We start from the raw sequence: 70,793 nt of genomic DNA, 5'->3' as shown, positions 1-70,793 counted from the left end.
TCTCTGGGTGGGAAATTATCTGCCCATTCAAAGCAAGGACCCTGCGCAATACAAATGAATTCAATAGCCTCCTGGTTCTGTTCAATGCCTTCGGGCAGAGCCCCTCACGCCAAACGCGCCTCTGCAACAAGGCGGACCACAGCAACGTCATCCCCGGAAAAGAAGCCAGCAGCTTGTCAAAGTCCTCAACGATATTCCATTTCAAATTCACTGCGTTTCGATACGCCAAATCATTCTCCCCCAGCTGTATGATCAGTGCATGGGGGGGCCCGACTGAAGCAGCCCTTGCTTCCCCCGCAAGCGATCGGATCAAGCGGTGCCAGAAACGGAGAGGCAGCGTTCCCGCCTCCAGCCAGATTTAAACGCGGGGGAAGCCCCGCCTCCCGGCCGGCCCTATTGGTCGGCCGGGGTATGACGGAGGCGGGAACACCACTCTCGCGAGAGGGCTGAGCTACAGCCCCCTCGCGAGGGTCGAGACGGGCCATGCCCACAACACCACCTCCGTGAAATGCGGAAGTGGTTTTTCCATGTGCTCTGGCTTCCTTCACGGTGTCCCGTTGCACCAGAAATGGTTTAGTCACGCTGGCCACATGACCCGGAAAGCTGTCTGCGGACAAACACCGACTCCCTCAGCCTGAAAGTGGAGATGAGCACGGCACCCCATAGTCTAATTCAACTGGACTTAACCATCCAGGGGTCCTTTACCTTTACTACCAGCTCTGACCTTTATGCTAGATAGATAGATAGAGGGTATAATTCGAAAATATCACTAGGAGCTTAGGTGATATTTTCTGTGTTCCTTTTATAAGTAACAACATATGATTAGGTATTTGCTGGTAAAGGTTACTTTCATTTCATGCTGCAACAGAGGGCTGTGCTTGATAAAGGTAATCATACCAGAGTTATTTACTCACAGAGCACTGCAAACTTTTTATTTAAAAAATGGAGGATGTGTTCTCCTTATGTTCCACGGACTGTATCAGTGGCAAGCAGTCATGGACACAAACTAGTTAAAAGGCTAAAGAAATGGCTAATTTTTAACTTTCCTGGGTTTTTCTCCAGCTCTTAGTATTTGACATTTACCAGTTAAAAAAAAGATTAGCTTGTAATTTTTTAATAGTATAAGTTAAATAACACCCAAATCTGAAATCCGCTTTTCTCTGAGTTTTTCCTGACAGTTCCACACTCTAAGGTTTTTGAAACATCTGGAGAGCAATAAGTTGGTGGAGGCTGATATGAAGCAGTAGTCTTTCTTAGTTGAAGACTTCTTGTTTGAAAGGCAGAGTAGCGTCTCCTTATGAGATATGGTCTTTTAAGAATTACAAATCCTAGTTTTAAGAATTATAAATCCTAGAGTTCATGCTGATATTTTCTGTGCCCATGCTAGAGTCAACAGGAAAGCCAGTTGGCTACAGGAGAGGGAACAAGCACACATCTCAGTTGCTGAATTCACAGGCCCTCGTAAGATGTGAGTAAATAGACTACCCTTAATGTACAAGTTTATGAGGTATTTATACCAGTGGGATTTAATGTTTAAAATTATTTCAGAATTCTGGTCGCTTTTTGAGCAGTGATCAGTTTCTTGAAATAACAATTCTTGTTTAATATGAAGGTGCATGCATCATACATTGTTTCCAAAATAAATGTGTATATCAAGAATAGCATTAAAAGTGCCTCTTTGCATGGTGTAACAGTGCCCTTTGAGTTCAACCACCCATGAAAACTTGTCTTTTTTTAAAAATGATCTGTGCCACCTCCTGGCTCAGGCATCCAAAGTTATCTCCCTGGCTGGACTGATGGTGGTCTTAAATTTTCCCCAGACTTTAGAAGCTAGAGAGTCTCAGCATTCATGCTGTCTCAAACAGCTGTGGATATTATGGTCACATGACAGCCATGGGGCTACCCCATATATACCGTATGAGAGTCGACACACCAGTTACAACAGCCAGCCCAGTGCATATTATAAGGGAGCAATGCAATACTCAAAGAAACTGGTGTAAAGCAAGCCAGTGTCCATGAGGCAAGGGTAAATTTAATGTCAGGGTTGCGCCAGATGAGCAGGAGTGGTAGCAAGCCCCCCCCCCCCCCAGGCGAAGCGGCAACCACAGAAGAGTCTGGGGAAATGGAGGAATTCATTCCTGGAGAAGACTGGTGGCTGCACTCCTCAGAAGAGGAAGAATCAGACAGGGATGAGGGAAGACCAGAACAGGAGGAGGAAGGAGTCGAGTCAGAATCAGGCCCTTGTGAGGAGAGGAGCCGGCAGGCCCACTCCCCTCCTCCCTTCACAGCTGTAGAGCGTAGAGCTGAGAAATGGAGGGAACAATTGGAGGCAGCTGCAGCTCATAAGAGGCGTGGTGATGAGCCGGCTACTTAAGGAAGGCCGGCTGCTCCCTTTGCCAGCACTTGCAACTGCTGTGCTGAAGCGCATGGTTGTCCTTGCTCATCCTGTTCCTGATTCCAGTGTTCCTGACTTTGGCTTCTCCTGACCCCTGGTACTAATGCCACCTCGGCTGGTTCCTGGCCTGGACTGTTGGACCTAGGCTCCATCTGCATCCGACTGCTGCCTTCAGCACGCCAACCTGTTGGCACCCTAACATTTACACTGGAACCTCAGTTTACGACCGCCTCCGTTTATGACAAACTCGGAGACTGACCGCAGCAGACCCGGAAGTATTTACATCCAGGTTCCGCGCGTGTGGATGCGCAGAAGTGATCTGTGCAGGTCGTGCATGTGCAGAAGTGATCTGCGCGTGCGTGTGTAGAAGCACTCTATCAGCGCTTCACACATGCGCAGAAGCATGCCTTCGGCGAGTGACGAACTCGGGGAGCAACCGGCTCCCTGGAATGGATCATCGTTGTAAACCGAGGTACCACTGTATATCAAATCCAAAGTCTGTTCAACAGTGAGACTGCTCTTGGCTGAGCCAGCCTAAGCCTGGCAGAGGGAAAGCAAGTCTTTAAAACAGGGTCTGAGTTACATCATCCTTTTGGTCAGTCTGTAATATAGTGGCAAAGTCAGAAGAGTGCAAAGACCCATCATGACAGTCACACACCAGACGTCTGCACAGCTGTGCCCTCTTCTAAGATTATACAATAAAACTGAGCTTTCTGTCTCTTTGTTTGGTGTTCTGTTGAGCAGTGGGTGCAGGATGATGTACGTAGTTTTGAGATTCAGCAAGAAGACAATGATAGGGAGAGCAAAAGGTTTAGTGCAGGCATCCCCAAACTGCGGCCCTCCAGATGTTTTGGCCTACAACTCCCATGATCCCTAGCTAACAGGACCAGTGGTTGGGGAAGATGGGAATTGTAGTCCAAAACATCTGGAGGGCCGAAGTTTGGGGATGCCTGGTTTAGTGGCTGTATTTGCATAGAATAAATCACAGCACGTGCAATGTGAGCAAATGGGGATGTTGGGGGGGGGGGAGTAAAGCAGAGGAAAGTAAAGCAGCTTTCAAGAGTTTCAACAATGCAGCTTTAGGCTAGTGACTGTTCCATTTCCAGTATTTCCCCTGCCAATTTTTATTCTAAAGCCTTTGCAAGTCAGCAAGCAAAGTGGTCATTACTCCAGGCTGGAGGGCAGGGGCAACTTGTGGCCTTTCAAAAGTTATTGGACTAAAGTTCCCAGCATCCCTCACTCTTTGTGATGCTGGTTGGGGCCCATTGCAGAGAGAGTCCTGCCATGTCAGCCCTGCTTTAACCAGTGGTTTCTTTGCGAAAGCAAAAATCAAACAAGACTCGAGAGCACCCTTTGCAGCCTGTGCTCTGCTTTACACAGCTAACATTAAAACCGAATGCCAAGTTAGCAATCATTTTCTCATCTAGCGAGGTGAGGATTAGTCAGCGAGGCAAATCACGCAGAGTGGCCTCCGAATCTGACCTTTCATGTAAGTCAATCCGTTTATCTTCATTAGATCTAACCTTTCAAAAGCTAATCTTCATTATAGGCTACACTTCTGAAGGCAGCTTTGCGAACAGAGATGTGCTACAGAGATGTCTGAGCATTAGCGAGCAATCCTATGCCAAGATCCACTGGGATGGGCACCTTAGGATGCAGTGGATCCCTGGATCCGTTGGCTAATTCCACACCTGTGGTTCAGGCTAAGGTAACACCAACATAACTTATTCATCCTGGCTCAGCCACTTGAGCTGCATCTGGTTGAGCTGAGTCCGGTCTAATTCCCTCAAAAGGGGTAATCCAGAAGTGTGGCAGGTGCAAGACCAAAGAGGGGGAACTTAGACTGGATCCTAAGTCTGTTCGGTTCAGTCACATGATCTGGCAACCTGGCATAGTACACTATGGCAAAGGCTGGTTTTCCATCTCCCAGGCTTAGGCAGAGAAGCAGCCCCTGCTGCTGAATAAGGTTTAAATCTGGTGTAGTCTTAATTTATACCAGTTTGCTTCACACTAGCTTCTTATGCGTAGAATTGTTCCCTTAGAGTGTGTGCTGCCTGAACATCTCAGCTGAGAGTGAAGGCTCTCCTATTTCTGCCAGTGTTTGCCAGTGTTCCTGGCCTGAATGTATTCTGTGTTACTTAGCCAAGTCTGCTCGTGTTTCTGTGATGGATCTTTTACTATTTGATGTAATACAGCTGAAGTTACATTTGATGCCTGGGTATATTTAATCTTATTTGATTCCTGAGTGAAGCAAGCAATACCTAAGCAAATGTTTTAATATGCTTCAGTTCAATGCGCTTGATGTGAACTGCTCCCCAAGAAGACTCATTATTCCCACTAGAATAAAGTTTCTCTCTTTGAGATGACATTAATAAGCAAGTCGTGGAGATGACATTAATAAGCAAGTCGTGGCGCCGGATAGAAATTTATTCGTCTATTAATAACTTTGAAAGTTTCGTCCACTTAGACCAGCTCTGTGACATTTAATATTTATCCCTCCTAAAGAGAAAACCCAAGTCATAAAGTTACTGCTTTGAACATCTTAGAAATCTCTGCTAAGAGAAGTTAAGGCAGGCATCCCCAAACTTTGGCCCTCCAGATGTTTTGGACTACAATTCCCATCATCCCTGACCACTGGTCCTGTTAGCTAGGGATCATGGGAGTTGTAGGCCAAAACATCTGGAGGGCCGCAGTTTGGGGATGCCTGAGTTAAGGTAAGGTAAGGTGAATCTCTATGTGTTCCTGGGATAGAATCTCTTTTCTCCGGCCACCACAGAACCTTTATAGAGCAGGATGCGTAGTTTTATGTGCTCTGAGTTTATTTGTTTGTTGGCTTATTTTTCTTTGATATGGAAAGTCTTAATAAACTGTGTGTGTGTGTGCGCGTGTGTGTGTGTGTGAGAGAGAGAGAGAGAGAGAGAGAGAGAGAGAGAGAGAGAGAGAGAAAGAAAGAAAGAAAGAGAAAGAGAGAGCGCTACGTCTTCTAGGGACTGGAGGGAGAGCTTTTTTCTAAACACACACACACACACAACTTACACAGCACTATCCCGAAGAGATCCTACTGAGCTCAAAGGGGCTTGCAAATACCTGAATACAGTCGTACCTTGGTTCTTGAACAGGATACGTTCCTGAAGTCTGTTCAACTTCTGGAAACCTTTGAAAACCAAGGTGTGGCTTCTGATTGGCTGCTAGAAGCTTCCTGCACTCAATCGGAAGCCACAGTGGACGTTCGGCTTCCAAAGAATATTCGCAAACCAGAACACTCACTTCTGGGTTTGTCGCATTTGGGAGCCAAAATGTTTGAGTTGCAAGGCATTCCAGAACCAAATTACGACTGTATAGGATTGTAGCCTTAGTAAGTCAGTTGCCTATTTAGTTCAACACTGAACTGAATAGGCAACTAACTTATACATCCATCTGTGTTGGCTCCTTGGGGACAGGTTGGGATAAAAGAAAAAGTAATAAAGGGTATGAAGCCATGAATTACATTTGAAGAGGAGGAGGCTGGAATCTTGACCAACTAGAGAGGTAAAAGATGTATGGATGAATAAAGCCATAATGTGATGATGTTGTTGTTGTTAGATCTATTTCCTACCCTTCACCAGAAGGTCCCAGGATGGTTTATAGCAATATAGAATTCACAATTAAAAAGGAAAAAAAGAAATGCAACTGGAATGGGTCCTAAAAATATGTCTCTAGTGTCAAAGGCCAAGGGAAGTGGTTTCCAAACACTTGACAGCAAGAGGGCTATTAGCCGCTTGAGAACTGCAGCGCAAGCATCTTTCCTGTGGCACCAGGCAATTTGCACTGAGCCTGCTGCTGAAACGGAGCTTTCCACCTCCATTTTAGCAGCAGTTTCAATGCAAACCACTTGGGGATATCGGAGGAAGACATGTTCCCCCTACCCATCAGGCGGGAGGGTGCCATGCTCCGGCCAAGGAAGATCAGGAGCTCACTTTAAGTTCCCGATTGTTCCTTTGCCATCATGTTGGTACCTGCACCAGACTAGAAGTCTCATATGAAACCAGGTGAGGGGCAGAGGGGCAGTAGTTTAGAAAAATTCCCTCATGGGGCAAATGGGGCGGCTGGGCAAGCACATTTGGCCCTCAGGCCGGAGGTTTCCGACCTCTGCTATAACCCCTCAGCCAGCAGATGTTGAGTACAGGATTGTACCCTTAGGTTGCAGCCTGACATTCCTGGAAGTGTGTCTTCCCTCCGGTGCCCCACCCCACCCCATTACCCAGCACGACCATATGGGCTGGCCCTGCATTGTACACATGTTAAATGCATAATGGTTGTACTGTGAAAAATGGAAAGCATAAATAACATTTCGAAGCACAATTTGAGGCAAAATAGGACCTGTAATTCTAGGTCTCAAGATCAATGGGTGTTGTTGTTTTTAAGTGCCTTTCTGGGGCAGCTGGGCAAGCACATTTGGCCCTCAGGCCGGAGGTTTCCAACCTCTGCTATAGCCCCTCAGCCAGCAGAAGTTGAGTACAGGATTGTACCCTTAGGTTGCAGCCTGACATTCCTGGGAGTGTGTCTCATTGTACCAGCACCGTCTTAAGCATATCTGGCGCCCTGGCGCAAAGATCCCTCCGGTGCCCCCCCCAACCCGTTTCCCAGCACGACCATATTTGTGGGCGCCGCGCGCTGCGTGGCTCCCACAGGCACAGCAACACAGTGCCCCCCTGGCGCCCTGGCGCCTTGCGCCACCCAGCCTTGCCTTAGGGCTGGCCCTGCATTGTACACATGTTAAATGCATAATGGTTGTACTGTGAAAAATGGAAAGCATAAATAACATTTCGAAGCACAATTTGAGGCAAAATAGGACCTGTAATTCTAGGTCTCAAGATCAATGGGTGTTGTTATTTTTAAGTGCCTTTCTTACTATGTTGGATTAAAAAGAAAGAAAGAAAGAAAGAAAGAAAGAAAGAAAGAAAGAAAGAAAGAAAGAAAGAAAGAAAGAAAGAAAGAAAATTTATTCCTATAAACCTTTCTGACCTGGTATTGACAGGGGCAGCATGAAAATTCTGTGAGAACGAAACAAATATTTGTCAGATGGCTTAGAGCTGGATTTTCCCAACACTTCTAATCAGACAAATTGACTACATGCGGCTGAATACATTCAATACTGCAAATGCTGCTGTGATCCGGAGACTCTTTTCCATTATGTTGGGAACAAATTATGGTGTGAACTTTCTATCCTGGTTTGTCTGTGAATGTGAAATCATTGAAGTAATGTAAGAAGAGCTTTATATTAAATCAGGCACTGGGGGATATAATAATCTCCCTCCAAAGGCTCAGATCGTTAACAGAGTTAGCAAATAATCTGTACATCCCTGCGGCTGAGAAATATATCTGTAAGCCAGAGATAAGAAAACAGATGAAGAAAGCAGAGACAGAGAAAACCGTCACATCAGTTGATGGATATCGTTCATAAGCCACCGTGAAAAACACAGGTGCCAAGCACAGTTAATGACATCCATAAACGAGAAGAGCCCCCAAATCAGGGGAAAATGGCCCAAACTTTATTGATTACACTGCCTTGGGGTCTGGCATCACAAACGGCAAAAAAGACAATCACGGGAATATGTAATCAGCACAAAGACAAAAACAAAACTATACCATGATAAATCCCTGAAACGAGATATTGATAAAGTGAATAATAATAAAACTAAACTAATAATTGTTCAAAAAAACAAAATTAGCTTAAATCTCCCAAAAGAAACCTTGATATAGAAAAAAACATAAATTTCTCAAAGAAACCTCTAAATAAAGTAAAGCTTGACGAGGTGCCGGCTAAGTGACTCGTTTCACTGGAAAATCTCTATCTGTTTCCTCAGAAGGAAAATATTTAGGGGCTGAGGTTTTCTTATAATCAAATACTAGACAGGAACTGTAGATGCGGCCAATATGGCCAACTATCGCCCAGTCTCAAATCTACCATTCTTGGGCAAGGTGATTGAGCGGGTGGTTGCTGAACAACTCCAGGCATGCCTGGAAGAAGCGAACCATTTGGATCCCTTCCAGTCGGGATTCAGGCCTCATCATGGGACTGAAACTGCCTTGGTTGCACTGGTCGATGATCTCCGGCGAGCTAGGGACAAAGGTGAGAGCTGTTTCCTAGTTCTGCTGGATCTCTCAGCGGCTTTTGACACCATCAACCATAACATCCTTCTGGACCGTCTAGAGGGGTTGGGAGCTGGGGGCACTGTCATACAGTGGTTCCGCTCCTTCCTCCTGGGCCGTGTTCAGAAAGTGGTGGTGGGGGATGAGTGTTCGGACCCCTGGGCTCTCACTTGTGGGGTGCCTCAGGGCTCTGTCCTCTCCCCCATGCATTTTAACATCTACATGCAGCCTCTGGGAGAGATCATCAGGGGCTTTGGGCTGGGTGTTCATCAGTATGCGGATGATACCCAGCTCTACCTCTCTTTCAAATCGGAACCAGTGAAGGCGGTGAAGGTCCTGTGTGAGTGCCTGGAGGTGGTTGGAGGATGGATGGCGGTTAACAGATTGAGGCTGAATCCTGACAAGACAGAAGTACTTTTTGTGGGAGACAGGAGGTGGGCAGGTGTGGAGGACTCCCTGGTCCTGCATGGGGTAACTGTGTCCCTGAAGGACCAGGTGTGCAGCCTAGGAGTCATTTTGGACTCACAGCTGTCCATGGAGGCACAGGTTAATTCTGTGTCCAGGGCAGCTGTCTATCAGCTCCATCTGGTATGCAGGTATGCCGGCGGACTGTCTCACCAGAGTGGTGCATGCTCTGGTTATCTCCCGCTTGGATTACTGCAATGTACTCTACAGGGGGCTACCTTTGAAGGTGACCCGGAAACGACAACTAATCCAGAATGCGGCGGCTAGACTGGTGACTGGAAGCGGCTGCCGGGACCACATAACACCGGCCCTGAGAGATCTACACTGGCTCCCAGTACGTTTCCGAGCACAAGTCAAAGTGTTGGTGTTGACCTTTAAAGCCCTAAACGGCTTTGGTCCTGTATACCTGAAGGTCTCCACCCCTACCGTTCAGCCCAGACACTGAGATCCAGCGCTGAGGGCCTTCTGGCGGTTCCCTCATTGTGAGTAGTGAGGTTACAGGGAACCAGACAGAGGGCCTTCTCAGTAGCAGCACCCACCCTGTGGAATGCCCTTCCATCAGATGTCAAGGAAATAAGCAGTTATCCTAATCTTAAAAGACATCTGAAGGCAGCCCTGTTTAGGGAAGCTTTTAATATTTAATGTTGTATTGTTTTAATATTCAATTGGGAGCTGCCCAGAGTGGCTGGGGAGACTCAGCCAGATGGGCAGGCTATAATTAATAAATTGTTGTTGTTGTTGTTGTTATTATTATTGACTCTGAAAAGAACTGAAAGCTACACCTCAGTCAGGGGTAAAATTCCCCAAAATAAGACTCTAGTTTTGTTTAAACCAAAGGTTAGCTAATCCTATGAGACAGTTCAAATAATGAATATCATAGCTATTTGAAAAAGATTAGGTAGAGGGCTGTAAAAGCTCTCCTGGTTGTGGTGTTATAACGCCATTGCTAAGACTGTCCAGGGGTCCTTTACTTTTTCTTTTTTTTTACCCTTACCTATGTGGCTAGCAGCGGGCTGTAGACTTATCACACAGGAAAGGCATTGAAAAGGAATGTGTTTTACTTGTCCATGCACACGAAAGCTCATACCAAAATAAAAACTTAGTTGGTCTTTAAGGTGCTACTGAAGGAATTTTTTTATTTTACTTCGACCCAGACCAACACGGCTACCTACCTGTAACTTGTCCTCTAAAGATAGCTTCGAGTCTCTCAGGGAAAAGTCGGAGGTCTAAGCAAATTTCACCCATGTTTTGGGGTTATTTTGTTGTTGTTGTTGTTGCCTGACTCTCCTAGAACATTGGCATGATGGCCGTGCATTCCATGTCATTACCTAGCAATGGAGCTTGTGACTGTTTGAACTGAGGTTCCTGCATCCTCAGCATCTCAAGGTTGGCTCTAGCAACCTTCACTCAGTCACTACATTAGAAGATGGTGTCCAAAAGACTCCTGGGGGTAAGCAGATGTTGCCATGTCCAGTGGACCTAACTCTAGAATGTAGATTAATGGCATCCCCCCATTCCCCATTTTGCAAAGAGGTTCTCCAACCAACGCCCGCCCACCCCCAGTGTACATATCAGCATATTTATAAATGCATCAGAGAAATCTGCTTTCCTGAGGGCCTGATCCATTCACCAGTCTCTGAACTTCCTGTTCCTTTGCTCTGCTTTCTCATGAAAAGGGTACAGTGGTACCTCTGGTTAAGAAATGAATTCGTTCTGGAGATCCGTTCTTAACCTGAAACTCTTCTTAACCTGAGGTACCACTTTAGCTAATGGGGCCTCCCGCTGCCGCTGCGACGCCGCACAATTTCTGTTCTCATCCTGAAGCAAAGTTCTTAACCTGAGGTACTATTTCTGGGTTAGCGGAGTCTGTAACCTGAGGTAACACTGTATTGACTTCGACGAAGATGAAATCTCTGAAATATTCCTCCAAAGAAGGAAAGGATCTTCCTCCAAGGTAATGCTGTGCTAATTCCTCGCCCACCCGCCCCCAATCATCAATTGCTTTCAAAAGCCCGCTTATGGTGGTGGAGCTTGGGCTCTCTGAAGGAACGGAGGCAAGAGAAGCTGCTGAGGACTTCCAGAGAATTGAGGGATCACAACTGTGGGTGTGAGAAGGCAGCCGTTTCCTTTCTGACACAAGCAGCCCTGTCTCAGTTCTACTCTTCAATGAGAAGTGGGCAATGAATACTGTAAATAAACAGAATGGTATAAAACCCTTAAAATAATCAAAACAGTTAGGCCACATGACACTTCAAACTTTTCTTACAGAGAAATCGAAGCATGTAAGTGATCTAGAGAATAGCTAAGCGTTGGGTATAGTACAGTGTTTCCTTACAGTTGCCCTGGATCAGCTGAGAGGTGCCAATGTCTAGCCTTGTTTTCGACTGCACTCAAGAATTCACAGCTAGGAAGAAGGTTGTTGCACCCGAGTTGTGCTTGCAGGCTACTCTTAGGCATCTAGTCAGATCACGGTGAGAACAGAAAGGAGGACCAGCCTCTAGACCAGGCACCCCCAAACTGTGGCCCTCCAGATGTTTTGGCCTACAACTCCCATGATCCCTAGCTAACAGGACCAGTGGTCAGGGAAGATGGGAAATGTAGTCCAAAACATCTGGAGGGCCGAAGTTTGGGGATGCCTGCTCTAGACTGAGCCAACAGGGTTCTTTTAGGCTGCTGTCTACACTGTATTCCCCAGTCTGCTCCAGAGGCGTCAATGAAGCCTTGAAGCCGAATCGCTGCCTTGGGTCCTGCTGGAACCCACCTCTCTTCCCTCAGGGCTCAGGAGGGAGACCCTCTGTGAGGGTAATGGGCCCATTGAGGCAGGCTCAATGAACGCACACACACACACACACACACACACACACACACACACAATCCTGGAACCTATAGTATAACGTGGTTGCAACTTAGCCCCTCAGGTGAGCCTGTGCATTTACCTGGCACTGCCTGCTGCCTGTGGGGCCCAGAGAAGCGCCCCCCAGGGGGATCTGAGAGGGGCTTAAGCCCCACAACACCCCCCCCCCCGAATTTGGGCACAAAGGGCTACAGGGTCAGTTGCTGTATCTTTGTCCAACTACAGCTGTGGGTGGGGAAGGTCTGCTTGGCCCCAGCAGGACACGACTTGCCTGTGGACATATCTCAAGCCTTTCCCTGCACCTTGCGAAGTGTGTCTTGTTCCTCCACATCCCTCCCATTGGGTGTCTTGCCTTTTTGAGTTTCCATACCTGAGGACAGGACTTGTTTCACCTTTAGAAATAATAACCAGTCAGATGCTTTAGGAGACAACATCCTCCTGGAAAGCAGGATGATGATGATGATGATGATGATGATGATGATGATGATGATGATAAACAACTGTACGTTTAAAAGAATATATATACCACCACCCTTGAATTGCATGGAATTAACATTGTTCTAACCACTAGGCCACACTGACTCTCCTAGAACCTTGGCATGATGGCTCTGCATTCCATGTCATTAATGGCTGTTACCTAGCAATGACGCTTGTGACCATCTGAACTGAGGTTCCTGCATCCTCAGCATCTCGAGGTTGGCTCTAGTGACCTTCGCTTGGCTCAACGGTAACTTTACGGGAAATCTTCTGACAATACTCATTGCCCTAGGGTTGGTACAATAGCTGTTAGATGTGGTGTTCCATTGTTTAGGATGCTCATTGAATTAAAAAGAAATAGCAGCAAAACAGTGAACTTGTGTAGTAAGATAAATTAATCACACCAATGCTCTTTGGAAATTAAAGATCGAGGAATTGATTTACCTGCAGAAAACGGTCTGATTCCAGTCTGTCCTTGGAATTTTCCATACAGAGTTGTTCATTAAATCACATCTGAATATTTGCAACCTGTTGTATCTCTAAGGGGATAGTTTTCCATTCAAAAGCTGCTTACCTTCAGAAACAGGGCACCAAGCTCCAACAGATAGGTTCATTGTACAGGCAGCTTCCATGTAGAATTGTCCATTGAATCTATCATATTTTTGAATCTGTTATAAATGTTAAATGAAATGATACAGGTAGCCAGAAAGATCCATGGTTTTCCAGTTCTGGATCAAAAAATATATATCCCTGCTGTCGAAAAGAAATGTTGATAGTATTAATCCTAATTTTAAATATATTATTGGATCCATGAGGCAGAGGTGGGGCAAAAAAGGGAAGGCTTAACTTTGAAACCTATAGAACAATTAATCCAATTTGTTTGTTTGTTTGCAAAAATGTCTAGATATCACCATGTAATGGTGGTGAACTGCATAGAATCAACAGCAAAATTACTTGCATAAATAGAGGACAGAACACAAAGCAATGGATCAGGTTAATTTGGCTGAATCTGGAACTCTTCAAAACTTCTTCAAAAGGGGGAAGGGGATATTTCATCCAGAAGGGTGTTAATTTAATTACAGAGGATTCTTTCCACAGAGGATTCAGCTTATGCAAGCCCTTAGACTAGGGAGAGTGAGAAAAACTGCAGGGAGAAAATACAAATAACCAGACTATGGAATTTTTCCAACTTCATTTCAGAGGACTCTGGCAACTAAGCTGGAAACCAGATAAGATGAACCACAACAGTCATTATATTAACAAAGCTGGAGATTTAAATTGACATAAATAAACAGAATCGTTTTCAGAAAATAATATATTGTTGACATTTGCTCCCCCCCCCCCTTTCTGGGAGCAAATGGAGTCATCCCATTAAGTATTTACACTCTGCAGTGTTTGTTATGCCACTCATTTCCTGGCTTTTTTTATTTAGGAGGAGATGAGGAAACAATCCCTGTGGATGCGGAATAATCTTGTGTGATGTGACAATTGTTTCTTCCAAGCATATTTTAATTAGAAATAGAATCCAAACTAAACACAAATTAAAAACCATGCTCCACAACTATCAGGATTCATATACTTCCATTCTACTCTACCCTTGATAATATGTTTTCTGTACATCATTTTAAAAGGCTCTAATCTGTATAGAAGGGCAATTCATTCTTAGCTGATTTATGCAACTGTAACTGGTTTGCTGCCCCTGTCCAAGGTGCTGACCCTCCGTTGCCTGTGGTTGGCTTGTTCAATAAGACCTCTCCTCCTTCCAGAGGGGAGGAGTTGTGAGCGGGAGCTCTTCCGGCTGCTGCACCGTGCCCACAGCAGCCCGCCAATAGGGCGGGCTCAGGGGGCGGGGTTTAGCCACATTTGACGCGTCCGCGGCAGCCTGGAGTTCACTTTGTGGTTGCTCAAGGGGCCTGGTAGGAATTTTTATACATTTGGCAAATTGGCTCCAGCCTCTTGGTTTTTCGCCTACCTTGTAGCAAATCGTCACAACTTTTTGGTATTGGCGATTAGGCTTTGGCATATGTGTGGTGTATTGGAGGGCAGGTTCGGGCCATCGCTTACCCCTCCACTTATTGGGTATTCTGTTAAAGGAATCCGGCGGTCGTGGATCCTGCCCGATGCCCTGCTGGTGACTAGGGCCATGACACGACCCCCGGTGACATCAGGGGGAGCTTCCAGTTGTATTTGCATCAACAAGCTCCACCTTCTGGTTGTTAACCCTTGAATGACTCCCTGCTGAGCGGGGTGGAGTCATGTATAGTTTGTTTGACCCAATGCCTAAGCCAATCCCACTCACATGCTGTAGCCAATAAAAGGTGTGGCCTTTTTCACCCTTGTGTCCTCGTGTCTTTCTTTCCTCAAGCGGGTGGAATGTAATTGCTCAACTCACAATGTAATTAAAATGGTTTCTGCTCTTCTAACTTCCAGAAGAGGTGCTGGGGCACACCATAGCATCAGAGACAAACATTTAAAGCCTGTAGCCAACTTTGTGTTTGCCCAAGGGATTGTGTGCATGCCGTAAGTGTCTTATTTGTTTTTTCCCCGAGCAAGAGATCCCTAGCACTGTTCAGTTCCTAAGGGCAGAGCGAGATGCGATGCGGATAACAAGTCAACACTGAAAATAGCAAACCCATGTCCAATTCTACTTTCTCTCCCACTAATGTTTAGTAAGAGTAATGAGTGCCATGTAGCAATGGAGGAGACAATCAGTTCAGTACACAGTATAAGCTAAATCTATCAAATTTGCTCTTTCCAAAACGATACGTGAACAGGAACAAAGCTATCCTTTGACACTTGCATTTATTCTACTTTTGCAAATTGCGCATAAAAATGAAGCTATTGGTGAATATAACATTTTAAAAGACACTGCCTTTCGGGGGGAAAGTGCATTAGTCTCAACTGCATATAAATATGTGTTTTCAGGAGAAATTCACACTGAAATGACGATTAGCATACGAGGGTTTTTTTTTTAAAAAAAAATGCACATGGCTGCAAAATGTGGAGAGCTGAATGGATGACTTGAAAAATGAGAAACGGAGAGGACCAAAATGGACAGATCCAGATCTAGCACTATGATATTGCAGCTTTTGGGAGTTCGTGACCAAGAGCTCATGAGCAGGCCTCACAAACGGGGGCATTTGCAAGGATTGCTAGATGGGATTTGTCTTGCTATGCTGCCTAGTAGTTAGAACATGCAAGGAGTTCTTTTGGATCTCAGCAGATGGAGGATTAGCAGAGAGATGAAGAAGAAAATGGTTTATTGACTGACAATTATAATAATGATAATATCATAATAATTTATTATTTATACCCCGCCCATCCGGCTGGGTTTCCCAACACCCAAAGTGGCTGGGGAAACCAACAGATTAAAAACAGAATCAAACAATAAAAACTTCCCTAACCATGGCTGCCTTCAGATGTCTTCTAAAAGTCAGATAGTTGTTTATTTCCTTGACATCTTGAAATATACTCGGAGTCGAGAGTGAATTTCATGCTCTTTATTCAGCTCATAGTCATCCAGGAGAAGAATGGCTCTTTTCCCAAAACCATCTGCTTATATACATTATTTACACAATGGGCCTTGCGTGATTGGCTACTTCAGGGCTACACCTGTGGGCCAATCAGGTTGTGGATTGACTTCTGCCTGCAGCCTGATTGGCTGCTCCTACGGGCCAATCAGGTTGCAGATTCACTTCAACCAGCCGCCTGATTGGCTGCTCCTGCAGGCCAATCAGGTTGCGGATTCACTTCCACCTGGAGTTGGATTGGGTAGCTCCTGCGGACCAATCAGACTGCTGATTCTGAATCCTATTGTTCTAGGATTCCGCTCAGTACATAACACATCTGATGGGTGGGTGTTCCACAGAGCGGGCACCATTACCGAGAAGGCCCTTTGCCTGGTCCCCTGTAACCTCACTTGTAAAAGTGAAATTCACAGTTTCCGCTGCTGCGGAGTCCCCAGGAGAAGCAGAGAGCCTTCGCTCAGTTGATGGGACCAACATCCAATGTTTACTGGTAGAACTCGAACATGGAGACTCGACTCAGCTTCTGAAGTTAGGAGCTTATATACCCTTCGCAAGGGCGTGATGCCAGGCTATGCAGCTGTTCTACATTATGTGAACCTTCCTCCCTACTTGGGAGCATAGCTGCCAAGTTATCCCTTTTTTTAAAGGGATTTTCCCTTATGCTGAATAGGCTTCCTCGCGAGAAAAGGGAAAACTTGGCAGCTATGCTTGGGAGTGAACGCACGTGCTGGCCTTATCTCTGATCAATTAGGGTTCATGACATCAGCTGTCCTTTGGGTTGAGCCAAGTACAGTTCACCCAAGGCTGGATTTAGGTTTGACGAGGTCCTAAGCTACTGAAGGTAACGGGACCCTTTATATAGCAAGCAGGGCCCATTATTTACATCATAGGAGCCTACACAACACAAAACACTGTTGCTGTATGTAGGTTTTATTTTATTTGTTTTTTATCTTATATTTGGAAATGTACCGTGTTTCTCATATTATAAGACATGTCTTATATTTATTTTTTCCTCAAAAAAACACACTATGGCTTATTTTCAAGGGATGTCTTATTTTTTTCCTCCTCCTCCTGCCGCAGCCGGCATTGCTGCTGTGCCTATCACTATGTCTTATTTTCGGGGTATGGCTTATATTCCTTGAATGCTTAAAAATCCTGCTATGGCTTATTTTATGGGTATGTCTTAAAATATGAGAAACAGGGTACATCTGGGGTTTTTTTCCCTTTAAATTTTTTTGGCACCCCCAAGAGAGTGGGGCCCTAAGCTATAGCTTGTTTAAAGGTAAAGGGACCCCTGACCATTAGGTCCAGTCGTGACCGACTCTGGGGTTGCGCGCTCATCTCGCATTATTGGCCGAGGGAGCCGGCGTACAGCTTCCAGGTCATGTGGCCAGCATGACAAAGCCGCTTCTGGCAAACCAGAGCAGCACATGGAAACGCCGTTTACCTTCCCGCTGTAGCGGTTCCTATTTATCTACTTGCATTTTGACGTGCTTTCGAACTGCTAGGTTGGCAGGAGCTGGGACCAAGCAACGGGAGCTCACCCCGTCACAGGGATTCGAACCGCCGACCTTCTGATCAGCAAGCCCTAGGCTCAGTGGTTTAACCACAGTGCCACCTAGCTTGTTTAGCATATATTAAATCCAGCACTGAGTTCACATCTTGGGCATGTTAACTTGTCAAGCTAGGCAGGCCAAATTTTCATTAAGTAACGTGTAGTTCTAATTATAATGACAGATATATAGCAGCATCTAGCACTAGTTCCTCATTGTAAGTTGGCTATATGATGATGCCCTCATTATACAGATAAATATATAAAGATTTAAAGCTATAATACACATTGAAACCAGGAAGGATCACCTACTGGCCATATCTGGTCTGGCAATACTATTGGCTCCTAACCTGCTCCGACAGCCCAGATCCAGGGTTAGGATTACAGCCTTGATTTCCCCCTCTCATTTCCCGAAACCTCCAGATGAGACAATGCTCAAACACACTTTCTGAGCGGCAGTTGCACTTGCTTCAAAATAAGGCTCTTTTGTATCAATGTCTGTGCCACATCCCAAAGAGCACTTGGTTGCTGAGTGAATTGTCATATTTGCACAAAGCATGAATCAAAGGAGAGGAAGGAATGACGAAAACCTCAAATCTTGCTTTTCATTCTTTGTGTGAGTTCAGAAAATAATGTGTCTGCCACATTGTCGCAGCTGAAACTATCTCAGATACCCTGTAATTAAAGGCATCATGTCATAGTGACCCAGCTTAGCTGAGTCATAGTTTGGGGGATCCAAAATGCTCTTATATAGATTTAATGGGAACACTCCTTGTACTTTTCCAGGGCTAGATGCTTGCTTTGAAAATAATTGTGCTGCTCATTACATTGCATGTTCCTTCAACCACTTACAGGTGTGTTAATTCCAGCTTTAATTAGTCATAAAACGTTTTGTTTTATAGGCGTCAAAATTTGTGAGAGGGAGGAAAAAAACAAAACACCCTTGCAGAAATTATTGTGATGGGGGAATAAAGGGCTCAGGTTTAGTGAAGTAGAAAAGCCGAAAAATAGCCAATATATTTCACATCTGGCAACCCATGCACCCCTTTGGTTTCAGACAGTACATGGGTAGACAAGTCTAAAAAGCCTGGGAACAAGTTTTCATGGCCCTCTTGCGGCTGTGGTGGGTCATTTACCAGAAGTAATGTATTTAGCATTAGCTCTGCAAGTGTATACTCGATTCTGCCAAACCAAGCCTCCTAGAGCAGGCATCCCCAAACTTTGACCCTCCAGATGTTTTGGCCTACAACTCCCATGATCCCTAGATAACAGGACCAGTGATCAGGGAAGATGGGAATTGTAGCCCAAAACATCTGGAGGGTCAAAGTTTGGGGGTGCCTGTCCTAGAGCAAAATATACCTCAGGTGGCCTAGTTTGGTCAGAATCGAATATAGTCGTACCTTGGAAATTGAACAGAATCCGTTCCAGAAGTCTGTTCAACTTCCAAAGCTTTCAGAAATACAAGGTGCAGCTTCCACCTGCAGGAGCTTCCTGCAGCCAATCGGAGGCCGCGGAAGTCACGTCAGACGTTCGGGTTCCAAAGAACGTTCGCAAACTGGAACACTCACTTCTGGGTTTGTGGCATTCGGGAACTAAAATGTTCGACTCACAAGGCGTCCAGGATCCAAGGTACGACTGTATACACTTTCAGAGTTGTTTTTATATTGGATCTGCCCAGTTTTGTAGACTTTACATTTACCTTGCTCCCCTTGGCAGCATTATTATTATTTATTTATTTATTTATTTATTTATTTATTTATCTGGGTGGCTTCCAACAAAAACCAAAATACATTAAAATATCACAGATTAAAAACTTCCCTAAACAGGGCTGCCTTTAGGTGTTTTCTGAATGTCAGGTAGTTCTTTACCTCCTTGACCTCCGATGGAAGGACATTCCACAGGGCGGGCGCCACTACCGAGAAGGCCCTCTGCCTGACTCCCTGTAGCTTCGCTTCTCTCAGTGAGGGAACCGCCAGAAGGCCCTCGGCGCTGGATCTCAGTGTCCGGGCTGAACAATGGGGGTGGAGACGCTCCTTCAGGTATATAGGACCAAGCATAGTGACAAGGAAGGGGCACTAAGCCCTTAGGCCTCTTGGAGTATTAAAAAGTACCTAGGACTTTAAGCCTTGAGCAGGAGTGCTACAAGTCCCCCTCTGCTTATGTCCTTTGCAGGGCCTCCCCAGGAGGTTTTGGCACCTGAGATGTAGAGTGACATGCCATCTCTCAGGGTTGTCTGTCCACCTGTCCCCTTCAGTCATCACATGCAAGTGCACCAGCACCACAGGGGCTTAGCATCACCAGTGTCAGGATGTTTGTGCCGTGACAAAGTGGGTTCTGGGGAGAGGGTACAGGACAGGTGCTCTCCACAATGTCTCTAGGCTGCTGCACAGTTGCAAAGGGCAAAGTCCCTTCCTTCCTCTTGGTCTTTTCACTCAAAGTCTTTGCTCGCTTTCCCTCCAGCACCACCAGCATCCTTCCAACAATGTGGCAGCTGCAGTGAGCAATGTGTTCCTCGGAGGCCAGATCTGACCCCTTAGGACTGCTGCTAAACATCTAGTTTGGAGATAACCTGATCCAACATTTAATGCAGAGTGCTTTTATCCCTCACTTTATTTATGTAATTTTAAACATGCTTTTAAATGATTTGTTTGTTTGTTTGTTTAATTTATATACCATCCTTCATTCGACGATCACAGGGCATCTGACGACATACATTTTAAGCTGTGTGACTTCAATTGTTCGATTCTGTGTTTAAGGTGTACTTTAATTCTGTATTTCACCTTGAGCATCTTATGGAAACAAGTTTAAGTAAACTAAGCAAGTAAATAAATACAAACGACATTTCTTATTGTCACAATCCAATATGAACACTTTCAGGGAAGCAAAACATTGTTCATAACACCATTTATAGCATAATTTACAGTCCCCCCCCAAAAAAAAACCCTCAAATTCCAGTGACCCCAATGGTTGCTAGTTCTAACTTTAGCTAGATTGATGGCATTACACGATGCCTCTTTAATATACATTTGAGCTTAATTAAAATTAGCAACATGGGTCAGAGGCATAAACTAACTCCAGTTCTTGAATCAAAACAGTACAATGGAGCAAGTCTAAGAACACGGCTGTGTGCATTTTATATCTGCACAGTTATGTGCATTCATAAGGCAATTGTTTCTTCGCAATCCTCAGCATCCATTTATTGGTGTCTGACAGTTTCAAAAATAACTTGACATTGTTCCTTTAATTGCAGCCTGTCGGAACATTTCCAATCACCACCACTGCTTTGACATTGAAATAATCGCACTTGAAGCACGACGAGCGAGGAGGAGGAAAGATGCAACTAAGAACTACAGTAGAAAGAGGTTTGTTGTTATGGATGCAGCCAAGGCAGCCTTAAAAGTGGCAAGTGTGTGTGTCTGTGTGGTAGCTGAGCCACATCCACTCAGTATTTGCCAGAGAAATCGCAGAGCTCTCGCAAGCTACAGCAACACATGATCTCCTTGAAGGTTTTCCTTAGCTCTTGACTCCGGAAGGCGTAGATAAGAGGGTCGATAATGGAGTTGCACATGATAAGGATGAGGTACAGGTTAAAGTGGGACATGAAGCAGATGCAGTAAGGGTTGTGAGGGCAGGAGATGTAGAAGAGCAAGTGAAGGAAGAGCGGAGCCCAGCACACAACAAACACGCCAATCAAGATGGTCAGGGTGATGGCCCCCTTCATATTGGCGCCCTGGCGTATCGGACCGCTGCCAGGGAGGATGGCAATCTTCCTAATGTGCAGCCGGGCCAGCAGGAACATGTGGACGTAGAGAGAAGCCATGAGGACTAGCATGGTGAAGAACATGGTGATGAGGCAAATGATGACGGCGCTGCTGTCCGAGTAAATGATGAACAGAATGCCCGAGATGGTGCAAGCAGCCCAGATGCAGGTGATGATGATGAACACACGCCTCACCGTCATGATGTTGTGGTACTGGAGAGCGTAGAAGATGGTGAAATACCTGTCCACAGCAATGGAGAGCAGGCTGCAGATGGAGGCGAGCAAAGAGCTGCAGATGACCGAGTCGATGATGTTGTCGATGCTGACGGTGAAGCCTTGCGCATCTGCGTCGGTGTTGTTCAGCAGGGTGATGACAATGGTCTCTGACCCATTGGAGACGCTCACCAGCATGTCGGCCACCGCCAAGCTGCAGATGAAGAAGTACATCGGCGAGTGCAAGTTCTTGTTCTTGGCGATGGCCACAATCACCAGCACGTTCTCCAGCAAGCTGACAAAGCCCAGCATGACGAACACTTCGGGCGAGACGAAAAGTTGCTCGTAGCAGCCTTCCGAAGAGTAAGCCTTCCCCAGGGATCGATTTGTGCCTCCTCCGCCACGTAGTCCATAGCTGCGATTCCACAAGCCAAGGTGTTCGTGAACTCCATAGTGCTGCGTGAAGTTCATCTCACAAAGAGCCACTGCCAAATCAGGTGGTGGCTTGCCAGTTTGCTGCTTGATAATGAAATCCACCTGTCACTGGTTTCCCCTCTTTGAATAGTTCTTTGGGGTTTTTCACTGGCTGAGGAGCTGCAGAACTGGTCGAATGCCGTTTCCAAAGAGTGGGATGGTGTACAGCAGCCGGAAACCAGAATCTGTTGGACAAGGTAAAGCTGCAGTGTTTTGCAATTATTGCTGGCTTATCCAACTCTGCAATCGCCTGTTGTACCCACTGGGAATGATCTGGCTGAATGCTGCCTCCCTCTCAAGAAAGCCGGGAGCGTCAAGAATTACTTTCCTGTTGTTCTCTGTAAAACCACAAGGCTAGAGTGCTCTAGTCCCTGCTACTGAGAGAGATACATATCATTGAAAACCATAAATACTACTCAGCCTTCTGTGCAATGCCTGCCTGCCTGCCGCTACTGCTTCTTATACTGTGTTGGGGGGAAAGGTAGTCAGCCTCCGATTTACTGATCAGCCAATAGAGAGAAAGGGATGTGTGCAGGCTGGACATGCTGAATACATTTCAGGATTTTACACAGCTTGGCAAAACAGCTTCTGGTGTTGCACTGCTCCCCAAAGCTACAGGAGACGCCAGAAAAGCACAGCAAATTTCTTTTGCTGCCTTAGATTTTTGTTGAGATTTTATAACAGTATCAGCATCATTCTCCATGAGATGTGGAAATTAAATTCTAAGAATATACATGATGTTACAAGTTAGGGCTTTGGATCATAATTATGATTATTGAATGATGCTGCTGTTCTGTTTGAATTTACTTTGTTTTGATTAGGAATGCCAGGATCACACAAAGGTTTTAGTGCAAGAAATAATGACTCCAGAATACATCAGCCTTTGATTCCTCCCCTCAATATTCCCAGAGTTAGTTCAATTGTGCAACACCACAATGCTGCATTCAAGTACCTGTATTCAGAATTTTCTTTTCAAATATGCTACATAGCTCTGTTCATTTGCTGACAGTCCCCCAGGGTTCTCTGCAGAGTGGAAATGACAAACCGTTTAAGCAGGAGCTGTAGATATGCCCTTAACACACTTTTTCTTCTTCTTCTTCTTCTTCTTCTTCTTCTTCTTCTTCTTCTTCTTCTTCTTCTTCTTCTTCTTCTTCTTCTTCTTCTTCTTCTTCTTCTTCTTCTTCTTCTTCTTCTTCCCTGAGTCATAATACCATCTCGGGGGGAAAGGAACCGGAATCATGATGTTTGAAATAAGTGATCTGCGTTATGGTCAAGTGAAATGTAGGACATAGTTGTATTCTATATCACAGAGGTGGGAGAGCTGTTCCCCCATGGACAATGGTTAAGGATGATGGGAAATGTCTCAACAGGAAGTGATCTGACCATGACAAGGGCCTGATGTCAATATACCCCACGCTGAGATCACCTTCTTCCTGCCCAGTTGAGAAAACAAGGTCCAGAGTGTGGCCTGCCACATGCGTTAGGCCAATGACATATTGGGACAGCCCCATGCTTGTCATGGCAGCCATAAAGTCCTGAGCCACCCCAGAGCCAGTCGCCTCGGCATGGATGTTGAAGTCGCCCAGAACCAGCAGTCTGGGAGTCCTCAACATTGCCTCTGAGACCAGCTCTGTCAGCTCAGGCAGGGAGACTGCCAGGCAGCGAGGCAGGATGAAAACCAGCGGAATCTCCCATTTGTCCAGTGCTATGAACAGATGCTGTGGATTCCTGTCGCACACACCTGAACAGAGAGCCTGAGGAGAGAAGAGAGGGGAATCTCTTTAGACCACAGTAACCCCCCCCCCTCCCTGACCTTCAAGTCTGGCCTGATGCTGCACCAAGTACCCAAGTGGGCACAATTGGGTCAGACCAACTCCACCCTGCTCACCCACTCAGTGATACAGACCAGACTGGCCTCCTCATCCACAGTCAGATCATGGATGATGGAGGTCTTACTCAGTCGACCAGACCTAGCATTCAGCAACAGCAGCCACAGACCCGAAGGCTGGCTGATAGGGCAACCTCAATTCCCCAGTCACTAACTGCCCTTTACCCAGCCTGCCCCACTTCACCACACCTCCTCCTACCCTGAACCACTGTGATTGGCCCCTCCTGCTCTCCCCAGCTTCTCTGCTCCCAGACATATCTCCCCTCCCTCAATAAAAAGCAACAGCAAAACAAAAACAGTATTTAAAACAGTTAACCCCCTAAACAATACCCCAACTCCAGAATCTGTTCGGCTAAGGTTGCCATATTTCAAAACGTAAAAACCAGGAAACCATCAACATTGTTGAGCTTTTTGCCCAAGAACTGAGACAAGGTACCAACTTTCGGAATTTCCCTCCAGAGGTCAATTCTGCCTTTGAAATCTCGGACATATGGCGGCCCTAGTTTAGCAACCTCAGCTTTTATTTTGTGTTTTTCCAACTATTTTTTTTATTAATTTTCCAAATTATTACAAATCCAACCCAATTGCTTTAATTTAAAACAATTTCTTACAATCAGGTTTCCCGCTCCTGTTGTAAACATATATCGATCATTTCCTCCCATAGCTGCATCATTTCTTATTTAGTGTTCAGTTGTCATCCGTCAATCTTCATTACATTATTCTTGCAGCTGACCGCATTTTCCTCCTTACAAACAGCGCCTCTGTTACATCTTCTAAGTATAAAATCCATTACATGTGTGTAGTCCTTCATATACATTTGTTGTTTCAGGCTTGGTGTGCTGGGAGAATTAATTACTATCTTCCATTGTTCGGTTCTTTGCAGTGTTTATCTGGATGGTACAAGGTCACATTCCATTCCTTCCACTGTTCACCAACTAGCGTATGGGCTGCGGCCATAAATAACCCACAGAGTACATGTCCAGTCTCCGCCATTAAAATTCCACTCTGGAGCTCTTCCTCTGCACACAGCTGAAAACAAGATCTTTTCTCAAGTTTGGCCTCTTGCCAGTTTTATTTGGCAGCCATTCATTCTTCTTGCTAATGAATGGTGGAGTCATACAATTTCCAGAGGGCTACAGATTTCCCATCATTCCTCAAGGAGCAGTTTTGGGCAGAATTGGGATTTTGTAGGCAAACTAAGGCCCGGGGGCCGGATCCAGCCCAATCGCCTTCTAAATCCGGCTTGCGGACGGTCCCGGAATCAGCGTGTTTTTACATGAGTAGAATGTGTGCTTTTATTTAAAATGCATCTCTGGGTTATTTGTGGGACATAGGATTTCGTTCATCTCCCCCCCCCCAAATATATAGTCTGGCTCCCAACAAGGTCTGAGGGACAGTGGACCGGCCCCCTGCTGAAAAGGTTTGCTGACCCCCTGGCATAGAATATACAAACCTTTCTCATTCACTATTGCCTGAAAATAGAGCTTAAAACCCTCGGCAACATACACAAGCATACCTTTATTTATTGCCTTTTGGCCAAGGCAGCTGCTTCTTGCAGACATACATTATTAAAACTGGTAAATAGCTACACGTAGAAAAAAGAGAGAGAGAGAAGTGTAAAATCATATGTTCACATTTGCAGAGAATATCAATAAAGATGTACCATTCCTGCTTGATTTACTTTTGTGGAAGGCATGTCTTTGTTCCCTGGAATCTAGTTTTTTGTTGTTGTTTTTAAATTCATCTATGTTCAAAGCTGTTTTATTTTTCACCTTGACTGTTAATTTCAGCCTGCCTATCAACTAACAAATGAAGCAAATGTAAAAAAGAAAAGAAAAAAGGATACACAGCATCAAATGTATGCAATTATTTCAGCTGCTCTTCAGAAGAACGAGCAAAATTAACTGAATGTGTGGCCTATTTTCCTATTTTGTTCTTTTGCATTACACAACTTCCTATAATCTGTGCTTATAAGGAACGAGATAATGGCAGTAAAATGTCAAGGTACACAGTACACAATCTTCGTCCTGTCAAATCTACTCGCAGAATCAACGAATTTGTATAATTGACTGTTGTCTGTATATAATAGCTGGTATTCCATAGAATCACAGAGTTGGAAGGGACCCAGAGGGTCATCAAGACCCACCCCCTGCAATGCAGGAATCCTGCTCACAGTCATCTCTGGGTGGGCTCAAACTACCAATCTTCTGGTTAACTGCCGGCCTACTGGCCCATTGCACCACACAGGCCCAAGCTGTTTCGACCTTTTTTCACAGCCTAAAAGGGCTTGACCACAGCAGAGCAAAATATGGATCCGGACTAGCCTGTCTCCCCATTATTGTAAGAATATCTGCACAACACTCCCCCCAGCCCAGTGTTGTCCCAGATCTTTTCCCTTTCAAATGTGGACTTTTTCGATCCTTGTAGTCTGAAATGGCCAGGATAAAAAAGATACACACACAGATCTGCACTTAAAGGCCCAATACAAGACAGGGATGGGGTCAATATTTTGCTTCAGCGTTGCAAACAGGGTAGGAAGTCTTTAGAAGCTCATCAAGCAGCAACTTCTCAGCCTCAGTTCTGCATTTGTAGAAGTTGCAATCTACTTCATACTCTGGAGCGGAGCTCAGGGCAGCCACTAGGCCTCCTTTGCAGGGGTGGACATCTCAGCTTAATGAACTACGAACCCCAAAATCTGGGATCCCCTCGAAACCATAGCTGCCAAGTCTCCCGAATCCCCCGGGAAACCCCCGTTTTTCCGGCTGTTCCCAGCCGAAAAAACGGATTTTGTTTTGTTTTTCCCCGGTTTATTCTGGCGCAGTGGCCATTTTGGAACTGGGCGGAGCATGCTCAGAAGCGACTTTTGATGCTACTTTGCCCAGTTCCAAAATGGCTGCAGCGTGACTTCTGGTGCAGTGGCCATTTTGGAACAGGGCAGAGCAGCATCAAAAGTAGCTTCTGAGCATGCTCCGCCCAGTTCCAAAATTGCAGCAGCGCTCCTTCCGGTCTGCTACTTACGGTCCAGTCCCTTATTTCTCAGGCCGGAACTTGGCAGCTATGCTCGAAACTGGTGCCATAGTTTTGCAATCGTTTTGCAGTGAAAACCCCATGTTTTGCAGCACCCCACAGAGTGACTGATACATCCAAACTGGGTTCGTAGTTAAAGTCCCCAAACACAACAATGTCTGATTTGCTCCAAACTGGTGCCAAATTTTTGCAAACGTTTTGCAGTGTTTTGCAGTGAAAACCCTGCATTTTGCCCTGCCCCACAAATGGAGCAATCACCCCCAAAACCCAACATCATCTGATTCACTCCAAAACATCACCAAGGATTTTAATCAACAGGACCTGAGAAGTTTGCCAACCCACTCAAAATGACTTAAGACAAGAATGATGGGTAACAGTTTATATTTATGGATATAAATAAAAACATCATAAAACCTGCAATCAGAATAATTAAAGCATGTTACAGGGGGGCTTTTGTCGGAGTTTGGCACCGCTTTGGAATGAATCAGATGTCAGATTTTTGGCAAAATCTTGACTAGTTGTTTGGACTAGTTGATCCTCGGTCCTTTCCAACTCTATGATTCTATATGCCTTCTTCTTCTTCTTCTTTGGCGATCACTTGTAGCCAAGTAAGATTGTCTTCCATAAACACAGTTTTAACAATGAGTCCATAAGTGACTGTGGAGGCCAATTTTGGATCCACATGCCCTTCCACAGTGGGGACATTGGTTCTGGGCAGGAGTTGATCACAGTGTGGATTTGCCAAGCATGCCTTCCTCTTAGCACGTTTCTCCCTTGCGTCCTGAGTTCGAGTGTCTTCAAAGCCCATGGCACCTTTGGTAAAGGTAACTGGAGCACTCACAGGCCAGTGTTTCCCAGTTGTCAGTGTTTATACTACATTTTTTTAAAAATTGCCTTGAGACAGTCTTTAAACTTCTTTTGTTGACCACCAGCATTACGCTTTCCATTTTTAAGTTCGGAATAGAGTAGTTGCTTTGGAAGACGATAATTGGGCATCCACACAACATGACCAGTCCAACGAAGCTGATGTTGAAGAATCATTGCTTCAACACTGGTGATCTTTGCTTCTTCCTTTTCTTTTAAATACTTTTTATTAAATTTTCCAATTAAAACACAATTCAATTATTTCAATTATATCCAATTATGCACATACATATCAATTAAGCCAAATATTATGCCAAATCATACAAAAATTTTTGGCTTCCCATGCTTCAATGTTTGGGGATTCTAGATATATATATTGACTACCCTGGCTGGTGTTCATGTAACAAAAGGGCAGGTTTTCATGTAACAAAAATCATTCTCATTTTCAACTACCATTAGCATCACCGCTCAAATCTGCATTAAAGACATGTGCCTATGTGGGATGTGATACATAAGTAGCAGTCAAGTACAACATTCCTTGTTTTCCTAGAGTGGACATGCGGGGGAATGTTTGGTCCAGCCAGTCGAAAACTTCCTGTTTCCTCCTGTCTGGGACATACTTCCTTTGCATGTGACTAGAGGTGGGCATGACCTTACCTGCCCAGGTAACACAAAAGGACAGGACACACAGCACTCTCTCTCTCTCTCTTTCACTTCCTCCATCGTTGGAGCAGTTTTTTAAAGCTAGAATTATCTCCATATGGGATAGATCCACGTGTATCAACTTTGTAACTAAGTCTGACTTCAGGGACCCTATTGTAAACTGATGATGTGTTGTGTGTTTATTCTTTTAAGAGGGATATAAGGGAATTTACCAGGAATCTAATAGTGAGAGGCTTACACAAGCCTGCAACCAGCTATCCGCTGTGTGTTTAAAAGGGGAATGAAAACTCTAAGTAAAGGAACTTGCAAACTCAAGTTAGGGAAGATATTAAACAATATATCCTCTCCTGCCTCCCTGAATATTCCCACAGCCTTGAGGACGGGGGGGGGGGGGGGGGGAGTTAGTTGCCTCAGATTCCACAGCAACTGGTTTTCTCTGAATTGGAGTTGTGAGGTTACTTAGTTTACAAGACTGGTGTGATCCTTTTGCAAAGGATCGTTAAAATCCCAATGAAAACAGGAGACAACTGTAGAGTACGGAGGGACCCATCTGATCCAAAGACATGCACATTTCAAGATTGCTTACTTTTAAACCTAAAATACGAACTGGAATTTTATATTTATAAGACGTAACAGAGGTGCTGTCTGTAAGGAGGAACACTAAATCAAAAATGAAGCAGCGGGGGGGGGGATCTTGGGCATATGTTGCAACAGGACCTGATTTTAAATTAATCTGGTTTGATTTGCAATAATTTGGGAAAAAATAAAAAGAGAATATTGTATGGAGGTCTGATTTAGGTTTGAAATGTAACAATCTGACTTTTCATTGAGAAAAGCAAAGGACCTTTCTATTCACAGAAGGCAGAACCGGAGTTGCAGCCAGATTAGAGAGCCAGATTAGAGGCTCGATTTGAGAGGCTGCGTATGCTTGACAATCAGTTTGCAAAATGGTGGCCCTTATTTGCAATGTTCTGCAATTAGAAGTTTTGCAATCAATATAATATACATTCTTCTCCATGATTGGAAATAAGCGTCTCTTAAAAGGGGCAGTGAGGACAATTTATATTCTGAACACACTTGGTTGCTTTCTAAAACAATCCCAGAGCAAGATTTGTGTGAAAACTCCTTAAGTGTCACAAATTCTTTGGAGCTTTCGCCTGCCAGAAACGGTTCTTTTTATCCTTATCCACTTATTTATTTCCCCTTTAAAATATTAATCTCTACTTGACACTCAGAGAGCTATCTTCGTGTTGGCAATAGCTGGCTTTTAAAATTAATCATCCCCTTAAAGTTGGCAGATGTTTACAGGAGATTGGTAAAGGTTAAATTGCTCTGTGGAGTTCGGGTTGGGAAACCAGTGAATGTAGCACATTCATCTTGCTTTCGTAGCTTGGATAAGATCCGGGGGGGAAAGAGGGCGTATGACAACCCTATATAAAGCAATTCATTCAGCTTTAAAGAGAGGGTTTTTGTAACTTGCTTTTCATTAGATTCGTAACTTTGGGCTTTCTCTGGCTAACTTGCTATATTGCTTCCCCTTTGTTGTGGATGTTAAATTCCATCTCGAATAAATAAATGATAGGCTCTTTCTTGGGATTCTTCTTCGCCTTGAAGCCGTACGCTCTGCTGTTTTTCTCCTCCATCTCTCCCCAGCCCATCTCAGGCGGTGCACTCTGTGTATCGATTTGAGAGGCTGCCGTTATCCCAAGGAGAGAATCTCAAGTGCAAAAGCAAACAGTTCAGAACCTCGGGGTTCTTTACCCTTTTCAAACACACTCCTCCCCCCTTTTCTTTTCCTCCCTATTTCAAAAAATGTGTTTCCAGCCCTATTGGGAGTCCAATATTATTGGAACACAGCAGCGTCTTTCAAGACTTTTTTTAAAAAAAAAAATCAGTTTTTTAAATATTAACATTATTTCCATATACAGTGGGACCTCGACTTACGAGCTATTCGACATCCGACGTTTTCGAGTTACGAGCGTAAAAAGTGGCCGTGCGCTTACGATTTTTCCGACATCTGAATGGAAAACCCGTTCGCGGCTAGATGCGGTTTCCTCGACTTACGAGTTTTTAGATGTGGTTTCCTCGACTTACGAATGTTTCCATTTCCAATGCATTCCTTTGGGAAACTGCGTTTCCTATGGGAAACTCGACTTAGGAAGCCTTCGACCTACGAGTGTGCATTCGGAACGGATTAAATTCGTAGGTCGAGGTCCCACTGTACTCCAAACATTTTTCATGTATACAGTACTGGGATTATAGAAACCCCTTGAACTTCCCCCATCTCCCCCTGGTTTCCATATTTTACCCTTTTTTCTTGCATAAAGGTAAAGGTACCCCTCCCTGACAGTTAAGTCCAGTCACGGACAACTCTGGGGTTGTGCGCTCATCTCTAACCAGGACATAGGGGGTGGAATTCTTTCCCACCTGCAAATGAGATTGGTAGTCAGGCCTTGAAATTTAGTGAATCCCCATCACCAACTTGGCAAAATTAAAGATGCACAAATTGGTGTGGCCATAGGAGGGAACAAGATTTGCATGAGAACACACTTTTTATACCTCATACTTGCCCAGGGGGCTAAGGTTTGCCATATTTCAAAAAGTAAAAACCAGGACACCCTGAAAATTGAGCTTTTTAAAGGAAACGCCTCCCCCCAAATTGTTGAGCTTATTTTAGACAAACCCCAAAGTTGTTGAGCTTTTCCTTTTTTACAAAAAACGTGCAAAAGTCACGATTTTTCGATTGGCTTGCCTAAGATCCAGGTCAAAGTAGATGGTACGAATGGGGATGGTACAGATGGTCAGTAAATGAATTCATTATGAATACATTGACATTGCCTGATATAATGCACGCTTCAAACAAGAAAATACTGAAATATTGCCCACTGGTGCATGGTTTTTGTTTGTTTGTCTTATAAGAACACCAGCTCTTCAGACAGAGTACTTTTTTGTTTGTCTGTTTGTTTGTTTAAGGCAGAGTACTTTTGCAAAGCAGTAGCTTTTAGACTAATTACTTAGCATGCAAATATTCATATGTATCACCATTTGTATGAGACAGTTAGAAGCTTCATTCTGCCTCTTCTGGTAAACAAACACTGAATTATGGGTCCTTTCAGACACAAGTTGCACAAGCTTCATTAAGCAAAGTTAATAGCTCTTTTGAAAGAATAGGGTATAAGTCCTTGAAATGTGTAGAAAGAATTAGTTTCAACAATTAGCTTGCCATAGTAGCCTAAATGAGGCAGTGGGGGTAGGGGTTTAAAGCCCATTACCCTCCATAGAGGATAATGGGGGTTGCGGAAGAGCTTGAAGAAATTGGGGAGGGGATGGGCCGTAGCTTAGGCTGAGTCATGGGGGTGTTTAGCAGCATTTGATGGACAGGCTGACCCCTACTTAAGCCCAGCTACAGTGGAACCTCGGTTTACGAACACAATTGGTTCCAGAAGTCTGTTCATAAACCGAAGTGTTCGTAAACCGAAGTAAACTTTCCCATTGAAAGTAATGCGAAGTTGATTAATCCGTTCTAGACGAGGAAAAACACCCCCTAGAACGGATTAACCGCTTTGCTCCGATGCCTTCGCGGAGGCCGGGGAGCGTTTCCGCGACTGTGCTGCAGCCGCGAAAGCGGTCCCCGGCCTCCGCAAAGGCATCGGAGCAAAGCCCGAGCCTCCGGAAGGCATCGGAGCCGGGACTTCGCTCCGATGCCTTTGCGGAGGCCGGGGACCGCTTTCGCGGTCCCCGGCCTCCGCAAAGGCATCGGAGCGAAGTCCTGGCTCTGATGCCTTCCGGAGGCCGGGGAGCATTTCCGCGACTGGGCTGTGCAACCGGAAGCCGGGGACTGCTTTCGCAGCTGCACAGCCGTCGCGGAAACGCTCCCCGGCCTCTGGAAGGCATCGGAGCGAAGTCCCGGCTCCGATGCCTTCCGGAGGCTGGGGAGCGTCACGAAAGTGCTCCCCGGCCTCTGCAAAGGCATCGGAGCGAAGCCGCTCCGATGCCTTCCGGAGGCCGGGGAGCATTTCCGTGACTGGGCTGTGCAGCCGCGAAAGCGGTCCCTGGCTTCCGGTTGCCGGGGACTGCTTTCGCGGCTGCAAAGCCCAGTCGCGGAAACGCTCCCCGGCCTCTGGAAGGCATCGGAGCCGGGACTTCGCTCTGATGCCTTTGCGGAGGCCGGGAAGCCGCGAAAGCGGCTGCAGCCCAGTCGCGGAAACGCTCCCTGGCCTCTGCAAAGGCATCGGAGCGAAGCCCAGCCTCCCCGAAGGTATCCGACGCTCCAATGCCTTTGGGGAGGTTTGGCCTTTGCTCCGATGCCTTCGGGGAGGCCGGGCCTTCGCTGCGGGCCTCCAGGAGGCATCGGAGCGAAGGCCCGGCCTCCCCGAAGGCATCGGACGCTCAGTAGACCTCCGGCACCTCGGTTTACTAACTTCCGGGTTAGGATAGTTCGTAAACCGAAAGTTCGTAAACCGAGGTGTTCGTAAACCGAGGTACCACTGTACTTTCGTTTCTAGCTCACACTCAGCAAGCCTTCGAATCTCCCGCCCACCCGCCACTTTTTCTATAGGTTTTAGCCTGACATTGCTTTGCCTTTCCAGGGGTTGCCTGTATTCAGGGGCCCAGTAGGAATTTTGCCACTTGGCTGATTGGCTGTTGCCATTTGGTTTTTGCCTACTGACAAGCAAATTGTCACAACTTGTTAGGTTGGCCGTTAGGCTTTGGTTGTAGGAGGGGTATGGCATTAAATTGCCTACCCCCCTATTTTGCTCCTCATAGAAGTATTCCGTTAAAGGAATCCTGGGGCTCAGGGACTCTAGTCCATTCATCCCCGCCATAGGCCATTACAGAGCCGAGCCTTGGGGAACATTCCTGGGTCGAGGGGAGAGTGCCTGTGAACAGTACCTCCACTCCCTTGGGGTGTTTACTTGACTTACCTTGACTTGACTTACCTATGCTTAGGTAAGTCGGAGCTGGTCCTGACCCAAAAGGGGGTCAGATGGAAATGGTCCTGTCCCAAAATGGGTCGGATGGAATTGGTCCTGCCCCCAACGGGGCAGATGGAATGGTCTTGACCCAACATGGGTCAGATGGAAATGGTCCTGTCCCCTAGAGGGGAGAGATGGATTAACCAAAGCCTAAGCCAACACTCAGAATTAAATTGTATTTTAAATAAAGTTGTGGCCAAAACAATGCCAGAAACCCAAACCTAAAATAACGTGTGAGTTGTGAGTTATTTAGGGGGGATTTCTGGGAGCTTCGTCACACAAATTAGAGTTGCCATACATATGGCAGCCCATATGTAGGCAATGCCGTTTCTCCATAAAAAGTTCAACAACTTTTCTGTCCAGATTTTCACTGTTAGAAACATGGCAACCCTAGTTTAAATACATGAATAATTATTTCATATCATGGCTAGTTTCCTGACATAGTTTAAGGATTCTTTTGGTGGATTTTACTTTCCATTCGTACCATACCCAACCCCTGGCCCTGTGCAAGGTGAAAAATATGTGTGCTCTCAGGCAAATTTTGTTCCTTCCTGAGCACCACAAATTCAGTTCATTTTAGCAGGACAAATTCCTGTGCTGACAGAGGACAAATTTGTAACACTGGCAGAAGGACCAAATCAAAGAAGATATATGTGGAAATTAGGTATGCTTTTTGGAGCTGGGTGCATGCTTCAGATTCACAGAGGTGTTGTGTTTGTAGGGTATTGTAAGTATCTGCAGATTTCCTATCCTAAGATTGGTTGTTTCATTTTTTTAAGAAAAGCAAGCTTCAGACCATTCTACTTCTGCTTAGAAGTATATAGCAATACTTAATGAAATGTCAGGAGCCAGAAGTTGGGCCAAATAATATTCCTATTGTTCAGAGGATTTAGTCCTTTCTCTGTACCCAAATGTCCTGCCCCATGACTAGAGAAAGCAGAATAGGAATTCTGCAACATGTGTATATTATGCAAATCCAAACACTTTACACAATTTCTCTTATTTTGCTTAATGTATTCTAAAGTGATTACATTTTGGAAACTTCAAGCGCTGCCGAAAACATGAAGCAAAACCAGAAGAAACTGTGTAAAGTGGCTGGATTTGGATACCCTATAAAGTTTGCAGAGTTCAGATTTTGTTGGAAAACCAACTTTTTGAAAAAGATGATTACAAACGGCCCAGATTTTGTTGGTCTTTAACCTGGCTAAAAGAATAAATGGTGTTACTAATCATATGCATGTGTTGCTGTATAATAATGTTCTCTGAGCGATGACCTACTGAAATGGTTTAGCGGAATACAAACACTAAAAATCAGTGAGGCAGAATAGTGTGACGTATCCACTGACATAAAAGCACAAGAGCTGTCTCATTGAATCCTAGACCCTCCAAGTGTCCCCATTTTCCGGGACAGTCCTGGATTTACAGAAGCCATCCAAATTTCTGATTTGATCCTGGAATGCCCCGCTTCTCCTTAGGACATCCCTATTTTCATTGAAGAAATGCTGGAGGGTATGGTAGGACGTCCCTATTTTCATCGGAGAAATGTCGGAGGGGATGGAGTTATGTGCCCCAAGGAGATAAGTAACTAGACAACCTTTAGAAGACATCTGAAGGCAGCCCTGTGTAGGGAAGTTTTTAAATGTTTAATTACGTTTTTATATGTTGGAAGCTTCCCAGAGTGGTTGGGGCAACCCAGTCGGATGGGTAGGGTATAAATAATAAAAGTATTAATTATTGTTGTTGTTGAAGAGGATGTCCCTATTTTCATGAGAAATTCTGGAGGGTATGGAATCCTTTCAGCAGCAAGCTTAAAATATGACATCACAGCATCAGTAAGACTGGATGAACAGAAAAATCCTTGCCAAAAGTATATTAAGGTGTGCGTGCAGGAAACTTCAAGTCAAGAAAGTTTTCAAAAGGAAGAAGTGGGAGCCGATTGAACTGTTTGTTTGCCAATAGCTTGACTCTGTTACTTGAGCCCCTGCCCATTTGCCCAAGCCAGGAAGCCTGTAGCTAGGACCAGGGGCTTTAAGAGCTGTTGCTTCAGCAATAAATTCAGACTAAAATCTTCCTTAAGGTGCTCCACCCTTGCCCTTAATCAGATCCTGAACCAAGCAGATGTTTCAACATACTGCAATTGTTTTCGACCGACACTTTTAAAACCAATGCTTTCTAGAAAAACCAACGCTTTTCGCTTTTGCATTTCTGCCTCCCCACAATACTTTATGTAATGGCAATTTTAATATTTTATTTTCATCTTGTCTAGTAATGAAGACTGGATCTGAGTTTTTTTAAAAAACTTTTTTTTAACCCCACCCTCTAGGGGCTACAGGCCTAAAGTAACTTCTTTTCAGAATCAATTACTCCCATGTGCACACAAAACTGGGGAGGAAGCTGAACTGAACCTAAGAGGTACTTACGCATCTAAACAAACATGCAATGGTCAGGCCCGACCGAAACTGGCTGATGCCTTGGAAGTGAACCGATTTCACATAATCACTGAATTGTACAGCCGGTAAGGACCACAAGGGTCATCTCATCCAACCCCCTTCAATGATTTGATTTGGGGTGGGGGATCAAATTATTAATCTTGGTGGCTTTTTTTTATTTGTATGGATTTTAATGACACACACCCCCTTGCCATACGTCCGGGTTTTTGCTGGACATTTTGTTGATTCGGCAGAAATCTGCTTGGATGCCATTCTGCTGCCTGAATCCCAGAAGTGTCCAAACGGATAGCAGTCATATTCTATATCCTCACGACAGCCATGTGAGCAAGGTTAGGCTGAGAGTTGGTGGCTGACTAATGCAGGAAGTCTGCAAAAAGTGAGTTCAAAATGTGACGCTGCAAAGAATTTGTCATCGTTGATCAACGTTAGCAAACTGCCTTTTGTGTTTTCCTATAAAATAGTGGAATGCAGCAATTAAGACTCTTATCTTCTTTTCATGGTTGGCTCCACCCTGGCTCTGAACACTTGGATCTCTCTGTGTACTGATCCAAGTTTCTTTCTGCCTACTCACCTTAAAGATGTATCTGGTTTGCAAAGAGTGATCCCATGTAAACTCGGAGACGTTAGGAGCAAAGATTTTACCACGGCTCAGCAGTAGATCCCTTCTCTTATACACCTAGAGTCAATCAGCCACGAGTGATCAGTTTATTCAACATCCATTTATTGCAAATTCATTATTCACAGCTCCAATAGCTCTCAAAGGGTGTTCCAACAAGATAAAAATGTGACAGAATACAAAAAACTACAAGCCCTAAAAAACCATCCCTACAAACTCTGAAAACAGTAACTATTAACAAGAACAACAAAATCAACAAATCATGGTCCCTCCATCACTGCCAAACACTTGGATTCAGCTTGGAGATTCATATCCCGTTTCACATTGCAGCTAAGTTGTGGCTACAGGTGATGGCTTTTAATATGGAAAGTGAGTCCTCTTGGGTCATTCTCTGCTTCTAGGGCTTGGAAGATACCTCCTCTGAATCTATGGTGTGGGTCAGACAACTCCAGAGAGACAATGACCTACAGTAGAGATGAGAAAAGCCAAAGTCACATGTGTTTTGCGTTGCCAAAAATGCACACCAGATAATGGGTACAACATGGAAGCAGAAGCAAGCCAAAGTAAGGATGTCACGAGACGACCTTCTTCCATCCCAGGGGGAGTGAGATGCTCATTTCCAATCTCTTGTCCCAGAGGACATCACTGGGACCTGCAACCTAGTAGGCACTGGGTTGAAAGGCAACATGAAGGAAGAGGCTAGGAAATGCCACCTGAGTCTTCCTGGCACCATGTTAGTTGAGATCCTCTTGGGGCTAGAAAGAGGAACATTGAGTTTTCCGAATTAAATACATGTGAGAGATGTACCTTCAGATTGAGGAGTCTGGCCGCCTTTTGCCAGTAGTGAACAGGTCTTGCTGGCTGCCTGATTCCTGCCATTCATGTTTTCAGTGGAAATGTAACATCTTGGTTCCTGTGAGAGAGGGAGAACAAGCTCAGAATCAAGGAGCCCGTCTAGGCCAAAGTCAGACTGCAGCAACACAATATGGAGCTGGTTCAGCTAGCAGAGAGATTCCTTGCTTGTTGTCGTCAACCACTCTAAAAGGACCGCGTCCACCAGGGTGACTCATCCTCTGGCTGTTGTTTGCGGGGAGGCCTTTGCAGTGCTAGCTCCCTGTCTTGTCACTAGAGGTGTGTGGAAATGTTATTCAGGGTGTCCAGCTTGCTTGCCAAGAGGGTCAGAGGAGTGCGTGCTGGGCAATTCTGCGGATAATAATAATAATAATATATTTATACCTCACACCTCTGGCTGGGTTTCCCCAGCACTCTGGGCAGCTCCCAACAGAATTTTATAATATGATAATACATCAAACATTAAAAACTTCCCTAAACAGGGCTGCCTTCAGATGTCTTCTAAAAGTCAGATAGTTGTTTATTTCCTTGACATCTGATGGGAGGGTGTTCCACAGGGCGGGCGCCACTACCAAGAAGGCCCTCTGCTTGGTTCCCTGTAACCTCACTTCTCGCAGTGAGAGAACCGCCAGAAGGCCCTCGGAGCTTGACCTCAGTATCTAAGCTGAACAATGGGGGCGAAGACGCTCCTACAGGTAATAGGCCAGCCGGTGGCTACTCCCTGCAAGGCCCTTCTTAGATGAAAAAAAAAACCTGGTACCATCCACAAACTTACTGTCGACAGAGGCCTCCTAGAGCAGACACTCTTGCATGTCCTGGTGGTGAAGATTATTTTCATTCTGGCGGGTCTATGGATTCAAAGCAGGAGGTGTGCCACGGAAGGAAAAGTGGAAACAGATTTTTAGCAGCAGGTAAAATGCTTAGTGCTTGAAGGAAGAGCTATATAAATACAAGTCAGAACTCAAGACGAGCGGCTCATCGCCTCGTCATCCTCAGTTCTTTCTTGGCACACCACTCAAAAAGCCGTATGCATTCTTGCACTTGGTTTTGAACTGTGGTTCTATAGCTACAGAGATGGAGGAGGTGGATGAGAGATTCTCCTGTTTAAGCTCTCCTTGCCCTTTTCCTAATAATAATAATAAACCCTGCCCACCAGACTGTGTTGCCCCAGCCACTCTGGGTGGCTTCCAACATATATTAAAACGTAATTTTTATTTTTCCCATTCTTTTTGAAATTTTTGTTTAGACTGACCCCTAATTGCATCTGTCATTCTAGCCAACTCAAGGTAATCAAATAGTTTTTCTTGCCATTCTTTTTTTATTATTTTGGGTGCTGTCTCATTTTTTCCAATTATAGAGATTATCTTAAAAAACAGTGCCCTCAAATTAATACCTGGACTTGTTTTGATTAACTTTTGCATAACAAATTATGGTGTAAAAGCTTAAAATAGGAAGGAAAGAAAAACGAAGTGAGAAGGAGACAGGTTACTAAATATGAAAGCAGACCTGTGTTTGAGGACGAAGGAAGTCAACTAGAAGAAAAGAACTGAAATATGGTAACACGTTCATTATTTGTTTTGATTGGTTTTTGTATTTTCTTTTTAAGTTTTCTTTTTTTTAGTGTTGTGTCGAAACAAAATAAAAACATTCATTCCAGTAGCACCTTAGAGACCAACTAAGTTTGTTATGTGTTTCTGTTGCAAAGTAAATTAAAAAAAAAAGTAAAGTAAAAGAAAACCCACGTAATTTAAAAATCACATATGAAAAGGCAGCCTATGGGAATGCTGCCCAGCCACTGATTGATGTAACATGGGGGAATATTCCCTCCCACAAAATAAAGAAAATGGAAGTATTTGCAGCATTCAGCACAATATTTTTTTTTAAGAGGAGCAGAATGCTGGACGGCAAAGGAATTGTGATGGAGACAGATTGGAGACAGTCATTGACAGGCAGTTGGAGCGCGCCTGTCGGAATGCTGGTTTTGAGCCTAATTTAGGCCGGAGGATTGGAGAAAGGACCCTGTGGGTGCCAGAAAAGGCCTCTGCCGGTACAGGTGAGCCCAAAGGTGCCACACTGATGCTCAGTGTTGGACTTCCACTTCAAAGGTAGCGGCAATACCTTTTCTCCAAGAGGCTTGACGCCTTTGAGGGCTGACTTGTTCTCGGGTTCCGTCAGAAGAAAAGGGAAGGCATATTGGATGCTCAACCGGTCACAGGGTGGGCGGCTGTTGCAGACCGTCACTCCAAATACCTTCCCCCCAGGAGCAACGCCTGGGGTTAGGCGGTCAGCCATTGGGGAACTCCTAGTCTGGCAACTGAGGAAAGCTCGCCAACTCTTTATCCTCGCCAACTCTTTATCCTGCATCCTATCCAGCACCATGAATCAATAAAGTTGTGGCCAGTTTTTTTAAAAATCTCAGAACATTGTCCTGTCCAGTAGGCTTGACTTCTTGCTCCCAGAGAGCAGGGGGTCACTGCGAGCGGGTCCACAATGCAAAGTCCCTGTCGATGAAACAACAGGAAAGGGCCAGAAGTAAAAAAAAAGAAATGATTGTCTCCTTTCTTTGAAAGAGGTGCCATGGAAGTCTTCTTGAAGGAGAGACTGACCTCCTTCTTAACCCATTTGCCAGGTTCTCACTGGCCTCGGAACAATTCCCTGCCAGTACAGATCGTTTGCTCACCTGAAGAATAAGAGCGGGTCCCATCCGTCCTCAGAACACTCGGTTGCTTGAAAAAACACGAGAATTATCCGCTCCTCGGTCTTCCAGGCTACCAGGAGGACTTTGCACCAAGAACAAGGCCCTGGAAACTTGGAGACGCCTTGCTTTGATCTGCTCCACAAAGGAAAAGATGAGGCACTTTGCTTGAAGCATAATAATAATAAGCTTTATAAGGCTAATCTTTTGATGATGATGATTATATAATAATAATAATAATAATAATAATAATAATAATAATAATAATAATATGTTACCCTATACCCGCAAGTCTCAGGATGGTTCACAACATAAAACCACCATGCAGTCATACCTCGGTTTAAGTACGCCTTGGTTTGAGTATTTTCAATTTAAGTACTCCGCGGACCCGTCTGGAACGGATTAATTCACTTTCCATTACTTTCAATGGGAAAGTTCGCTTCAGGTTAAGTACGCTTCAGTTTAAGTAATCCGTGGACCCATCTGGAACGGATTAATCCACTTTCCATTACTTTCAATGGGAAAGTTTGCTTCAGGTTAAGTACGCTTCAGGTTAAGTACAGACTTAACCGGAACCAATTGTGCTTGTAAATCGAGGTACCACTGTATAAAATATAAAAACACACCATTTAAAAACACATCATACATAGTAAAACAAAACCAACCCGTGATTGGAGAGGGAATGTCCTCTGTGGTGCTAAATCTTCATGGATAGTGGCAGAACAACAAACGAATCCTACTTACGTTTTAAAAGATACAGTGGCTTTCTGCATCTCTTCCCCTCCCTCTCTAACCAACACAGCTGCCTAACCCTTTAACTCTTGACTGACAAAGTAACACCCTAAGAAAATGGCTCGCTAACTCAATAACTCTCTCACCTTATTTTGGCAAGTCACCCAGCAGGGAGACGTGTCACAATGGAGCACATGTCGCAGTGACATTAGAAAGCTTCCTCAACAATGCACTTTGCAGCACATTTTATTTGAAGCTGGATAAGCAGGGTCTGAAGGAAGAGAAAGAAACCATTACATATTTTGTGCATTTATCTTGTATTTACGCCACGAACCGCCCTGAGATCTTTGGATGAAGGGCAGTATACAAATTAAATAAAGAATAAGTGTAATAAAATGATCGTTGCTTTCAGTATTTCCGGACATGGCTCGGGTGGAGTAAATTTATTTTCTCCGGTCAAGGAATCAACAGGGTCGGGTTGGCTGGAGGTTCGAATCAGTGAAGAATGGGGAGTTGCAAGACAGCTGGAAATGCTGGCTGATGTTGGAGATGTGAGGCAAAGAGCAGAAAAAGCCGAGGGGCAGAAGGAAAGCCGAGGCGTGAATATTAAGAGAAAACTATACTGTACTGGTGAAAGTCAGTATAGTCAGAAAGGGGTAAGGCCATACTGGAAAAAGAGATCAGAAAAGCAGGGGGCAGGGCGGGTTACGATCAGTAAGAAATACAGCTGGTGGAGCTTTCGGGTCAGAAACGGATTGCACCTTGTACTTAAAACTGAGTGTGACTAAATTTGGCTGTGGCAGAGATTTGGAGAAATTGTCCTGAAGTGAAACCCATTTAGGTGGAATCTACACACATAGGAAAAAATGCTGTAAAAGTGCTTTTTTAAAAAAAAACGTTTTGAAAAGAAGAATGGCAACAAAAATTATATAATTATTATAATGTGGCATTAAAGTATGAACAAATTAAAGGAATCAAATCTGAAGATTCAAATAACAATTGGAAACCATTCTTAAATTATATAAAAGATATACCGGTAATAGAAAAACCAATTCTCATATCAGATATTTAAAAGTTCTACAAACAACCAAAGATTTGGACAGAATATAACATAAAAACATATAAAGCATGAAAAATATAATAGAAAGGTATGGTTTAAATAACTAAAATTAAGGTAAATAAGAAAAATAGTATGTAGAGATTATACATGGAACAACAAGGGGAAAACTCAGAAACGGCTGAGAAGTCGACAGGAAAGGAAGGGAGGGAGGGTTTAGGGTGGGGAAGGGAGGGGGGTGGGAAGGGATGATTCTATAAATAAGACACCTGTAACACAAAGTTATGGTTGTACAGTATTCTATTTTATTGATATTTTTATCGAAGTTGTCTGATTGTTGTATAGTTGAATGAAACAAATAAAGCCTCTGGCTTCAATCCTTTCGGGTAAAAAAAAAAATTAATTAAAAAAAAAACGTTTTGAAAAATACACTGAATTTGGCATAGTGTACCCCAAGGTAAATAAATACGAGTATTCCCTTATGTACAAAATATCCCTTTAATAAACAATCCTGGTTATTATTCCACTCTACCCCCAGGGTTGGTGTCAATCTCATACCTAAGCCTAGCGTACCAAGCCAGTAGAAATTTTAAAAAAGCATGCCAAGGGAAGAAGCCATTGAAGCAGAACAGAGGCCACACGGTTCCTTGGAAAATAAAACATGGAAATGTAGTACCAGATTGTCATTGCTCACCTTTGCAACATAGAGAAGAAAGATGTTGCTCTTTACCCTCATCAGAAGAGGGCACACAATAATCCTTGATAAGCATGTATAGTAGCATTAATGGAGAAGCCAGCTCTCCCCCCCCCCCCCGATAATATTTTCACATAAAACCAATGCTTTTTTTTTTACAAAAATGTTTAGGGGTACGCTCCTTTTCCTACTCATACTGAAATACTGCCCCTCAATGAGGCCAAACTTAGATTCACAAAATGTTTAGGGGTATGCGTAACCCTGCATCGCCCCCAGAAAAAAGCACCGCATGCAACTATTAAGTTAGGGCTGCCATACGTCCAGATTTTCCCGGACATTACCAGGATTTCAAAGGCAGAATTGACATGGGGGGGGGGGGGTCCTCGAAAGGTGGTGCTTTGTCCTGGATCTTAGACAAGTCAATTGAAAAAAAAGCACGTTTTTGTTGTTGTTGTTTTTAAAAATGCTCCACAACTGTGGGGTTTGTTGAAAGAAAGCTCAACAATTTTGGGATCTTCCTAAAAAAAAAAACTTTTGGGGTGTCCTGGTTCTTAGTTTTTGAAATATGACAACCCTATATTATGTGGGAATTAAGCTTAAGCAGAGTTTTGCGGAAGACAGCCCTGGCCTGAGTACTTTTAAGCCTTTTATTAGTTCTCTTTTCCCTCCTGAAAAAATTGCAGAAGACACTCTCTGTTGAAGTTTAAAAAAAAAACAAAAAACTTTTACTTAGTGGACTTGCAGTTGCAGATTAAATATACGATGCAAGTAGGGGACTCTCAAATTGCTAGTACATTTTACACAGATTAAACTGCTGCAGACTAATCTCTGGGGCGCCCAGCAGCACAACACAACATACCTGCTGCCCTCACAGTTACCGACTGTTCAGTTAAGTGCAGTTGCCATATTTCAAAAAGACCAGGAAACCACCAAAAGCTCATGGAAACTGACATTTGATGCAATAAGAAAGCCAACAAGCGTTTGCAATGCACCTTTTTCATTACAGCTGCCTCACTCCAATCAGCCCTCACACAACTATTAAGAATTCAGTTTATAGCTATTTTCTTCCAGTAATAAGCAAACTATACTCTTCAAATAGACACCCTACGTGTACAAAAGAAAGCAAGGGAGAAGAGCTATTCTTTAGGGTTTTTTTTTGTTGCTGTCAGGGTTGATAAAAATCAATGTTTTTTTATTTAAAAAGTCAGCTTTTTAAAATTTGAACCAGCTTTTTAAAAATTTAATTTAAATCGGATTTTTTAAAATCAAGTGCTTTTGGAGGAAAAACTAAAGATAGTTTTCTATTTAAGTTACATTATAGTCCAAAGGCTATTCATCGGGAAATAAGGGTTTGTTTTAAGTTTTTCATGTGTGCTAAAACTCAGTTTAAGTTTTGTTTTTGTTTTAAAAAATTCAACAATAGTTAACAAACAAGGATACATATGCTATTATGCTATTGTTTTAGTTAAATAAATTGTTTAAGTTGTTATTAAGGAAATGATTATTTTTCTCCTTCCACTAAAGTACAGCAGAAAAGTTGTCCAAATATAAAAGGTTAACTTATTAAACCTCAAAATAATTTTATAATTATCTGTCTATGTATTTCTAATAGTATAACCAAATCAATAATTTTTGATATAACTAAAAACTACTCTGAAAATTTATTATTCCAAAAACGAAACCATCCTCTGGTTGTAAATATTAAGATTATACCAGCAAGAAGGAGTCTCTGTAAATAAAAAAAATTAAATCAAGTCTTACTGACTAGTGATTTAACTCGATTTGGTTTAAATCAAATCTACACTGGTTGCCATTATTATTAATTTTTTGTATCTTTATTTTTAGAGGTGGAAATCATTCAGTTTGGTTGCGTACTTTTCGATGTGTTTTGTTTAGGACTACTTTTGTTATGTTTGCGATTGTGTAAATCTGTAATAAAGAAGGAGTCTCTGTAATAAAAAAAGAGAGAGAGATTTAAATCAAGGCTTACTGACTAGTGATTTAAATCTTGATTTAAATCAATATGATTTAAATCCAATTTACTCTGGTTGCTGTTATTATTAATTTGCATAAGTCCCAGCTCCTTGGGGCCCTGGGTGCCCGAGCACCCACAAAACTCCCCATAAAGGGCACCCACAAATTTTGGTGCCAGGGCCATGCACTAAACAGCCCTGGGTCAAGGAGCTAAGGTGGCAGAAACCAAACAGGGCATGCACCCACTATCTCCCCCCCCCCACACCTGACATTTTCAAATAAATATTTAAACACGCACAAAGTCTAGGGCCCAAATCTGGCCAGGACAATACTCACCCTGTCCCCTAGGATGCGCAGCCCACATTTTGCTTCACAAAAAAGCAAGATGCATTTGGCCTGCAAAGAGTCCTGGCTGCAGCCCACATTGGCGGGAGAATTTGCTGCCCAGGTTAGAAGCAACATGGCTCATTCCTGCAGCCTGCATTGTGGTTGGCTATGAGCAGCCAATGCCCTGCCTTGGTTCCTTTGTCAGTGTAACTTGGACTACACTGGCAGGAGGCCAAAGGAGGGGAATCAAAACTGCCTGCTAAGAGAGACCCTTCCCCCCCCCTCCTTTAGCAAAATGCTAAATTATTCCGGCGGCCATTTTAAGTGATATTTTTTATTTTCTAAAATTCCGATGGATTCCTTCATACCCTCCAACCTTTCTTCGATGAAAACAGGGACGTCCCATTCCATAATGGTGATTTTACTACTATTTGTACCCCGCACAATTTACTGGGTTGCCCCATCCACTTTGGGCAACTTCCAACATATTAACTATTAAGTTAGGGCTGCCATTCGTCCGGATTTTTCCGGACATTACCAGGATTTCAAAGGCGAAATTGACATGGGGGCGGGGCTTCCCGAAAGGTGGTGCTTTGTCCTGGGGCTTAGACAAGTCAATCGAGAGAGAAAAATCACTTTTGTTTGTTAGTTGTTGTTTTAAAAATGCTCCACAACTTTGGGGTTTGTTGAAAGAAAGCTCAACAATTCTGGGATCTTCCTTAAAAAAAAACACACACTTTTGGCATAGCTGCCAAGTTTTCCCTTTTCTCGCGAGGAAGCCTATTCAGCATAAGGGAAAATCCCTTTAAAAAAGGGATAACTTGGCAGCTATGACTTTTGGGGTGTCCTGGTTCTTACTTTTTGAAATATGGCAACCCTATATTATGTGGGAATTAAGCTCAAGCAGAGTTTTGCAGAAGGCAGCCCTGGCCTGAGTACTTTTAAGCCTTTTATTAGTTCTCTTTTCCCTCCTGCAAAAAACTGCACAAAATAACTTTTACTTACTGGATTTGCAGTAGCAGATTAAATATACGATGCAAGTAGGGGATTCTCAAATTTCTAATACTGTACATTTTACAGAGATTAAACTGCTGCAGACTAACTGTCTCTGGGGCGCCCAGCCACAACACAACATTTGTGTACCTGCTGCCCTCACAGTTATGACTGTTCAACTAAGTGCAGTTGCCATATTTCAAAAAGAAAAAACCAGGAAACCACCAAAATGGTTGAAAACCCAAAGTTGTAGAGCTTTATTTTTCCCTTTCAAAAACACCAAAAATAAAAAAAATTGATCCAGATTCCCAGTGCCTTTTATAACACAATTGCATATACTGTATGCCCATTCAGAAATTCAATGGGACTTAACAGGATTGCAGCCTTTCCTGTGTTGTTGAAGCAAAATGTACAGATGGCCTGGAATACAGCCATGCTGAGGAATACTGGACAAAATGTCAGGAATTTTGAATATGCAGAAAATATGCAATTGCAAGATTAATCAGGCACCCCCTTATTTGAGGGCCAGTTTCAAGTCAGCAAAATGGAGTTTGTGCTTCTCACACCTTCTCATCAATGCACCTAAATTTCTTACAAACTTCTTTCTAACTGCCATAATTGCCTAAGTCAAAGCTTGAGCATTGCTACCACTGTTGTTGTAAGGAAAGCTCATGGAAACTGAGATTTGATGCAATAAGAAAGCCAACAAGCATTTGCAATACATGTTTTCATTACAGTTGCTTCACTCCAATCAGCCCTCACACAACTCTTAAGAATTCAGTTTATAGCTTTTTTCTTCCAGTAATAAGTAAACAATACTCTTCAAATAGACTTGCTAGGTGTACAAAAGAAAGCAAGGGAGAAGAGCTATTCTTTAGGGTTTTGTTGGTGGATAAAAATCAATGATTTTTTAAAATAAAAAATAAAAAAATTTAAATCCGATTTTTTTTAAAATTTAAATCCGATTTTTAAAATAAAATGCTTTTGGAGGAAAACTATCTTTTTAAAGATAGTTATTTATTTATTTATTTAAGTTTTCTATTCAAGTTACATTATAGTCCAAAGGCTATTAATCAGGAAATAAGGATTTGTTTTAAGTTTTTCATGTGTGCTAACAAACAAGGATACATATGCTATTACGTTATTTTTTTAGTTAAATAAATTGTTTTAATTGTCATTAAGGAAATGATTATTTTTCTTCCTCCAATAAACTACAGCAGAAAAGTGGTCCAAATATAAACAGTTAACTTCTTAAACCTCACAATAATTTCATAATTATCTGTCTATGTATTTCTAATAGTATAACCAAATCAGTAATTTTTGGTATAACTGTAAAAACTACTCTGAAAATTTAGTATTTCAAAAGCAAACCCTTCCTCTGGTTGTAAATATTAAGATTATACCAGCAAGGAGTCTCTGTAAAAAAAATAAAAATGATTTAAATCAAGTCTTACTGACTAGTGATTTAAATCGATTTGATTTAAATCAAATCTACACTGGTTGCCGTTATTATTAATTTTTCGTATCATCTTTTTAGAGGTGCAAATCATTCAGTTTGGTTGCGTACTTTTCGATGTGTTTTGTTTAGGACTACTTTTGTTACGTTTGCGATTGTGTAAATCTTTTCCTCTTGCAAGCCACCTTGAGCACGGTTTGACCTCTGGAAAAGCGCCATACAAATGAAGTGATGAGGATAAGAGGAAGGGTTCAACTAAGTTTTGTCCAGGCATAAGATTCCCCCCCCCTTTAAAAACCCAGTCCTGATTTCCCCTCAACGCCATCTGCTTTTCAGAATTAAGGCTGCAGTTCTAACCCCATTTACCTGTGAGTCAGCTTCACTGAACACAATAGGAATTACTTCTGAGTAGACATGCTTAGGATTGCATTGTAAAATACCACAACCCTTCACTGCAACCACGAAATTGCACCCCACCCCTTCTACCTGTTACATAAGTCCCAGCCCCTTGGGTCCCTGGGTGCCCAAGCACCCACAAAACTCCCCATAAAGGGCACCCACAAATTTTGGTGCCAGGGTCATGCACGCTGCATGGCACCCACAGCTGTGGGTCAAGGGACTAAGGTGGCAGAAACCAAACAGGGCATGCACCCATTATCTCCCCCCACCAGGGCTGTCTTAAGCGCCCCTGGCGCTGTGGAGCGACAGATCACTCTGGTGCCGTCCGCCCCGTTTCCCAGCGTGGTGGGCGGGCGCAGCGCGGCTGCCACAGGTGCTGCTGTGCGGCGCCGCGGCAGGCGGGCAGGCACAGCGCGGTTGTCGAACCGGCGGACCGGCCAGCGGGCGGGCGCAGCTCGCGGCGCCCTCCTGGCGGGCTGGCGCCGTGGTGCCCTGCGCCACCGGGGGTCTACCTAGAGCCGGCCCTGCCCCCCACCTGACATTTTCAAAGAAATATTTAAACACACGCAAAGTCTAGGGCCCAAACCTGGCCAGGACAATACTCACCCTGTCTCCTAGGATTCACAGCCCACACTTTGCTTCACTCTAACAAGGATAAGTCTCAAAACAGAACAAAAAAGCAAGCTGCGCCAGGCCTGCAAAGAGTCGTGGCTGCAGCAAGATGGCCGCCTACCTTGTCAGGAGAATTTGCTGCCCAGGTTAGAAACATCATGGCTCATTCCTGATCCGTTGCCATGACATCCGGCAAGGGCTTATGCGGGCGCCAAGGAGCACGAGACTCGCTGCGGCGGCTGAGAGGGCGGCGTGGCAGTCGGCAGAGGTGCGGCCAGTAAGCGGGGCGGTTGTTTCGGTTGGCAGGAGATTCTGGCAGCATGGCGTCCAACTTCAACACAGCCTTGGCGGTCTCGGTGGACATTGCTGTCGGCGGCTCCCCCTCGACTTTGGTGCACGAGGCATGCTGGCCCAACGGGGCGAACACCGAGAGCGGCTTTGTGCGCGCCATCCTGGCGCTCCCTAACAAGCTGGACACCACCGTGCGCTTCTTTGAGTGCGGTGACTACTATACGGTGCATGGAAGGGATGCACTGATGGCCACGGCCAACGTCTTCAAGATGCTGGCGCAAGGAAACCGGAAACTTGAAAGTGTTGCGCTTAGCAAGATGAACTTTGAATCTTTTTTGAGGAATCTGCTTTTAATTCGTCGCTACAGGGCTGAGGTGTATAAGAATAAGGTGGGAAATAAATCCACCAAGGAGGGAGAGTGGTATTTGGCATATAAGGGAGTCTCCAGGGAAATTTTGAAGATGTTCTGTTTTCTAACCACGATATGTCATCTTCTGTTGGTGGTGTGGGCATTCGGGTATCCTCAGCTGATGGGCAGAAACTTGTTGGAGTTGAGTTTGTGGATACTTTAATGAGGAAGCTGGAAGTATGTGAGTTTCCAGATAATGACCAGTTCCACCATTCTTACGCAGTTTCTTTTCTTTCAGCAAAGTAAACGGCTCACGTCTATGCCAAACAAAGCTTGAGAAATAACGAAAACGGTCATACCATACCATACTGTTTCAGGCAAAGTTGAACAACATCATGAGGCAAGAACGAGGCAAGAAGCAAGAATGACAGTTGGTCTCTCTGAGTTTAACTGCACAGCTGCAGCAGTTACTCGATTCATTCCAATGGGGCCTGCCTGCAACTCCAGCACAAAGTCCCATTGGAATGAATGGAGGACATACGCTAAGGTTACCAGACAGTCCCCGGATTTACAGCCTTCTCAGCATTCACATGTATGTAGAGAACAATAAGTGTCCCCGGATTCATTGAAAAAAATCTCGTAACGTACGTGCAAGTGAGCCGTTCCCCAGATCACCTCTAGAGCAGAGTTCACGACTCAAGCTTTGAGGAGAATAAGTGGTGAAAACCTTGCTGCAACTCATACACCAAGAAGTACAATGTCTGGATACTTTGTTTGTTGTTTAGTCGTTTAGTCGTGTCCGACTCTTCGTGACCCCATGGACCATAGCACGCCAGGCACTCCTGTCTTCCGCTGCCTCCCGCAGTTTGGTCAGACTCATGTTTGTAGCTTCGAGAACACGGTCCAAGCATCTCATCCTCTGTCGTCCCCTTCTCCTTGTGCCCTCAATCTTTCCCGACATAAGGGTCTTTTCCAGGGAGTCTTCTCTTCTCATGAGGTGGCCAAAGTATTGGAGCCTCAGCTTCATGATCTGTCCTTCCAGTGAGGAAGGACACTATAATACTTGACATAGCCCTTAAGAAATATATACCGTATTTACTCGAGTCTAATGCACCATCAAATCTAATGCACACCCTAATTTTCGCAATGCGATTTGGCCAAAAAAAGAGAGAGGTGTGCGTTAGACTTGAGTAAATACGGGTACATTACCTTTACACCTTAGTAAGAATTAAAATTTGGGAAATGAGAAAAAGCAATAGTGGGGTGTGTGTGTGTGTGCTGTGACAAGTACTAGTCTGCAAATTCTGATAGTTCACTTGCACTCGGAACACATTATTAACTAATGTTAATAGTTAATTAACTATTAATATAATAATAAACAGAATAAACTAATAAACAGAAATGAGTCAGCGTCTGAAAACACGGTAATATGTTTACTAGAGTAAAAATACATAAGCGAGAAAAGAGGATGCAGCCCTTTTTATAATGCGGTGAGTCAAGGTCAGCTTGTTTAAGGCCATAAATCAGAGTGCTTTTTGAATGGAAAGATATGTTTTGACTAATCTAGGAGGATGTTTTAAGAGAAGAACCAGAAATAGAAATGTGCAGGTCAAGAGCAAAGGCAAAAAGGATCGTGTTTCTCAGGTTAGGTATTAAATGGCTGGCTGGTACTGACTCCCAGCTATATATCTGAAGGGCCAGAGGATGCCTGGTTTTAATTTCTCCCGTTAGTATTGATAAATAATTACGTCAGTTAGTAATGCCAAATGCATAAGAGTTTCCGTATCTTGTATTAAACTCTATTTGGGTCTTTTGCATTTAAGTTTACTCAAGGGTAAAAATACATTTTTAACATGCTCAAAATAAAATATCCAATCCAACCCACTATATTTCTTCCATCACTAAAAAATATTATTAGAAAAGAACTCATTTACATATATTCGTTGACCTCCCTAATCCCACTCTTCCTTGAAGAAATTCATTTTATTGATAGTATCACAAAAAAGAGATGGATATTCAAAAAATGAATAAAAAGTAGATTAAAAAAAAAGAGTTTCCGTATCTTAAGGCTGCAGACTTATGCACAGTTAAAAGGAAGTAAATAGTTTTGAACGTAGTGAGATTTGCTTCTGAGTAAATATGCTCAGGGGCTTGCTCTGCATGATTCTCTACGCTCACATAAAAGACGGATGTGTACAAATTCTTCCATTTTGGAGAGCCTAAGTTACACTTTCTAAGGGCAAATCCACTCCATATATTTAAAGCACGCCTGGTGCCCATTTAAAGAGAATTATGGGAGCCACAGTCTAGCAACCTTTGGAAAGTACTAGGTTCTGTATGTGTCTCTTTAGAATTATATGCAGTCTAAATTGGGAATCTCATTCTAAGACCTAAATGAAGTATTTCCAGATCCCAGAAGCTAAACTTTAGCCGCAATCCAGTATGCATCCATGCACACCAAAGATAGCCTACTTTCTTTTGGGCAGGTTTGCGTTACCGTAAAAACCCCTGAAAGCAATGCTTTCCGAAGTAAGTTTCTGAAAGCGATACTTGCTAGGGAAACATTTGATGCCCTCATATTCCTGTTACCAGTCAAGATCACAGTATCGCTTAAAAAAAAACACAAAAAAACACCAGCAGAGTAAATATCTCATTACTAAATAGTAGAGGAAGGTTGGTTTGACATTTAAGGGTAACGACGACCGGTTGCACTTCAGGGCTGACTGAACAAGATACGGTAGATGTCTTTTTATGTAAAAGGAGAAGAGGAAGACTTTTAATCCATCTTCAAATTTCATAGTTTTAATACTAAAAAACTGAGAACTTTTTAAAAAAAACCTGAAGTGAGGCGTTGCAGGTGAGGGATATACGGTCAAAGTGCAATTCCATTAGGTGGAGCAAGATAAAAGGGTCCTTGTTCTGTTACCAGGGAGGGCGACACCATTTTGTGATTTGCCTCAGGTGCCAAAATGCCTTGGGCCAGCCATTGGTTTTTTATTCAATGTTACCAGGTGTCAGTGGTGTAGAGGAGAGGACCTAACTGGGACTTGGGTTTTTTCCTAGAAAAAAATAATCAACAATTTCAGTGTTTTCCTAAACAGCTCAACAACTGGTCCTAGTTCCAGCCTGAGAAGCACATTCCTCTTCTTTCATCTCACTTACTTTGTTCTGTTGAAATTATTCACACTGTTAAGAGGAATTCACATTTGTTACCTTGTGGTGTAATTTAATGAGTCCTATATGCAAAGATGCGGATCAAACCCGCATTCTAGAGAACTTCCTGCACTAGGGACATTGGAAAATTGTTCCCTAGTGGAAAGAAAACCAACCTTAGGAAAGAAACTGGAGAACTACAGAAAAAGCTTAAAACCAAACAAAAACACTGAGGTTTGTGATGATACTACAGTCTTAATCAGGCTGCCTGTTTCCACAAGAGACTCTTGAAGCATATCAGCTGATAGTGGAGAATTAATTGAAATTATAAAAAAAAAATTGTTAAGAGGCGGAGGAAGATAATGGTCTGACCGTGATTAAAGCCCGTGAAGAGCATAATTATTCATTGAATTATGGGAATGAAGAGTTTTGAAGACTATTTCTTGGAATGAGACATAGCCATCAAGAGGAGGGGGAAAAATCCTCACAAAGGAATTAATGACTGATTTAATGCACCAGCTACAAATTACTTCTAATGTCCCTTCCACTCGAGTGAGAGTTAGCACAGCAAAGGCAAAGTGGCGTTGGTGCCATCATCATGGTCTCGAGTTAGAGCATTAGTGCATTTTTCGCACAAAGACGTGCAAGGTTCCCTGAATAGAGCAGCAGGAGCAGGTAAGGGAGCCAGAACTAGAAAGTCCAGAGGTGACCCCCTGAGGCCGAGCAGCCACAGGAACCAGAGCCATGACTGAGTAGACCAGCGGCGCCTGACCCAACAGCCCCGTCACAGCCGGCAGCCCTGGAACAAGAGCCAGAACCAGGAACCCCTACCGAGAGACACCCGAGACCACAGCACATACGTAGGTGACCAGCATACCTCAATGACTAACCTTTCCGGGCACAACGGGAACTTAGAAGGGAGGGGTGTTATGTACTAAGCTTGGATCCTAGAACAATAGGCATGTAGGATCATAGAATGCAACAACTGATTGGCTTGCAGGAGAAGACCAATCAGGCTCCAGGAGGGAAGCAGAATCAGCCAATCAGACGGGACTCATTGTTTAAATAATGTATATAAAAGCCTAAGGTTTGGTGGGAAATTCAATCACTGTTTTACAAGCTACAATAAAGAGCATGGAATCACTGCAGGACTCCGGAGTATATTTCATCCACCCTCTCACCTGCAGGCCATATCTGGTCATGATGATTCTCCAAGTGATGATTCTTTGCTGGCATCGCCCAGATTCTCCAGATCTACGGCCCCATCGCGCTTGCAAGCAGAGAGCAAGTTCAGCTCATGACACTCCTGGATATCTGAAAAACAGGCTGAGAGAGATGTAGATGCAAAAGTTTGAAACACAGTTGCTGCAGCAGCCATGGGAAATTCTTAACACGGCCCGGGCAGGGTGACCGAGCAGGGAGTGTCAGCATAGCAAGCAAAGTGAGCAACAGCAATTGTGTTCCATCAACATCACCACCACCATCATTATTATTTACATTTATATACCACCTTTATATTCCAAGGATCTCAAGGTGGTGCACATTGTTCTCTTCCTCCCCATTTCATCTTCACAACAACCCTGTGAGGTAGGTTAGGCTAAGAGATGGTGACCCAGGGAGCTTCATGTAGGGTTGCCATTTGCCCTCTTTTTCCAGGACACGTCTTCTTTTCCAGGGATTAAATTTCTGTCCAGGTGGATTTTAAAAATTTGCCAAAATGTCTCTATACTTTCTCTATACAAAATGTCTATACTTTCTGGATGAGATGTAGACATAACTGGTGGCTGAGGACTTGATTTCCTCTTCTCTTCTCTAGCTCCCCCCCACCCCCACCCCAGCAATAGATCACAGCTTCTGTAGCCTACATATAGTAGGGATATTTAAAACGAGAGACATCATAGCGTCCTCTTTTTTGCTCTTCAAAATGTGGCAACTACCTTCATGGTCGAGTGGGGATTCAAACCCTGTTCTCCCAGGTCCTAGTCCAACACTCTAACCATTTCGCCACACTGGCTCTCATTATGAGGTTATTCTGAGGTGTCACAATGGCTCCAGGGTGGTTCAGCTGGTCAAGAGTTGCCCAGCTGAACCAAGGGGATTTGGGGAATGTTTATCTGCATTAAATATGGAGGTAAGGGGGAACCTAATAGAAATGAGTCGTAGGAACAGAGGAAGATGCCTTATACTGAGCCAGGCCATTGGTCCATCTAGCTCAGTACTGACCACACTAACTGGCAGCAGCTGTCCTGGATGCTAGTCAGAGGTCTCTCCTAGCCTTGCCTGGATAGAAAACATTGGGGGTTGGGGGAGACTTTCTCATGGAAAGCAGGCCAGTGTCTCTTCTAGCCAGTGATTTTTTTGTTTATTGTGGGGCCCCGCCCGGGCAGACAATGATCTGAATTAGAAATGGCCACAACTTTATTGATTAGAGATATAGGTGGGTTTTTGGCTCAGGCATTGGGTCTGCTGCCCATAGCAACCATCCTTGGCTCCTCTTCTTGCAGACCAACGACAACTGCTGGCGAACATCAACTGCTCAGTCTTGCTCCTAATGCATTACCTGCGCGACAAGGTGGGACTGCACAGGACAGGTGAGATGAGTTCACAAAGAAAGTGGAGCGGCAAACACTGCCCAGTTGGTGGTCAGGAGGCAACAAAGACTGCTTCCCTTTGGTTGACTGTACTACAGATCCTGCAACAGGTAGTGCTGGGTCGGGGTGGGGGTGGGGAATGACATGCCATCTTATCTCCAGGTGGAAAATGACCTGTGTCCACACTGCTTGTGACTTCTATGTACCAGAAGTACAAACTCAAAGGAAGACCCTTGGGCTCTGTTGACTAAGGACTAGAACCTGGCCACCCATGAAGGTCCCTAACCCATCCTTTATTGAGAATATGTACTTTGGAACTCCCATTTTCTTTTCAGCTCCTGTGGCAAACTTTCCTGTTTCAACAAGTGGAGATTTTTAAATCCTATTTTTCATCTGCATTCATCTGATTATTTTGGATATATAAATTGTTTTAATTGTTTTTAGATATGAAATCTACTATATATTTTGGAAGGTTGTTTGTTTGCTACACAACTGGATGCCTTTTAAGACATCATAACCAAATTTTGCATGATGGTTCCTGAGTTCAAGCAGGTTTTCATCTATTTTTGGATAAAACTGGACACCATTTTTGAATGCAGGACCTTTGAGGGGATGGCTCCCCATCTCTGACGTATTTTCCCCAGGGAGGCTTGCATGGTGCAGAGTTGAATGTCTTTTGATGTCAGCGTGTGGAGGCTGGCCCATTAGGGGGCCGCACCTACCATCTTCTTACTTACAAGTAGTCCAGCTGTCTGCCGCCAGCTCTCTCCTCCTTAGTCTGTGTACCTACCATGCTTTTAAACTGCATGTCTTCCCCCAAAGAATCCTGGGAACCTTAGTTTATCCCCTCACAGAGCTATAATTCCCAGAACCCTTAATAAAATGCAGTTCCCATGATTATTTTTTTGGAAAGGAAGACATGTGGAGAAAATTTCCGAAAAGCAGCACTTTGTCCTGGATCTTAAAGGTAAAGGGGCCTCTGACCATCAGGTCCAGTCGTGTCCGACTCTGGGGTTGCGGCGCTCATCTCGCTCTATAGGCCGAGGGAGCCGGCGTTTGTCCGCAGACAGCTTCTGGGTCATGTGGCCAGCATGACAAAGCTGCTTCTGGCAAACCAGAGCAGCGCACGGAAACACCGTTTACCTTCCAGCCTATTTATCTACTTGCACTTTGATGTGCTTTCAAACTGCTAGGTGGGCAGGAGCTGGGACCGAGCAACAGAAGCTCACCCCGTTGCAGGGATTCGAACCGCCGACCTTCTGATCAGCAAGCCCTAGACCCTGTGGTTTAACCCACAGTGCCACCTGGGTGCCTGGATCTTAGGCAAGTCAATTAAAAAAAATGCAATCCTACTATATGTTTAAAGCACTTGTATCACTTTAGTGGTCAGGGGTCCCCCCTCAAAGAATTCTGGGAACTGTAGTTTGTTCAGGGTTTTGAGAATTGTTAGGAGACCCCTAATACCCTCACAGGGCTGTAATTCTCAAGAGTTCTCTGGGAATAAACATTGATTGTTAAAGTCTTTTTTAAAACAAGAAGAAGAAAAAGAAGAATATTCTATTAAATATTTTTCATAATACAATAAGATAATACAATACAATACATAATACAATAAGAAACTAATCTAAATAAAAACAAAAACAGAGAAACAAAGAAGGAAAATACCAAAATGAAACCCAAATAGAAGAAAAGAAAATAATAAAATAAAAATAAAAAGGATTTCCAATTTGCTGTCAGCAAGAAATTACTCAAAATATTCATTGTAGAATGGTACCCAATTGATGAAAGGCAATATTTTCCAAATCTTCTGACCCAAATAGATTAATTCATTTTCCTTTTTACACAAAAAGTCCAAAATGGCTTCTCTAATTATTATTATCTATATAAATAAAAATGTAAATGTTCGTTTGTTCAAAATCGATAATCTCCGAAAGTTCCGGACCGATTGCTTTAAAATCTTGAAACAACATTGCATTCGAATACGGGGGTGCTTTTATATACCTAGGATGAATGGGTCAGGACGGGGTGGGGGATTTTTCAGAACGCGTGTGGGTGGATGAATTTTTTTTGGGGGGGGATGAATGTCTCCAAAATGAAGGGGGACTCTGAAGGTGGGGGGAGGGGGCTCTCCCTACCTTCAATGGAAGCCTGGTTGAGCCACAGCAACGCGTGGCCAGGTACAGCTAGTTAATAATAAATATCAGCAATAGTCTTTCTGTATCAAACATATTAATTGTTAAATTATGTGGGAAATGTAGCTCTGTGAGGGAAATAGAGACTTCCTAACAACTCTCAGAACCCTTAACAAACTGCCGTTCCCAGGATCCTTTAGGCCGGGGAAGCCATTACTGTTTTCTGTGCTTTTGAGCCCTACCAGTCCTAATGGACACCAGTCACCACCAATCCAGATGCAACCCTTTTCTACTTGCCTGAACCTTTCAGGACTTGGGCACACTTCTGCATTTCCACTAAAGACTTATACTCTGTTTTGCATTGAGCCACATTCTGAATAAATTTGACGATTTGAAGTATGCTGCTTTCATTGTTATTGTCTTTAAATGTTTGTAGATCAGGCCCTAGGGGAAAGCTGGCAATTAAATAACCACAATTATGGTACTTTTTCAAGAGCGTATAATGCAAGACTGAGAACAGGAAACTCCTGGCGTAGTTGTGTTCTGTGGGGGTTGACCATAGCTGCCAAGTTATCCCTTTTTTACAGGGATTTCCCCTTATGCTGAATAGGCTTCCTCGCAAGAAAAGCAAAAACTTGGCAGCTATGGGGTTGACCCACAGCCCTTGACCAAAGGAGGAGAGTGTCATGGACTTGTTGGACACAGAAGAATGGTGGGAGGAACCAGTTGGGGAACCCCCAAGGGAACAGGGCTCAGAGCCTGGGGAGTGGTGGTGGGATGACAATGAGTAGTCACAGGGAGAAGTGGGGTGAGACTGGGAAGAGGAATTGTCAGAAGCTAAAGAGGAAAGAGGGTTTAGTGCACAGGGAAAGTCTGTGGCAGGGAGAAGACCAGAAGCAGAGGCTGAAGAGGAGGGAGGCCATGAGGCAGAGATAAATCAGGCTTATGAAGAGTCACAGATGTCCCCCCCCCTCCTGCTGCAACAAACCCCCATCTCCTCCTGTCTCCTAGCCCCAGAAGAGGGCTGAAATGGGCAGAGCAGAAGCAGGCTCCACACAGGTGTAGTCTCTAATTGTTTGGGGAAAACCCTGGTGTAGAAGGGACTTAGATGGCTGTGGGGAGGTAGGGACTTTCAGTTTCAGCAACTGGTTTTTAGGGGTTAAAAACTACAAGGGATGAGCTGCTGTGATCATTAGGCCCATAGCTGCCAAGTTTTCCCTTTTCTCGCGAGGAAGCCTATTCAGCATAAGGGAAAATCCCTGTAAAAAAGGGATAACTTGGCAGCTATGATTAGGCCTGACAGCCAAGTCTGTGATGGTCGTGTTTTTGCCAATAAAGAGTTAATCACCAACTTTGAATGCTGTGATTTACTGCCAGCTCGCTCTTTGACAAAGAGGCAAAGTCCCTGCTTACACAGAGGCATACCTCCCAAGTTCCAGCCTGAGAAATAAGGGACCGGACCGGAAGTAGCAGACTGGAAGTAGCGCTGCCGCCATTTTGGAATTGGGCGGAGCATGCTCAGAAGTGACTTTTGATGCTGCTGTGCCCAGTTCCAAAATGGCTGTCGCACCAGAAGTCGCGCTGCAGCCATTTTGGAACTGGGCACAGCATCATCAAAAGTCGCTTCTGAGCATGCTCCGCCCAATTCCAAAATGGCTGTCGCACCAGAATAAACCGGGGAAAAACAAAAAAATCTGTTTTTTCGGCGGGGAACAGCTGGGAAAACGGGGGTTTCCTGGGGAATACGGGAGAGTTGGCAGCTATGCACAGAGGAAAGGAGGCAAACCCACCCACTCTACTGCCCCCATATCTCTCTGTTCCCTTTTCAGACCCCATTGACCTGTGTGAAGAGAATGGGACCCTGAAACTGCTATTCCTAGTCAAGATTCCAGAAGACAGTGCCAGCAAGTTCCTCACTCCCCGTATGACCTACTACATATGTAAGGTGGAGCGGGGCGCACCAGGTATGTCCAAGGACTAGAATGCCCCCTCCCCCACCTGCACAGCTAGTTCTACAGGTGGTAGCCACAGCTTCCTGAAAGTCATCGCTTCCTTGGCTCCAAATATTCCCTTTCTCAAAGGTGTGGGGGAAGACATATGCAGGCTTCCCACTGGTACAGTAGCACAGCTGGCAGAACTGCTTCAAAGCAAACACAGAGAGCTGCCTCTTGAATTGCTGTTACTTTTTCTTGCCCCATGCAGTCATAAGGTCTATAAACTTAAAAATGAAACCTGACATTTCCTCTGTGGGTGTTGCTGTGTTTTCTTGTGTTGTGCTAACTCATCCTTCTCCAACATAAGGAAGGAGCAGGTAGCAAGCGGAAGGTCCCGGGTTCAATCCCCAGCATCTGCAGGCAGGGCTGGGGACCCCCCCCCAACAGCCTGAAACCCACCAAACTTTTGAGGAGGAGCTGTGACTCAGTGGCAGGACATCTCCTTTACATGCAGAAGGTCCCAGGTTCATCTCTAGGTAGGGAATATATGCAGCCCCAAATCCTAGAGAACCTCTACCAGTCAATTTAGACAATATTGAACTTGATGGACCAATGGATCTGAGTATAAAGGCAGTTTCTTCAGATATCTTCAGATATTTCAGGCAACAAATCCCACCAGTCTCAGCCAGCATGGGCTGTAACCCAAAACATCTCGGAGGACCCCAGTTTAGGGAAGTTTTATTAGCACCTTGACTGTGCTTGCTGATCTGCTGATAATTCAGCTTCATTTTCTCGCTGGCAGTGTTTATTATTATTATTATTATTATTATTATTATTATTATTATTATTATTTATTGGGTCATTTACCCCAGTATATTTTTGATTTTATGGGTTGTTCTGTGTAGCACGCAACAGGGAATTTTGTGTGGCGATACCCCGATCCCTCCCAGAATAAATAAAGACACAGGACACATTGCATAAGGTTAATGGGCGTAAAAGGCCACAACTTTATTGATTACGGATGTAGAGAGGTATTGGCTTAGGCATTGGATCTAACCATCTATATCCGACTCCAGCCCGCTCTGCTGGCAGTCTGTGAAGGGTTAACCACCGCTGGGTGAGCCCTGCGATGCAGATCAACTAGGAACTCACCCTGGGGCCACCATTAGGGGGCGTGCCTTGGGCCCTCACCTACCACGGCTTCGGACATGGCCACGCCCCTGGACTCCTTAAGGGAGTACCCTTCAGCATTTTGGGGGAGGTGATGGCAACAACCTCCCCCCCCCGCCCTGTACCCTTTCAGAGATAATCCAATGCCTACCGCCAAAAACCAAAGTTGTGACGAGTTGCTACAAGGTAGGCGAAAACCACCAGGTCGCAGCCAATTCGCCAAGTGGGAAAATTCCTACCAGGCCCCTCAACGGTGACCAACCGAGGCCCATAGCAATGTCAAGATTAGAGCCCTGCCTAAAGGGAGGGTGGGCGGGAAAAAACGAAGCGGCTGGGGGTCAGGAAAGAAAGGCTGAACCCCTGGCCGCGCGCTCGCTTAAATCGGCGAGCTACGCCCCCCCTGGAGCGTCCGGATTGGATGCATCGAGGGAGTGCCGCGTCCAGGAGCCAGCCAATGGGCTGGGAGGATGGCAACCATCCCCCCAGCACGTGCTCGGGCTCATGGTGCCCACAATCTCCCCTCCTTCTACGGCGGAAGGGACTTTAAGGTATGTGTGTGAGTGCCTTAGCTGGCATATGCAAAAGAGCAATGGCCATTTCTTGTGTCTCGTTCAAGGTGCCACTTACCCACCTCTGATCAGGAAGCTGCTTCTTAACTTATGCAATATATTATAATGAGCTATACTGTTAGTATTATCTGCTCTGACCAGCAGTGGCATTCCAGGGTCAACAGCAAAGCTTCCCCCATGACCTTTTACCTGCCATTTAACTAGCAATACCAGGAACTGAACTCGGACCCCAGGGGACTTTGATGCAGAAGGACCCAGGTTCAAACTCCAATAGCAACTGCAGGGCTGAGAGAGACTACCTGCCCGAAACCCTGGAGAGCTGCTGCCAGTCAGAGTAGACAATCCTGAGCTAGATGGACCAATGGGCTACTCTGGTATGATGCAGCTTCCTTTGTCCTGAATGCTTGGCAGGTGCTCTTCTACAGAGCTATGGGATCTCCCCCCCCCCCCATGGACTCTTGCCTGGTACTCCATACCTGTTGCACCTGATGCCTTCCAGAAACTTGGGGGCTACAAATTAAAATTCTTAAGGGAAAAGGCAGTCCAAAGCATCTAGACTTGCCAGACAGATTGGGGAAGGTTGCCTTGTGTGAGGAGTAGCAAGGAGCCACTAAAGGGTTAAGCTGGTTTGCTGTGTCGCCTGACCACTGGGAAGGAGGGAGTAATTCAGTTCCTACATAAGGGAATGCTTCTTTGTACTGTGTGTAAATCGGTTTCGTTTTTTGCCTGGCAAGAGAGCAGTCATGCCTTGTCTCTCGCTGGAGGCTGATGTTTTATTGCTCTGTAAATAAAGCAATTAGTTTAGAAGACAGACGATATCTGTGTGATTAATGTGTGCTGCTTCTTGTAGTTCACACAAAGCTTCCAGTTGCGCAAGAGGAAGAGCAGGAGATGATTTACTTTGCTATTTTTTGCCAAGGTCCACAGCTACTAAGGAAGCGGACTGGACTGCTGTGATGTTTGGCAAAGCCCCTAATGAGCTAATTAACTACTCATTAGGAGGAAACTTAACACCTTGTACCAGGTTTCTGCCAGCTTACCTCTTCAGAAGGAGAGCCAGTAGGGGCTGGAGGTTCAAACTCCCACTTGGCCACACAGTCTCTGCCTCTCAACCTCACCTGCCTAACAGGGTTATTGTGGGGATTAAATGAGGAGGGGGAGAACTTTCCCAATTAATGCAGCCTGATGGGAGATGGAGAGCCTCCCGGCCATCTGCACCAACCTGGGCTGCACCTGGAATGGGATTATCAAGGAATATAAAGCAGTGGCTTCCCCTTTATAACTGCAGGTGCTTCATGGCAATGCTTTGTGGAACGGACTTTTCTAATCTTTCGGAGACCGCAGAGAAATCTCCCTCCAGCTGTAGCCTAGCCAGGGCTGCATCTGCCACAATTCTGGATGTGCAGAGCAAAAAAAAGAGCACAGGGCAGGGTCCTGAGTGCAGGATTTGGCTTTCTGTGAATCTTGGCTTCCATTAAAGAACAAATTCCTAGCCCCTGTAAAAGCAAAAGATACTCAGAAATGTTTGGATGGTGACGAAATCTCAGAAGCTAGAGGGGTGGCTGAACGAGAGTTCTGGATGCTAGTACTGTAGGTAGAATTTTGTTCTTCAGTGTCACGCTAGTCTTGAGGGTGAGCGAACTGAGAACTCATGGTGCAAGACAAATGTGTGTGTTTAATTGGCACAATCTGCAGGTTGTCCAGGGGGCAGGTTAGGGAATGCAGCTGCTCTTGGCACCAAAATTTGGCTTGATAGGGTGGAATCTCCCTCTCTTTTCTTTCATTGCGCACCTGGTCCTCCTGTTTATCGTCTTCTCCTAATCTAATTGTAAACATTAAAGAATGCTCATAAGGGGGGAGCAAGACCATGCATGCCTCCCACCCACTCAAGGCTGGTTGGTCCACTTGGGGGGGGGAGAGGTCAGGGCATTTGTGCAGCCGAGGCTTTCTCAGTCGACAGCTGCGACTCTAACCATGTAGCCCTTCCTTACTCATGCCCAAGGCCGGCGCGTCCATGAAGGCGAACTAGACAGTTGCCTAGGGCGCCAAAATGGAGGGGGCGCTGGCCAGCCTGCCGCCTGCCTGCCGTGCCCAGAAGGGAGAGCGAGGGGTCTGCCAGCGCCTTGCCTCTCCGCCAGCACGGCGAGCAAGAGCGCAACAACGCACCGCCGGGGCTGCAGACAGGCAGGAGAGCGCCTGCCGCAGCACCCAGAATCTCTGGGCTGCAACAGGCGCTTGCGGAGGCTGGGACCGCCACACCCCACCACCCGCGCCACCCCACCCGGGGCTGGGGAAGGGACCTGGCAGGCAGGGCCGCCTTCGCACCTCTCTGCCTCTGGGGCCGCTTACCTTCCGTGCTGGCCGCCCCTCGGGGCGATGGCGGGAGAGCGAGTGGGGAATGAGGGGCACAGCGCTGAAGCAGCGCAGGACTCTGCACGCCCTTCCAGCGCTCCGGTTGTAGACCCTCGCGCCTGCCCGCCCCCGCCCGCCCTGGTCCCGCTGCCTCGGGACTCCCCGAGGGAGCAGATTGAGGAGGGTTGGGGAGGGGGGCATGTGCCAATCGAGGCGGTGAGTGGCGGCGGCGGAACCGTGGGGCTTGGTGGCTGGGTGCACCCCACCGGCCATCTAGCGGTGTGCAGGGAGGGGGGAGGGCGCCGGCGGGGCCGCACGGCTGTGCTCGCTGGGGCGCCCCTGGGGGGCTGGCGTCCTGTGGTTGAAGTATGATTGGCCGGGGGATGGGGCGCCAGAAGGTGATCTCGCCTAGGGCGCAAAACACCCTAGCACTGGCCCTGCTCATGCCAGATGTGTCGCTTCCGCTGGCCTGCAGGTACAGTCCTCTTCACGGAACACATGAACTCCCCTCTTGGGTCTTTGTGGCTGTGGATTTCCGCGTCCTTCTGGCGTAAAGGGTCTATGTCTCTTTCCTCCTCCTTGCACTGCAGATGGGTGCAGTGCTGATTCAAGAGCTGATTTTGACCATCCTCCTTTGAACTCCTTCCTTGTGTGTTCAGGCGATTCTCCCTTAGGGACAGAACCTTCATGGCCCCTGCCTGGGGAAGTTGTTTCCGGGAACTTTAGTTGTGATTCCTGCATTGAAGGGGGTTGGACTAGATGACCCTTGGGGGTCCCTTCCAACTTTACGGTTTTATGATTCTATGTAGGCCCCGTTGAGCTCCTGGGAGAAGAAGGCAGGATATAAATGCAATAAATAAATATAAAGTAAATAAAAGGCAAATGGCAATTAGCTGCAGGCTGGTAGAAACCAGCCGAGAGCATTCTCCCAACTTGTATCTAGGAATGCAGAGCACTTAGTCCAGGTTCCATGTTGCAAATGCATTGCAAAGTGTCAAAGCGAGTAACACAGGGTTCTCTCTTTGCAGGGTCGAAACATGAACACAGCTTCCGGGCCTTTCACCCTATGTACAAGCACCCTCCAATAGAATTATTGGGTAGGAACTCACAGGACTTAAACTTCTCTTCTCAGTGTATCAGAACGCAACTCTGAAACCTATGAAGTCAGGGCAAGTAAAAGTAGCCCCTTTTACATTTCCTTCCCCTGTGAGCAACACCGTATAGGAGGAAGGGGCTAGAAAGAGGTTTTTCTCACCCTCTCTCACAGTGATAAGAGAGGTGCTGGAAATCACCACGAACGCCTCCCTCCTTGTTCTCTTAGAATGGCAATGGCGCCCACCTGGGATGTGCTGGACTCCACATCAGGGGGGGGGGGGAGCCTTGCTCTCTCATATTAAAACTCAGTGGGGTTATGCTTGTTGTTGTTTAGTCGTTTAGTCGTGTCCGACTCTTCGTGACCCCATGGACCATAGCACGCCAGGCACTCCTGTCTTGCACTGCCTCCCGCAGTTTGGTCAAACTCATGTTCGTAGCTTCGAGAACACTGTCCAACCATCTCGTCCTCTGTCGTCCCCTTCTCCTAGTGCCCTCAATCTTTCCCAACATCAGGGTCTTTTCCAGCGGGGTTATGCAATGAAGCCAAATGGTGGGAGATTTGGGACATACAAAAGGAAACAGAGCAGAATTGAACTATGGGACTCTGTACTGTAAGATATACTGCTGGCTGCCAACGTGGATGACTTTAAAGGGGTTTCAAACAAGTCTGTGGGGGTTAAAGCTATCAGCGGCTCCCAGCCATGCATTTTCTACAGTGCTGGAGGCAGTGTGCCACTGGATTCCAGTTGCCAAGGATCACAAGTAGCAGGGGCGCTGACTCCTAGGGCATAGCTGCCAAGTCTCCCGTTTTCCCCGGGAATCCCGCGTTTTTACTTACCTTTTCCCAGTGGTCCCCCGTATCACTTCATCTCCCATTTTTCTCCATTATTTTCTCCTGCCGGCGGCCATTTTATTTCTTTCTGATTTGCCCTTCTATGGGCACAAAAAATGGCCACCGGCGGCTTCAAAAGTCGCATCTACGCATGACCGGAAGTGCGTAGATACGACTTCCGGTGTCGACGGCGGCCATTTTGGTGCCCATAGATGGGCGGGGCGACACCGGAAGTTGCGTCAACACACTTCCGGTCATGCGTAGAAGCTACTTTTGAAGCCGGCGGTGGCCATTTTTGGTGCCCATAGAAGGGCAAAGCGACACCGGAAGTTACGCCGACGCAACTTCCGGTGTCACATGGCTGCCGGTCCCGGATTCTGCAGTCCGGGACTTGGAAGGTAAGCTCCTAGGGGCTGAACCCCTTTGACCCCCCCATATTTGTTAGCAGGGGGCTGAGCCCCCTCAATATTTGTTCAAACATCGTGCATGATATCACAATGTCGTACGTGATACCCAGAGGTGATGCTGTCGTGCAAGTCAGCAACACTGCAGCTCCTCCTCCTGCTGCTGTGGACGGAAAGCACCCCCTGGTGTCCAGGTGTCACTCATGACATGGTGGTGTCACATAACATCAGCTCGCCCAGCGCTTTCCTGAGTCGGCGCACCTGACAAATAGGAGGAACGCGCTGTTGAACTTGCCTCCTGCTTTCAGACTTTCCCGTCAAGGCCCCTCCCTGTTTGGCCGCTGTGATAACAAAACGTTGGACTAGACAGGCCTTTGGTCTGACCCAGCAACCAGGCTCCTCCTCTAACATTTATTTGTTTTGTTTCATGAAATTTATATAAAGCACTCCTTGACTGCCCAAACCCCAAAACACAGGAAACCTCAAAGAAGTCTGAAAGAAAGGAAAATAAAACAATGAAATTATCTGGAAAAGAGAAAGTCAAAAACAAGAAGTATTTAAATATTTAGTAAGCTAAAAAAAACCAGGTTAAAATACATGTCAACGTTGTACATGTCTGGGTTAGGCTTGCTGAAATAAATTCTTTTTCAGCAGGTGCTGAAAAGGACACAGTGAGGGCAGCTGCCTGATGTCAATATAGTGGTACCTCGGTTTACGAACCTAATCCATTCCGGAAGTCTGTCCTTAAACCGAAACTGTTCTTAAACCGAGTTGCGCTTTCCCTAATGAGGCCTCCCACCGCCAGTGCCCTTCCACTGTTCAGATTCTGTTCTTAGACCAAGGTAAAGTTCGCAAACTGGGACACTACTTCCAGTTTTGCGGAGTTTGTAAACCAAATCGTTAGTAAGCAGAGCTGTTCTTAGACCGAGGTACCACGGTAGGCAGGTTATTCCAATGTGTAGCTGTTCTTTTGTCCCTGCAAATCACAGACCAGGGATAGAAGGCAGAGCTTTTAGATCTCCAAGTGGTGGTATATTCCAATCTAGACAGACTTTGACACCTAGCATCTTTTTATTATTTTTATAAATAGAACTGACTGCATGTTGGTTTATTGTCTAATCTAGGAGTCTTGGATCTCTGTTGTGGCTTGAAGGAAGGCTAGAGCAAAGCAGAGTGTTGTGAGTTTGTGGGGCAGGGCGGGGGTGGTGGTGGCATAGCTGTCAAGTTTTCCCTTTTCTCGCAAGGAAGCCTATTCAGCGTAAGGGAATTTCCCTTAAAAAAGGGGAGAACTTGACAGCTATGGGTGGTGGTTAGGCTGTGGTGGTTGGTACAGTTCTATTCTTGGATCCAGCAAGGACTCAATTATTGGAATAGCTAGGCTGCTTCTTGGTAATGGCCTAAGTATAGGTCTTAAAGGTAACAAAGGAAGTGGCTCTGTGCCAGAGAGCAAATGGACTAGATGGGCCATTGGCCTGATCCAGCTATGGAGTAGGCTTGTTCTCTGTTGCTCAGAATGGTCTGGAGATATCTCTATCTATCTATCTATCTATCTATCTATCTATCTATCTATCTATCTATCTATCTAATCTATCATCTGTCTCTGTGGGGTGCAGAAAGAATCTGTTGGGTAAGAGTGCTGGTTGAAATAATAATGAAACATAGGTTTTATTACTCCTAGTAAACAAAGCTATTCTGAGTACAAGCTCCCATGTGCCCGTCATGGAATCATGAGGTCAGCTAAAAGGAAGGTCCAACCCTAACACTAACTGAAGCAGCAGCAGAAAGGAAGTTAAGCCTGAGAGAGAGAAAACGATCAGCTGGTAGTCACACAAGAAGGAATCAGTCAGGGTCCGAGCCTCCATCCCACCTCTCTAACTTATTGCAAGCATCATTGCTTTGCACCCAACAAGGCTGAACAGCAAGAGAAACTTCAGAACGATCAGAGCTGTTCAACAACAGGACAGCATGCCTTGGAAGGTGGTGGCTCTCCTTCCCTGGAGGCTTCTGAGCATCTGTCAGGTGACCATCTGCCAGGGATACTGTAGTTGTAATCTTCCAACACTGAGCTGGGGTGGGGGTTTGACTTGATGTCCTCCAGGGTCCCTTCCAACTGAGAAGAATGCTATGTCACTATGATTCTCCAGTGAACACCAGGTCGGCCTTAAGCTGACCCTGAACTACTTCTCCACACTGATCTGCCTCTCCAGTTGCTCACTCGGAGCAGAGGTTGCCTTTTAAGCTCAGCCAATCACTGTATCTCCCACAGCCTCAGGCCCCACTTCTGTAAAATGGCACTTAGAGGGATGCTCACACCCACACCGTACCTTGAAAGCACACAACCTCCCCCCAAAGAAACCTGGGAACTGTAGTTTGTTAAGGGTGCTGGAAATTATACTTCTGAGTGGTAAACTACAGTTCCCAGGATTATTTGGTGGCCACTGCTAAAAATGTATGGAGTGGATGTGGCCCAGCCTCACCAGGGTGGTTGTGAAGCAGAGAACAAGTTTGATTTAAAAACAACAACAACGTTTGGGAAATTGCAATTGCTGCATGCACTGTGACAGGCCATAACGCTGTGTTTGGGGCGATGGTGCAGCCAGCTGGGCTTTTCGAGGCTGCAGCAGGGTCCTCTTCCCACTGAGCGTCTCTGCTTGCCCTTCAGACTCCTTGCGCAACCAGTGTGACTTCCTTGAGAAAAACCGCCTCAAGATTCTCAAGAGCTCAGATGGCAAGAAGCCCATAACCATGGAATCAATCCTGTCGTGCATGGCAGCGGCAAATCAGATGGTGGTGAGGCACTCATTTTCACCTGGGGGGGGGGGGCAGATCCAGCTAATTTTGGCCCTGTATAGCTTGACTGACGTGACTCGAGGGACTTGCCATGCACTTACCCCTCTCTTGTCTAGACTCCATCTAGGCAAGCAAAAGGGCATTGTCAGAGCTCAATGACTTGTTTGAGCCAGGTAAAAACACCCAGGGAGGGTGTGAAGCAGGGCTGGTGAGAGGCATGGCCTGGGGAGGAAGAGGGTGTGGCTGGGCAGGGGTGCAGTGCTAGGGGAGAATTCTGCGGGCTTGACAGAGAGGCCTGGTGCCCTGAGTTTTCTCACCTCTGGTTTAGCATCCTATCTCTTTTCATGTTCATCACCCTGTAGCCTTTGTACTCCAAAAACTGTGTGATCTTTTCAACTCAATTCACCCAAGCTGCAAGGTTTGTTAACAGGTTAGGCTAAGAGATGGGTACTAGCCCAAGGCCCCCCAGTGAGCTGCGTGGTTTTGGGATTTGAACCCTCCTTTCCCAGGTTTTAGCCTGACACTCTAACCATTATGCAACATTGGTTCCTAACTTTTGAACTTTGGACCCCAAATTTTCCCTCCTGATTTCTCTTTAACCGAGTGAAGAATTGCCTTCTCGACTTTTAAATCAGTGGAGGAGGGCAGGGCTGTTGGAGAGTAGATGGATGCAACCAACAGTCAAGGGATGGGGAGCCTTCAGCCATGTGCAATAGCAGAGAGAATGGTGGGGGAAAGAGAGGTACTTGTTTGGAGCACTGGGGTGTTATGGGCACACCCCTGCTTTCACCTGAGAGCCAGTGGTGGCATAGTGTCAGATTAGGACCTGGGAGACCAGGGTTCTAATTCCCACTTGGCCACATGAAACTGACTGGGTGAGCTTGGGTTGTTGTTGTGGAGATTAAATGAGGAAGGGGGAACCACGTAAACCACCTTGAGCTCCCTGGATATAAAGTTGAACTATGGATGGATGGATGGATGGATGGATGGATGGATGTTGGGTTCTTGCCACCTCCGCTTCCTTCAACGGCCACTGCTGCTGCACCCTCAACTCTGTTGATCTGTGTTTGTCTCCTATGCCCAGGGGAAAATCGCTGGGAAGTCTGGGGCCACTTCGTCTGGCAACCTAGATGAGGAGGGCCAGCCTCGTAAGACGACCACAGCAGCAAGAACCAGATGGGAGACAAGCAAGAAGGATAAGCATCGCTGAGGACTGAAGGTGATGCCCAGAGGGAGCTGCAGCCCACCACTGTGAATAAAGGCACCTTTGGACCTGAGTCACCCCTGGCTCCTTCTCTTCGGGAGTGCTGCTGCAGTGTTGGGCGGAATGGGGAGCTGCCCTTTGAAGCACACACACACACACACATATATATATATATATATTCCCAATAGGGAAGGGGAAAAGAAAATATACCTTTCTGCATTCTGCAAATGCTAGCCCTTCCCTTAAAAAATCCTGAGAGGAAGTAGCTATAGTCTTCCTGTTGAACCTTTAACTGTCTCATCATGACAGACATAGGTCTAGATTTTTGTTTCTGACCTGACCTGCTGTATTTTCAGTAGAATTTTAGAATAATTCACTGCTGTTGCTGTACCCAGAACTACCCAGGAAGGAAATAATAATTGGATTATTAGTCATCGTGCCTGACCATGGCAATTTCCCCTTCCAACCTATTAATTTCCTAACAGGCTAGGCAGGAAGCTAAATATATACCAGCGTTTTCAGTGCTTAAGCTGGCTTTTCTAACTCACTTCAGAATGTGCTCGGCATGCCTGTCGGATTTGTAAAAATGCTACCAGCAGTTTGCCACTCGAGCCAATAATAACTCCTGAACAAAACATCATTAATAGTTTAGGGAAAATAAACTAAAATTCATTAGAGTTCCGAAATCAATAGCCTCGTCTTGGCATCAGATGAAAGATTTAGAACAGGTGGCTCAAAAACAAAACAATAACCCAGCAAAAGCAGGTGAATGTTATTACATAGACTATTTAGGGTTGCCATACGTTCAGAATTTGCTGAATATATCCAGAATGACTGCTCCACACATCAATGGGGGGTGACTTTTGCGTGGACGCGCGCAGCCCCCTGATCCCAGAGGCGACTCCCTGGTAGTTCGGAGCTGGCATTGCCTTCCCAGGTAGGATGCCAGGGGTCTCCGCCTACCCCAGCCCAGCGTCCAATCCTGCCTGGGGAGGTGTTGCCAGGGGATGGCCAGGTAAGGGGAGGGACTGTCCGGCTCACACAAAGAGAATTTGAATCTTACCTCTAAGCACCAGTCGGTTCCAGAGCTTCTCCCACCCTCCGCACCCTTCATTCATGTTCTTTTGCAGGTTAACCTTTTCTCCACAGATACACAGGTGCTGCTACGTCAAGGCCGCTGTTGAAGGGCCGGAAAGGAATTTTCCTGCATTGGCAGGTTTCGCCTTTCCCGTAGCAATACGTCACAACTTTGGCGGTGTCAGGCCTTGGGCGGAATTCTTTGGCGATTTTCCTAGAGGGAGGGGCATGAGGCGGAGACCTCACCCCCTTTGCGGCAACAGGAGCGGGGTATTGGGGGAAGCCTTGACCATGCCAGTAGGCATCATCACTTCCCCCTTCCAGCGGTGGCGAACAGGGGGCGGGCTCTCTCTGCTTGAACGTATGTTCTCCAGAGCCAGCCCCATAGCTGCCAAGTATCCTGTATCCGCCGGGAAAACCCCTTTTTTCTTACCGTTTCCCGGCGGTCTCCCGTTTGGCGGAAAATCCCGGTATTTTCCCTTAAATCGGGATACTTGGCAGCTATGACTGTGGAGGAGAATGCAATTGTTACCCGGCCATTTTTCTGGTGCTGCTTTGCCCTTCTATGGGCACCAGAAAATGGCGCTGCCGGCGCCGGAAGTCACTTCCGCGCATGACCGGAAGTTGCGTCACGCGACTTGCGGTGGCGCTTTGCCCTTCTATGGGCATCAGAAAATGGCGGCGCCGGCGCCGGAAGTCGCTTTTACGTGTTTCCGGTCATGCGCG

General features: G+C 45.3%; 3 protein-coding genes and 1 pseudogene across 9 annotated transcripts; 1 reads left to right on the top strand and 3 right to left on the bottom strand.

Moving 5' to 3' along the window:
• Nucleotides 1–20,161: 20,161 nt before the first annotated feature.
• MC4R (melanocortin 4 receptor) lies at nucleotides 20,162–23,040 on the bottom strand. Its single transcript, XM_035125377.3, has one exon. It carries the CDS (start codon nucleotides 21,844–21,846, stop codon nucleotides 20,845–20,847), a length of 1,002 nt encoding a protein of 333 aa, XP_034981268.1. The 5' UTR covers nucleotides 21,847–23,040; the 3' UTR covers nucleotides 20,162–20,844.
• A 113-nt stretch (nucleotides 23,041–23,153) lies between these two features.
• On the bottom strand, nucleotides 23,154–24,603 carry LOC148684749 (uncharacterized; annotated as a pseudogene).
• An 11,814-nt stretch (nucleotides 24,604–36,417) lies between these two features.
• Nucleotides 36,418–40,893, bottom strand: LOC148684748 (uncharacterized). 7 transcript variants are annotated; one of them, XR_015951345.1, is made up of 6 exons: nucleotides 40,759–40,893; nucleotides 39,866–40,015; nucleotides 39,304–39,686; nucleotides 37,961–38,033; nucleotides 37,141–37,536; nucleotides 36,418–36,797 (listed from the first exon to the last, which is right to left on the bottom strand). XR_015951345.1 is itself a non-coding variant. In XM_088675111.1 (5 exons), exons 1-5 carry the CDS (start codon nucleotides 40,651–40,653, stop codon nucleotides 36,772–36,774), a joined length of 384 nt encoding a protein of 127 aa, XP_088531237.1. In that variant the 5' UTR covers nucleotides 40,654–40,739; the 3' UTR covers nucleotides 36,418–36,771. The 7 variants fall into 7 exon arrangements, 1 of the variants encoding a protein (XP_088531237.1); XR_015951344.1 differs by having other exon boundaries at nucleotides 37,141–37,246; XR_015951346.1 differs by lacking the exon at nucleotides 40,759–40,893 and adding an exon at nucleotides 40,625–40,739.
• A 7,551-nt stretch (nucleotides 40,894–48,444) lies between these two features.
• Nucleotides 48,445–69,063, top strand: LOC118089947 (uncharacterized protein CXorf65 homolog). The gene is made up of 6 exons (XM_088675992.1): nucleotides 48,445–48,715; nucleotides 54,422–54,508; nucleotides 58,470–58,604; nucleotides 63,694–63,762; nucleotides 67,659–67,786; nucleotides 68,871–69,063. Exons 1-6 carry the CDS (start codon nucleotides 48,445–48,447, stop codon nucleotides 68,994–68,996), a joined length of 816 nt encoding a protein of 271 aa, XP_088532118.1. The 3' UTR covers nucleotides 68,997–69,063.
• Nucleotides 69,064–70,793: the final 1,730 nt, after the last annotated feature.

The sequence above is a fragment of the Zootoca vivipara genome, chromosome 8 (assembly GCF_965207765.1).
Source record: "Zootoca vivipara chromosome 8, rZooViv2.hap1.1, whole genome shotgun sequence".
NCBI lineage: Eukaryota > Metazoa > Chordata > Lepidosauria > Squamata > Lacertidae > Zootoca > Zootoca vivipara.
Note: the sequence above shows the minus strand (reverse complement) of the source record. Positions and strands in the feature narration are given on the sequence as shown.

Bases quoted from the DNA above. Each gene is read 5' to 3' on its own strand.
- MC4R (XM_035125377.3), bottom strand. From the start codon at position 21,846: ATGAACTTCACGCAGCACTATGGAGTTCACGAACACCTTGGCTTGTGG.
- LOC148684748 (XM_088675111.1), bottom strand. From the start codon at position 40,653: ATGCAGAAAGCCACTGTATCTTTTAAAAC. The intron at 37,247-37,960 runs GTAAGTTTGTGG...CCTCTCTCACAG, and splicing joins CTAGGAGGCCTCTGTCGACA to GAACCAAGATGTTACATTTC. The intron at 36,798-37,140 runs GTACATCTCTCA...TCTCTACTGTAG, and splicing joins CCAGACTCCTCAATCTGAAG to GTCATTGTCTCTCTGGAGTT.
- LOC118089947 (XM_088675992.1), top strand. From the start codon at position 48,445: ATGGCGTCCAACTTCAACACAGCCTTGGCGGTCTCGGTGGACATTGCT. The intron at 48,716-54,421 runs GTGTTGCGCTTA...CTCTTCTTGCAG, and splicing joins AGGAAACCGGAAACTTGAAA to ACCAACGACAACTGCTGGCG. The intron at 63,763-67,658 runs GTAGGAACTCAC...CTTGCCCTTCAG, and splicing joins CCCTCCAATAGAATTATTGG to ACTCCTTGCGCAACCAGTGT.